Genomic DNA, 72,089 nt, shown 5'->3' on the forward strand with positions numbered 1-72,089 from the left:
AGGCTCAGACTCAGGCCCAGGCTGGACCGACCCTCACGCCTCAGCCTACACCCTCACACACACACAGACTCATACTCCACCTCCACTTGACCCTCCTTCTGGTTCGGTTTTTCCGGCCAATTTTGTCTGCCCTCCTGTCTTAGAGGCACCCGAGGTCATGGACCAAGGGCGTCGTGATGCCGCGCTTTCGGATCTGTGCAGGTACATCACTGAGATGAGACGGGATATGGCTTTGGCTGTATTCCCGCTCTACGAGTTCCACATCCGAGCCCGGCGACCGATTCCAGAGGGGTGGCCGCATCCTTCCTTCTACCGATACCCAGCGGACGGGTACCCTCCACTACCTTCTGACTCAGAGGAGGAGCCGGAGGAGACAGCGGTAGCACGAGAGGTGCGGTTACGGGCAGAGCAGGTGGCACACCGAGCTGCCAGAGAGGAGGAGAGTGACCCTCTGTTCGTACCCGGTCCGGAGGATCAGCTTGAAGATGATGACTGAGTCTCCCCCTTGTTTGTTGCTGGTTTGGGGAGACCGTTTTGTTGAGTCAGAGTACCTGAGCGACAGCGGTGCCGACGACGAGTAGCTACTGGTCTACTCACTTCCCCAGTTTTCTGGTTGGTTTGGGGAAGTTCGTGTTTTGTATGTCCTCTCACTCTTTTTATTTCGTCTCCTTTATTTTTATTTTATTGGTTGTATACCCCCATCCCCCATTTTTCTGCTGGTGTATGCTGGAGGACAACGAGGGCGTTGTCCGTTTTGGTTTGGGGAGGGTATTGCATCCTTTTGAGTCTGCATCTGCATTTGTTTTGCACTCACGTTTAATTTTTAATTTTTAATTTTTCAGCTTGCATTTGTTGTTTATTTTCAAAAAATTCAAAAATCCAAAAAATTAGAAAATGTTAAAATTCAAAAAAATTTTCACGTTTATTTTTGCATTTAGGTTGAGTCGGAACGGTAGATTCCCGTGATGAAATTGCACTTAACTTGTCAATTCACTTGAGCCTTGCACTTTATTGATGGTTTTTAGCTTTGTCATACGCATAGTCTACGAATTTATGTTCAAATAATAGCTGACTGTTTAGACTTGACCTGATAAATTGGCAAACTACTTAAAAATTCTGAGTTTTAGAGCCATAACTGGTGCCATTCATGACCAGTTCATTAGGAATTTTGAGAGTAGTACTCCTTGCATAGCATGTTCGTCTCATTTGCACATTTATGACATTCAATTTCTCGTCAAATGCACATATTCGGGTTTGTGGTTGGTGTCACATGCAGGGAGGGTCTTGCAAATTCCCCTTTCTTTACATCTTTCACCCATTTAGCTCCACATTGACCAAAACTTGCCTTTTTGACCCATTAGCCACATTCCAAACTAAGCCTGCCTAGTCAAGCTAGTTAGTCTGTCCTTTTGTGGTATGTTTTCCGTTGCAGTTTGGTCCGTAATTCCCGTTTGGAGTTGGTGTTTGTATTAAGGAAGGAGGAAGAGAAAAAACAAGTGCTGGAAAAAGAAAAAAAAAGGAAACGTGAAAGAAGAAAAAGAAAGAGAGAAAAAAAAAAGGAAAAGAAAAATGAAAAAAAAAATGATGAGATTCACGTAAAAAAGAAAGAAAAAGTTGTGAAAAAGTTGTACCTTCTTGTCAGAGTTGAGAAGATGTTTGAAGACGTACAATCGACAAGAGGGTTGGTTGTTTCAGTTAGTTGTCTCAGACGGTGTTTAAAAAAGGGAACTTTGTGACCGTCTAGCTCCTCCACTCTTATTCTATATTTTTGAGGAGATTGTGCTTTCAGTCTAGTGAGTTTTGTGCCAAGTGAAGGGCACCTGTGTTTAGTCTTTCAGACAGTTGAGATTCGGATGGTTTTTCATGGTCCTGTTAGGAACTAGCTTGATGCTTTTACCTCCACATTTCCATAACTTGTTTTGCCTTTTCTCACCTGAACCTCACTATTCCCATATTGTTTGCAAACCCTCGGCTGTGACGGACATTATTGGTTGGAGTGTGTGCATTAGTACTTGAATTGTCTTTCATTTTTGTTGCATGCATGCTATGTAGGTCGCAAGTTAGGCGAGTGACTGTCTTTTCTTCTCTCTTTTACATATAACATTTGCCCTTTGCTTCATGAGAGAAGAGTGACCACGTGAGAGTCCGGTTTTGTTGGTCTTGCAAGGTCGATAGGTCAGCTTTATTTCCGAACAGCTTATAATTCGTTTGCGTATTGACTGTCTAGCTTTAACTGTTGATATCTGTTGCATTAAAATGGTTCAAGTAGACAAGTAGCTAGCTCTGAGTTATCGTTTCCGTTCCATTAGTTTAGTTTTGAGTTTACTCGAGGGCGAGTAAAGGTTGGGTTTGGGGAGATTTGATACGTGCCTAATGTATAGTCTTTTTGGCCTATTTCAGCACGCATTTCTATGCATTTCTATACTGTTTTTATAGTATTTTGCCCCGAATTGGCTACTTTGGTTATTTTGTCCTTTTTGTAGGGATAATCGCGGAAGTAGCGGAACCATACTCCATTTCCTCCTTTTTGCATGCATTTAGAGGAGACGGGATTGTCCCGGAGTGAGATGTTGCACTTAGAAGTGTCGTTGCACGCATTACGAGGCATTTGGGTGAAGACGTGAGCTGAATTGAAGACTCAAGTGGTCTATCGAGCTGTATATTGGACGATCGAGTGGTCCCTAAGCTCCCCAAGGCTCGATCGAGCTATTCCTTACTCGATCGAGTAAGCTGCATTTGACCAACTCCTCGATCGAGAACCCTGCTGGTCGATCGAGGAGTTTCTGCTGAGATTTTGGTCGATCGAGTGGTTTAACCCACTCGATCGAGAGGATTCCGACTCTATGGGCTTTAATCAGTCCGTGTTTTATTTATTTCCACAATAACACTTGGTGTTTGGCTATTTAACCTATGTCTTTACTAGGTTATTGAGCATCTAATCTCTTAGACCTTTTATCTTTTGATACATTCTTTTTATCATTTTTTTTCTCTCGAAGTTTGGATTAGACACTGTTACTTTCGACGTTGGTTTTGCTTGGTCGAATTACGGGTTCTTTACGCCGGAATTTCTTGGATTGTAATTCTCTTTCTCTCTTAATAATAATTAACCTTCTTGTTGTTTTTAATTCTTGTTTATGTTATCGTTCTTCCTTGCCCTAATTTCTATTATTGGATTTTATTGTTATTTCGTTATGTTTTCTGCTGGGAAATTATCTGCTGTTAGATTAATTATGAGTATGAGTAGCTAAACCCCCTTCATGTTGGGATTAGGGGATCTGCGGTAGAATAATGACGACGTAGTGAATGAATTAGACAAATTGATTAAAGAGACTCTGTCACTATAGCAATATAACTGTAATTCTCGACCTAGTTGAGTGCACGCTTCTATGTCACCCATTAATCTGGCTACAATTAATCCTGGATCGAAAGATTGGACTAAATAGGCCTGCTATAAACAGTAGACTACCCTAATGAGGGCGAAAGTTAAGTTAGTGGTGTTTTAGGGTGGGAAGTGGACCGAAAGGACCTTCTAATATCCGTCTCGCATTAGTTCGTCTGAGTCATTTACTGCTAAGTTGTTGAACTACCGTAGTGAACCGAATTCCCGACATGTCCCCCTCTTATTGATAGTTTAATTCATTTTCCCTGCTTTACTGCTCTTGCCTTATTTCTCTTCCTTTCAACTCCGTAGTTAGAACCAAAAATTTAACCAACCCCAATTGTTACCATAGGATTAGAAATAGATAGCTGTAGTTGCATTACCTCCCTGAGGATTCGATACTCGACTGCCTCTACTACATTTTTAGTTGAGACCGTTAGGTTTATTTTTGACAGGTACGCGACAGACGTGTCAACTGTCCTGTAACACAGGTGACTCTCCGCTGCCCAAATGAGATGTCGACCATCCCATTTCTCAGCCCACTCAGGTGCCCTCGCTAGCTGGCGACCACCTCGTCCGACGTTGGCCCGCCTCGGGACCTCCTCCTCAGCAGCCTCTTCCTCGAACACCTCCTCGAACACCTCCTCAAAAGCAAGAGAAGGGTCGAAGTCGGTGTCCACGTCCATGGGAGCCCTCCCTGACATAGAAGCCATGTCACCTGCAAAATTAGAGTAATTTAGGCCGCCTTAAGTGACGACGGGCCTCGGTGAACGTGATTTCAAGCCTTTCAAGCTTAGAAAATGGCCTTTCTCGCCATCTTTGGCCGTTTCTTTCAAAACCCAACCGCTAATGTGGTAAAGTGGGTCAAGTCAAGTCTAAGTTCGAGCATAGTCATGGGTTTGGGTCGAAACTTCGGCAGCATTTCGTTATAACGGCGATTAGGCCCTAGAAAAGTGTCCTGAAAAAGCCGTCACAAATAAAAAATCCGAGATGGAAGGAAGTTTACCCATCACACAAGGATTCCAAATACCAAATTTCATCACAAATGGGCAATCCTAAGGCCATTTTCGACGCAATTTTCGAAACAGCTGAGAAACCGTCTCAATTTTACTCAAATGCTCAATACTCAATGAAAATTCAAAAAGAACACATGGTTATGTTCCTAACACTACCAATTATCCATTTCTAATGTCAATTTTACAAGGCAATTTCATTTGGGGGGAAAAGCCCCAAATTTTCGAAGTAATTGGGTTGAAAACCCTAATTTGTGTTAAAGCAAGAATGAGACACATACATCGATTAGTCATGATTAATGCAAGATTTTGATCAAGTTTTGGCGGAATATCGTTGGAATTTGAGAGAGTTTTAAGAGAATTTGTGTTTTGTTATAATGATATAACACGGGTTCTGTCGAGTTTTTACTCATACAGGGACGAACCCAGGAAAGGACGCAGCAGGTGATGCGTCTCTTCCAAGAGTCGTAGCTCTTGCTGCGCCTTTTCCTCAGCTTCCCTCCAATTCGATTTTCAAAAATTCGTTACAAGTTCGTTATTCGTGGGGCCATCTTTGGTGCGCCTCTTCTCCAACATCATATATCATGCATTGGATTCGTTTGATATTTATTCTTTGTCCGAAACCATATCTTCGAGCAGACTGTGAATTCTCGCAGTACTTTACCTTCGAGCAGACTGTGAATTGTCGCAGTACTTCATCAAGACTTCGCTTGTAACAACGAGCAGGTTTTCTACAACGGTGTTTCGACACACCTCACTTATTTTCCCAGCGAGAGTTCATGACAGCTGATTGCACTTCTCGAGATACGGAGTTCGCTTGAGACCAATGCGAGCAGATTCCCCCCAGCAGTTTCTACCGACGTCCTACTGCCCCTCAATATTACGTTTTGTTTCCCCTCGGAGTTCGACAAAGAAGTCTCAGGTATGGTTTCTTCTTATGGCTGGTGAGCTTTCTTACGTAGTCTAATGGACTTTAAACGACCCTCCCCGATAGTCGACAGACTCTAAAATGTTCTCGACGACAGGTCCTTGGCTCAGACCCCTTGAGCCGCCTCGCGTTGCCATAGTCGTCAGGTTGTAATCTTCGATTGGCCTGATGGCTATACTTTAACTTTCGCCTTGTCCAAGCCTCATTCAAAGTGGGGGCTCTGTAGATACCTCATTTTTGCACCTCCCGCAAGCCACCCGGTGATGATTGGGCCGCATGTTTGGTACACGGAACGATTTATGACAATTCGTAAGTTTATCGTAAAGTGATAGCTCAAATACTTGTGTCTACCCCTTGGTCGTCATCTACGCGCCGTTACGGTCGTTTTGACAGTAATTAGAGTTCATTTGGAGTCCGGGTCAAAAACCGTCTTCATTTTCTAAATAAGCCGATTAAAATGCCGAGTCGGAATATTCTGGAATATTCCGGATATTTCTATTCCCTAATTTTAGTTTTAATCTTTTGGTAAAATATATCCCGAAATCTTATTTTGAACAATAAGGAAGTTGAGATCTACCGCAATTCCCTAACGGAAACGTAGAAAATCTTTCTTCCGCAGGAGGAAACCTCTGGGGAAAGGACGCAGCACCTGCTGCGCCTCTTCCAAGGGTCGCAGCGGTTGCTGCGCCTCTTCCCCGGCCCTTTTCTGCGTATTTTCAGATCTTTTCGAGATTTGTTTCCAAAGTTTCAGTCATACCATAATTCCTCCATTTGATTAGTATAAATAGCGACCTTCGTTCCTCATATTTCTCACGCAAGTGTTCGCCCTTCACTTCTCCCTTTGCATTCTAAGACCGTGCTCTAAGCTTATTGACGTTTACGTGCTTGATCAATCGACTACGTAAGCTCGGATCCTTCCGAGTATCAGTCTCGTTGCATGACCGACCAATTTGACCAACTCCACTCATTTAATCAAATCAATTTAATTTAAATCCTCTTACGAGGGAACCTTTCTTCATACATTCGAGTCGAGCAATCACTAATAGTTAACTTAGTTAATCTCGTTTCGTCAAACATGTAAGTCTGAGGGTGTAAATCCCATCTTTAATATTTTCTTTCATTATTGTATTAATTATTGTAAGGTTTACGTCGAAAATATGCTTAAAACCAATTTATAAAACCCTTTATCAAACCTATTTTTACGGGTTAACAGAAGACAGACGTCGAGAAGAAACGCAACAACTGTTGCGCCCCTTCAAAGAGTCGCAGCATCTGCTGCGCCTCTTCCATAGGCTGTCGCAGTTTCTGCCTTTCTTCTTTTTCCTTTGTTCCCTGTTAATTCGTCTCTTTTGTTCCGACTTTTCTTGTTTTCTTCATATTTCATTCGTATATAATAACGCATAATTCATAATAATTTGTCATCTTTAGAACCGACTTAAATCCCCTATAATCAATATTTGCGGGTTTTCGTCATTAAAATCAAACCCGGATTTTAGAGATTCGATTTGTTCATATCAAGTCTCTGGAATTCGCCTTGTATATTTTCATCTGTTTATCGCAATTTTTCTTAATAGTCTAATATAAATAAACCTAATAAGTTTGTTTTAATTTGTATTAATTTGCATTTGTAATTTATAATTAATCACAATTATTTTCAGTCCATTCTTTATTGCTTTTATGACCAATTCGCATGTAAATAATCTGTTGAAACACTTCTACTTGAGTCGAATATCAATAATCGATCATTAAATCGCCAACGAACATTAACAATATGCAGTTCCGGCTACACAACCAGAACTCACCTCAAGAACAGACGCAGTGACCACTGCGCCTCTTCCAAGGGACGCAGTGTTGTTGCGCCTGTTACGGGTTGAGTTCTGTCTCTGAACTTCCATTCTTGCTTTGACCTAATTCGTTAGTTTACGTATTAATCGACAATTAATCGTAATATCACCGTTAATCTGTCTGTTTTCTCACCTAACTTATTTTCCTTTCTCTTTTCAAATTATTCGTTTTAAATATATTTTCGACATAAATCATTAAATCGTTGTAATTATTGTAATTGTATTGTATTTTATTCATTATTATCGCCTGTTTGCTCTCACATGTAATCAACCTTAAATCCCTACTTCGACCTATTGTATGCTAAATTACATGTTCACCGACATAGTAAATTTTTACATGCTAGGATTAAAACGTTGGATGTTGCATTGCATGCATATAATCGACAACATATCGAGTATGAATAACTTCCCTAATCATTAGTTGAGGCCGCTATCTAGGCGGGCGGGATTAGGTGTTCGATCAAAAGAGCTTCCTAATACGTACCCTCACCCCTTAATCCAGATCTCTGTGAACATCCGTGTTCATTGGCATCCACGAGAGTCATTTTAGACATAAAATGCTAAGGGTAACGAGTTCTTAGTGTTCATGTCACTACTTTGTGTCATGACATGACACGAGGTATTCGAACGGTTCCAATTTCCTCAAAAAATTGGTGGCGACTCCACAAATGCAAACGCTTGTTTCCCAAGCGCCCCGTGGGCCCGTGTCCACACAACTCGATCGAGTGGGTGGTGGTACTCGATCGAGTAGGTGCTATACAGGTCGTTTTCATGTTTTGAAATATGGGATGTGTGTTCATGTTTACCTTTTCTTAAATAGTTCCAAGTAGGGGTGTTCATTCGCAGTTTGGTTCACTGAACCTCTAATTTAATTCGGTTCGCACACGGTTCGGTTCGGCAAAACTCTGAACCTAAACCGCACCGTTAGAAACGGTTATAAACGGTGCGGTTAACCACTTTAAACAGTTATTAGCGGTTCGGTTACCGGTTAATCGATAATCGTTCTATATTACTTTGTTTTCAAATTTCGTTAATTTTTTCTAATAGTTTAATTAAATTTTCATTATATATTATACCCAACAATAAATTTAATAAGCTAAACTTTAGCATTAATCAATTTAAGAAATTTTAAGTTTGGATACACTAAGAAAATTAAACGAACGAACAGTTTTTTATATAATATTTTAATTTTTTGCTTACTTTTTTGTGAAACGGTTCGGTTCGCGGTTAACCGGTTATCTAAAATTGCAAACCTTAACTGAACGTTTTTCATAATAAAGTTAACGGTTCGGTTCAACGAACCGCTTTGTCGAAACGGTTCGGTTAATCGAACCTTAAAAATTGACGGTTTTTCGGTTTTACGGTTCGGTTTATTTTGAACACCTCTAGTTCCATGATGCCGACGAAAATAAATGCGTTGTATGCTAGGGCAGAAAAACATGAGTGTGGATGAGATTGATAAGATGTTGGAGCACCAAGATGCTCTTATAGAGGCTTTAGAGAAGTTCGGGAAGGATAAGGAGGCGGGGGCAAATTATGACAAGATAAGTATACATATAGCGAGGTTTAATCCAAAAGATTACATGGGCACGGGTGAGCCAATTCTGCTAGATAATTGGCATAGAAAGATGGAGAACATACTCAATCTGGTTCATTGCCCAAAGTAACTTCCAGTGGAACAGGTTGCGTTCTACTTGAGGGAAGCAGCTGGAGAATGGTGGGATAAGGTTAGGATAAGTGCGCTGGACTTGTATGTGAAACATGGGCTAACTGCTATACCGTGGAATGAGTTTAAGAGGGCTATGAGGGGAGAGTTCGTGCCAGAGCACGTGCGCAGCAAGCTGAGAGAGGAGTTTGATGACTTTAAGATGACTTCTGACATGATCGTTGCTGAGTATTTTTATAAGTTCAACGAGAAATCTAGGTACGCAGAGGATATGGGGCTGAGCTAAGAGAACTTGGCATTGAGATTTGAGAAGGGGTTAACACCCAAGATCATTGAGAAGTTGCCGGTAGGGGTCCTTACAGATGTTAAAGAGGTGTATGAGCGTGCCGGGAGAGCTGAGAGGTTAGTTGAGATGACTAAGGAGAACCGAGAGAGAGCTTCTGAGAAGAGGAAAGCTGAGAGTGAAGGTGGTGGTTAGTCTAGTTACAAGAGGGGCGACCATAACGAGGTGAGAGCTTACTCTTGGGGGTCGGGGTTTAGCGGTAGAGCTTCTTACGGGTGGTGGTAGCAGTAGCAGTTGGGGGTTAGCTTGTTTTAACTATGGCGGTATGGGCCACAAGAGACATGAGTGTACCAGTGCTGTGAGTGGGGGTTTCCAGAGACCGTCACAGGGGAGTTTCTCTCAGGTTCCGTCTCAGAGTTATGCTAGTGACAGACCAGCTGGGTCGTGAAGTAACCAGGGTGGTCAGAGTAACAACAATGGTGGGGCTAACCGCAATGGTGGTAATTCATATCAGAGACCAGTGACGAACAACAACAACCAGGGGTCGGCTGCTAAGCCATCTACTTCAGCTAGTACTGTCCAGGAAGGCGGTAAGAAGACCAGTGGTAAGTTGTTCATGATGGAGAAAAAAGCAGCTGAGGATGATGCTCACGTTATCACGGGTACTTTTCTTGTTAATGGAGTGTTTACCTTTATTTTGTTTGATTCGGGAGCGTCACAGTCGTTTGTATCATCGATTCATGCTAAGCTTTTGGGTTTGGGAGAGTTTGAGTCTGTAAAAGAGGAGGTGTTCATACCATCGGGTGAGTCTGTATCTTGTGGGCGGTTGTATAGAGGTGTGTCTGTGATAGTTGGGCAGGTTGACCTACCAGTGGACTTGTTAGAGTTTCCTTTGGATGGTTTTGAGATGATAGTGGGTATGGATTGGTTGAGTAAGTACAAGGCTAAGATAAATTGTCATCAAAAGAGGGTTTCGTTAAGAGGTCCTAAGGGAGTTAGTGCATCTTATCGTGGATTTGTTGCCAAACCCAAAGTTAAATTGATTGCAGTTGTGACCTTGAAGTCTTATCTGAGGAAGGGGTGTCTGTTAATCTTATGCCATGTGAGAGATCATAGTATAGAGAGTCCGACAGTTGAGCAGATACGAGTAGTGGAGGAGTTCTCAGATGTTTTTCCAGATGAGATACGGGGTTTGTCACCAAAGAGGGAGATAGATTTCAGTGTTGAGTTGAAACCGGGGACGGTCCAATCTCTAAGGCACCGTACCGTATGGGTCTTAAGGAGTTGGAGGAGCTGAAGAAACAGCTGGATGATTTGATTGAGAAGGGATACATTAGACCTAGTGTATCACCGTGGGGAGCACCAGTCTTGTTTGTGAAAAAGAAAGATGGGAGTTTGAGGTTATGCATCGATTATAGAGAGCTGAACAGAGTTACAGTGAAGAACAAGTATCCTTTGACGAGGATAGATGATTTGTTTGATCAGCTGAACGGTGCAGTGGTCTTTTCTAAGACCGATTTGAGGTCGGATTATCATCAGGTGAAGATTCGGGATGAGGACATACCGAAGACAGCTTTTACATCAAGGTATGGTCACTATGAGTATTTTGTGATGCCGTTTGGGTTGTCTAACGCACCTGCAGTGTTTATGGATTTGATGAACCGGGTCTTCAGTTAGTTTTTGGATCGATTTGTGGGGGTCTTTATCGATGATATTTTAGTCTTTTCTAAGACTAAGGAGGAGCATGAGGAGCATTTGAGGATAGTATTGCAGACTTTGCGAGACAATCAGCTATATGCAAAGTTGTCTAAGTGTGAGTTCTGGTTAGAGGAGGTTGCTTTTTTGGGGCATGTGATTTCAAAGAAGGGTGTTGCTGTGGATTCTGCAAAGATAGAGGCAATCACTTGGTGGGAAGCACCAAATAATGTGGCAGAAATCAGGAGTTTCTTGGGTTTGGCAGGGTACTATCGACGGTTCGTGAAGGACTTTTTCAAGATAACGACCTTTGACAACTTTGATGAGGAAAGAGAACATGTTTCGTTGGGATGAAAGTTGTGAGACGGCGTTCCAAAAATTAGAGGAGCGTTTGACCACAACTCCAATCTTTGCATTACCTGAAGGGTGCGAGAACTTTGAAGTGTATACATATGCTTTAAAGAATGGTTTAGGTTATGTGTTGATGCAGAACGGGAAAGTAATTGTCTATGCTTCTAGGCAATTGAAGCCTTATGAAGAGAATTATCCGACACATGATTTGGAGTTGGGTGCAGTTGTGTTTGCTCTCAAGATTTTGAGGCACTATCTTTATGGGGCGACCTTTAAGGTGTTTTCAGATCACAAGAGTTTCAAGTACATCTTCACTCAAAAGAAGTTGACCATGAGACAGAGGAGGTGGATGAAGCTGATTGGGGATTATGACATGGATATTATATACCATGAAGGGAAGGCTAATGTGGTTGCAGATGCGTTGAGTAGGAAGAGTGTGCATTCTCTTTGCACAGCTATGTCCTTGATGAGGTTGACAGATGAGGTGGGGAAGATGGGATATATATGATACATAAAGGGGATGCTAGAGGGGACTTGACAGTGGAGCCATATCTTTATGATGATATTCGCAGGTGATAGGTCCAAATTATATACATTTTTACCCCAATATTTAGCTCCATTTTATATGTATTATGCACTAACTTTAGTGTTAATGAGCTAATATTTGCTTCTAGTTCTATTTGTATGTTTTGTCATGTTTTGTAGGTAGATAAGCTTTTAGGAGCTTAATTCTACAACATTTGTAAGTACTAGAAGCACGAGCTAAGTAGCTAAGCTAAGGAAGAGAATGGACCAACATGGAAGATGTGCATGGACTAAAAATGCCAAAATGATGGACCAAAATGTAGATGTGCAACAAATACAAATGCAAAATGAACCCACATTACAAGTCCACAAAATTCTACATAATATGCTCAACTTGGGATGCTCTTAGGATTCTCATGGGATGATAAATTGAGTGTTTAAGTTATGCTTAAATATGAGATTAATGGCTCATATTGGATCCCCTTGGCAATTACTCAAGAATTGAAGGAAAATTAAGAGTGTGCTTAGGATGCCATTTTAGATTTCTCTACAAATTTTACTCCCTTATTTCCTATATAAGGGGTGCTAATCTTACACACTAGACACCATCTTTCTACACATTTTTACATAGAAATTCTCTCTAAATTTAGTAGTTAGTTTAGATTAGCTCTTAGTTTAGTTTAGTTTAGATTTACTTTATGTTATTTACATTTCCTATTTACATTTCAAGTTATAAAACAATTCACATTTACAAGTTATTTATATTACAAGTATTGTTCTTCCATTTCCATTTCCGTTTCCAATTGCAAGGTAATTTCTTATTCATATTTTCATTATGTTTGCCATTTCATTTATCATTAGTTTAATTTACATTTTCATCATGTTAGATTAGTTTCACTTGTCTAAGGAGTAAGGGGAGCCATGCATGTTTAAGTAATATGTAAATGTCAAAATGAGGATAAGTTAACATTGTCAATTGTTTCTATCACATGTTTGCACCATAATGTTTAATCTTTGTTTAAAGGCCTTATTCATTGATTAAGTTTGTTCATTCGTTCTAAAAGTCGAGAGGCATGGAATTGAATTAGACTAAGCATGTGTAGTAGGACGACCTAGTCATGGACGAGAGTTTCTCTAGGACCCGGTCTATGGTTGACACTAATATCGTAAGGTGGTGTCTTTAAGCCTAAACATTTATCGTAAAATCAACTTCCTAACTTGACATGAGCAATTACATAATTAGCATGTGTGACCCGACCTCCCTTGACATTTTATTTATTATTGTTTTATCATTACATCAAACAAACCAATCAATTAACCGTTAACCTACCGAGATAAAAGTTCAATCCATAACAACTAATTAACAACTCCCGTCTCTCTGTGGTTCGACCCCTACGTACTACATTTATTTGTTTTGCTAGGGTATAAATATTATCTTTTCATAGGTGTGCGATAGCCTATCAGCAGGAAACAAGCTTTGAATCCTAAGATTGAGGAGTGGAGAGCTGGGGTAGAGAAAGGGACGGTGTCTAGATTCTCTGTTCATACAGATGGTAGTGTGAGGTTCGATGGGAGATGGTGTGTTCCTAGGGATGAGGAGTTGAAAAATATAATCATGACAGAGGCTCATTGCACACCATATTCGGTACATCCAGACGGTGACAAGTTATATAAAGATTTGAAGAAGACTTTCTTGTGGCCTGGGATGATGAAGGAAACAGCTGAGTTTTTTGCTCGTTGTTTGACGTGTCAGAGAGTTAAAGGGGAGTAGCGACGACCACAAGGTAAGATTCAGTCTCTTGAGGTACCTGAGTGGAAATAGGAGTCCATCTCTATGGATTTTATCGTGGGTTTGCCGAGGAGTCAACAGGGTAATAACATGATATGGGTTATAGTGGATCGTCTGACGAAGTCATCTCACTTTGTGCCGATGAAAGTCAATTGGACCAAGATACAATTGGTTTTGGCTTATAGGAAGCATGTGGTTCGTTTGCATGGGCTGCCTAAGGATATAGTGTCTGATAGAGATGCGAGGTTCATATCACGTTTTTGGAAGGAGTTGTAGGAGTTGATGGGAACTACTTTAAAGATGAGTACTACATTTCATCCTGCGACAGATGGCCAGACAGAGAGGACCATCAAGACTTTAGAGGATATGTTGCGAGCTTGTGTTATGGATTTTGGTGGTAGTTGGGTGCATAGATTGGAAATAATTAAGTTTTCTTATAACAACAACTATCACACGAGTATAGGCATGGCACCGTTTGAGGCTTTGTATGGGAGGAGATGTAGGAGTCTGATTTGTTGGGATAATAGAGATGAGGCGGTCGTTTTAGGGCCACATATGGTACATGAGATGGTTGAACAGGTTAAGCTAATCAGACTGAAGATGAAAGCAGCCCAGAATCGACAAAAGAGTTATGCCGATTTACATCTTCGTGACATAGAGTTTCAGGTTGGAGACAAGGTTCTTTTGAAAGTGTCTCATATGCGTGGGGTCATGAGATTTGGTAAGAAAGGGAATCTGAGTTAGAAGTTTATAGGACCATATGAGATTTTGGATCGTGTGGGTGAGGTTGCTTACCGGTTAGCTTTACCAGCTGCTTTGGATAGAGTGCATAATGTGTTCCATGTGTCTCAGCTGCGGAAGTATGTGAGTGACCCTTCATATGTGTTAGATGTAGAGAACATCGAGTTGGATGAGTCCTTGTCTTATCTTGAGGTGCCGAAACAGATTCTTGATCGCAAGGTTAGAAAAACTAGATATGGAGAAACAGTGTTGCTTAAGGTTCTTTGGTCTAACCATGAGGTTGAGGAGGCTACTTGGGAGGTGGGGGAGGCTATGAGGGAGCGGTATCCGTCTCATTTTTATCAGGTATGTGTGGTTACGAGGATGTAACCATGTTTCTTTTAGGGGGTAGGAGATGGTCGCATAGAGTTTTTATATGTTTTATGTTGGTTTTAATAACAGTTAGTAGTTGCGTTGAGTCGGTTTGAGTGTTGGTTGGGAGTTTGATTTGAGTTTTGTTTTGAGTTTTTGTTTTGTTGTTGTGCCGGAGTGGAGATGGTGTGTTTTGTTTTTTTGTCTATGGGTTGAACTTCGGGGACGAAGTTCTTTTTAAGGAAGGGAAGACTGTAATACTACGATTTTCTATGTCTATGGGTACTCTATCGGGTTGGGCTTCACTACTACAAATATAGGCAATAACAACGCCCCATTAACAACGCATATTAACGCATTATATATAATAACGTTGTTAATCAGGTTAGTATATTTTGGCGCAATTCTATGAAAAGTAATAACAACCGTTATTTCTTTAAAACCGTTGTTATTAGTAATCACAACGGGTTTCATTTTAGAACCGTTGTTAATAGTTGAAAACTTATAACAACGGTTATTTATTTAAACCCCTTGTTATTACTTTTAACAACGGTTTTTTTGCATATAACCGTTGTTATTACTTTTAACAACGGTTTTTTACATATAACCCTTGTTATTACTTTTAACAACGGTTTTTTACATATAACCGTTGGTGAGGTTGTACATATTCAACCAACTATTGAGTTCATCAACCCTTTTGCAAGAGAAGATGAGGAGAATCAACCACAAAATCAACCCACAATGCCTAAGTTTTCATCACATTTCGTACCAACCGAGGATAACCTACCCAATGGTACTCCCACACCACAACATCTAACCGGAAATTTTATTGCCAAATCCGCATTTATCCAATTAGTTGAAAGAAGCCAATTTGGGGGGATGCCTAGTGAAGACCCTCATTCTCATATGGAGGCTTTTTGTGACTATTGTTATGCGATCTCGCAAACCGGTGTAACTCAAGACCAAATTCGATGGGTCTTATTTCCTTTTTCTCTAATTGGCACCGCCAAACAATGGTTAAAGAGCCTTGATAAGGCTACTCTCGGAATAGATTCTTGGAAGAAGTTGGCTCTAGCTTTCTACAAAAAGTTCTATCCACCGGAAAAGACTAACATGCTAAGAGCTCAAATTACGGGTTTTAAGCAAAGGGATGAAGAATCTTTGTATGAAGCTTGGGAGCGATTCAAGGGAATTTGTCGCTCATGTCCTCACCATGGACTTAGCGAATGGTTCTTGGTACAACAATTTTGGAATGGTCTTTATGAAGATTCAAGGAATATCCTTAATATGGGATCGAATGGGATGTTCACCGAGGTTGATGACAACCAAACTTGGAGCAAAATTGAAGAGATGGCAATCCACAACTCACAATATAGTAGGCCTCGCAAGGCTACTAGAGGAGGAAAGCAAGAAGTGGATGCCGTTACTCAATTAGGTGCTCAACTTAGCTCCCATATCGATACTATCAACTTGAAGTTCGAGAAAGCAATGGCTAGACTTGAAGAAGTCTCAAAATCACCAAAGCATCATGTCAATGCCATGACGGCATCTTCATCAATCCCAAGTGGGATATGTGAGAATTGTGGAACTTTGGGACATGACCAAAGTGAATGTAGGGGAACAACCGAACAAGTGAATGTTTTCCAAGCATACAAGAGTGGTACCCCTTATTCCAACTATTACAATGAAAACACCAAATTCCATCCAAATCTCTCATACAAAAGCCAAAATGTTCAAAACCCTCAAACAACATACACCCCACCTCCCATGAGAAACCAAAATCAAAGACCCTTTTACAACCAAAACCAAGGTTGCCAAAATCAATCTCCATACAATCAACAAAATGACCAAGGTTTGGATGTTCAAAAAGCGGTCCTCCAAATGCAAAAGAATCAACAAGAATTTTTCACTCAAATGCAAAAAGATAGTCAAGCAAAGGAAATCACCATCAAAAACATTCTATCTCACACCAAAATGTTGGAAACCCAATTGACTCAACTAGCATCTTCAAGCTCACAAAGACAAAAGGGGCAATTACCACCTCAAAGTAATCCCCCAAGACATGAATCGGTTAGTGTCATTCACTTGAGAAGTGGTACAAGGTATGAAGCACCGAAGAAGCAAGTTGAGGATGAAGTTGTGGAAGCTAGTGATAAGGAAGAAATTGTGCAAAACTCCAAGGTTGGAGAACCATCAAAAGAAGAAAGTTCAAAGAAAAATGAAGACAGGGTCAAGGAGAAGGAGTCCATTGTGATTAGACTTCCTTTTCCAAGTCGTCAAGCCAAGCCCAAATTTGATGACCAACTTGGAAAATTTATGGAAATTGTGAAGAATTTGGAAGTCTCGATTCCTTTCACGGAATTAATCAATCACGTGTCGGCCTATTCAAAGTACATGAAAGACATCCTCACAAAGAAGAAGTCGATCCGGAAACTTGAGACTATCGCCTTCACTAAGGTGAGTAGTGCAATACTTCAAGGGAGTTCACCTCCGAAACTCAAAGATCCGGGAAGCGTCTCAATACCGTGTACCATTGGCGACACCACGATCAACAAAGCCTTATGTGATCTAGGGCTAGTGTGAGTGTTATGCCGTACTCGGTGAGTAAAAGGTTGGGGATGGGAGAGCTTAAATGCACCAATATCACACTCCAAATGGCCGATAGATCGACGAAGACACCATTAGGGATATGGGAAGATGTTCCCGTACGAATTGGGAAATTTTTCATCCCGGTGGACTTTGTCATTGTTGACATGGAAGAAGACTCCAACATTCCAATCATCCTAGGAAGACCTTTCTTACACACCGCGGGTGCGGTGATTGATGTGAAGCATGGAGAGCTCACTCTAGAAGTGGGAGATGAGAGTATAACTTTCAATCTTGACAAAACCATGAGAGCTCCCCATTTGCATGAACCATGCTTCATGATTGATCATTATAGCCGGAAGGATGAAAGGAAGAAGTCGGAATTCCAATGGAAAAAGAAAATTGAAGATGCTCCATTCAAAGAGCAAGTGAATTGTGACAAGGAGAGCTTGCAAAGCTCATCAAAATCAAGAAAAGAAGAAGAAGATGGCCTCATTGGCCAAGACAAGAAATTGGGAGAGTTGTCTCTATCAACTCAAGAGTTATTTAGTGATCAAGTAGATAAAGTATGTGGTCTTTGGGACGACGAGTTTGAAGGGATTTTTAATCCCTACATTGGTAATGCTATCGATCAAGACCGAACACAAAGGCAAAGGTCTATTGAAGATCTTTATCACGATAATGAACAAGCTTTTGATTATTTCTTCAAGGTGTTGAGCAACATCAACAATACCTTGGACATGCCCCCATGACAATCTCTCTAAGGAAGAGAGTTTGGCGGAGTCCTCCCTAAACCACCATTTGTAAATATTTCTAACTCCCTAACTCGCATTTCAATTCTTATATTGCATTTTTTGTCATTTTTGGATTTTTATGCATTGATCAAGATAATTATCATGTTTGAGAGAAGTGAGGGAGGGACTAATGATTTCAATTGATGTGTAGTGCTTTAGCATAGTGTGGGGATAACAATTGCCTAGGCTATTCATGCCTTAGTAGTGCCCCCACAATGAAGAACACAAGATTTTGAAGAATGGAAAAATGACAAGGGATATGCATAGTACACGGATGGAATTGAATCCGGGTACAAAAGGGTAGAATCCGCCCGTCTTCAGGAATCCGGGCATATTGGGCAGAAGACGCCCGTCCTTAATGAGCTGAATTTTTGAAAAATTTTGACTGTTGAAGAATCCGGGCGTCCTGATACAGAATCCGCCCGTCTTCAGAAATCCGCCCGTCTTGAAAAGAACACGCCCGTCTTTTTGGCTAAGGAAAACAAGAAAAATCCCTGTAAAGGAATACGCCCGTCTTCTGTAAAAGACGCCCGTCCTGTGCTTGCAAGTCCGAGCGTCTTCACTGAAAGACGCCCGTCTTTAGGCGAGTTTTTCCCAACCTAGAACAGGCCAAATCCGGGCGTCCCGAGCAAAATCCGCCCGTCTTGCCCCTTCATTTCAAATTTTTCGGGTTTTATAAACCCCCTCCCACATTCATTTCTTCATTCCTTCATTCATAACACTACTCATAAACCCTCAAAACCCTCATCCTCTCCACCACAAAGACAAGATTCCTCAACAACATTCACCAAAATCAAATCAAAACATCCTTTTAACAACAAATTAATCACTCCTCTTTCAACAAAAATCAAAACCAAGCACAAAATCTTCAACCTTTGAGTCGATTTTTGAATTCATAAAGGCAGGGCCTTTCATCTTTGAATCGATTTGGGTGCACTAGAAATTGAAGATTTTTCACTCTTTCTTGGTTTAATCATCAATGGCAAGGACAAAGGGAGCAACAAAGGCAAAGGCACCAAAGGCAAAGACTCTCTCATCAAGGCAAAAGAGTCTTCAAGCAAAGAAAGCATTGACTATGGTGGTAGCTAGCCCAAACTTGGAAGTGCAACAACAACAACCCATGGGAGCTACAACATCTACTACTCCGGAAATTGATCAACTTTCGAACTATCCAGAGGTAACTTTCATTCCCAAATCCCATAGGGACACTTTTGCCAAGTATGCTAGAAAAGCATTTTTATCCACCAAGTTTATTTGTGAAGATGCCTTAGATAAGTTGGGTGTCCTTGAGCAAACTAGAGTATTCTTTAAGGCCATGGGGTTGGAGAAATTGTTTGAATCAAAAGAATTGACATACCCCTCCCTTACCTTAGAATTTTTGAGTTCTTTGAAAGTTAACAAGGTTGAGACTATGGAAAACATCGAGTTTCGCCTAGCTAATGTTAGTAGGCGCATCTCCTTTGAGGAAATGGGTAAAGCTTTGGGTCTTAGTGATTCACTGAGTTATTTCAAGAATTATGGCAAATATGACCCCGATCCTCTATGGGAGGCGATTTCCGGAAGGAAATTTGAGAGCTTTCATGCTAGTCGTGCTCTATTAGTCCATCGCATCCGGGCATTAGAGTATGGCACAAGGTCATAGGAAACACCATCATTGCAAGAAAAGACACCAACCATTTCACCAAACTCGATTTTATCCTTCTTGAGTCGGCTTTGAACATTGGAAGGGAACACACCAAGCCTTTCAACTCTCTAAGGCTATTGGTGGATAGATGGCTAAACATTGATTGTGGGAAGCAAGGCACTACCGTTATTGTGAATGGCGGTCTAGTCACTATTCTAGCTAAATACTTTGATCGGAACTTCAACAAGGATAACAAGTATGAGGCAAAGAAGGGTGGTCATCTCATTGAAATTGAAACCATGATTAACAAATACAAGTGGGTCTCTCATAACCCTCTTGATACCAAGTATGGATGGCTCACAAATGAGGCTAGATCTTTTACCTTGCCTTCGAAGATTTGTCGTTTAAGTGTCCAGCGGACCAATTATCTCCTTCCCCTTTCAAAAGAAGCCGAGTATATTATCCAACAACAAAAGGGTGAAGTTGATTTGCCCTCCTCTTCCATTGTCACACCACCCTTTCCTTTCAAGTACCAAGAGTTCAAGCCCGAAGGAGTCGAAGCAAGAAATGATTATGCGACCCTTCTTATGCAAGAGATGCACAAGCAAGCCTTCAAAGACCGGGAAGATGCTTACTTAGCTCAATATCCACCCCTCCTACACTTAGCTAGGCAATTACTACTTGATCCTTCATGTCCTTTGCCTAGTTGGGCGGATAGAGAAGTTTTCTTTCCGAGTGCATCTAGAGGTGAGCTTCCGGGTGACAATGAGGTTGTTGGTGATGAAGAAGTTGATGATAACATTGATGATGAGGCTAGTGATGAAGAAGAAGAGGATGATGAGCAAAATGAACAAGAAAGTGAAGAGGGAAGTGGTGATTCCACTTCTAGTGAGGAAGATGATGATAGTGATGATATGGTGGAAGATTAGCAAGCTTGGAGGCTCCTACCCTCTTGAGGTTTGCTTCTTTCTTTCTTTGATTTATTTATTTATCTTGATCATGGTTGGAGTAGTCCTAGCACCATAGAGGACTCACACCTCGGCTCCATTGAGGTGTTCTCATTTTATTGTTCCCACTTTTCAAAATCCAAAATGACAAATTAATTTCATGCATTGCATAGTGTGTGCATGAACTACACCCAACCTTAGGACATTAGCAATAGTGTCTAGCTCGGTTTGGGGAAGTCAATGCATACACAACGGGAGGTAATCTAAATTATCCTCTCTGTCATAAACAAAAACCATGCATCATGTAGTGTAGATTAGTGTAACTTGCATTTAGTGTAGAAATCATGCATCATGTTTGCATAATTTCCCATCATTTTGGCCATTGAGGACAATGTCCATATTAGTGTGGGGATGGGGAATTCTAATCTAACTTTTATTCAAAAACCATAAAAATTTGAAAAAAAAAAAACAAAAACAAGTTCATTCCTTTTTAGTGTAGTCGTGTATATATTGTTGTATATATTGTGTTTGTTCATCCTTGTTCACATTTATCGACTACGCCACATCCGAGACATGAGGATATTGAAGACCGCATGGTATGATCTTTCCAATCTCTTTTTTCCTCTTTGTGTTAATGACTATGTGGCTTTATTTTGATTGATGCGGTATAACAATGTGAACCTAGGACTTGCATTTAGTTTATATGTCATATTAGTTGGTAGAATCATATGCATTAGGATGTATAAATGTTAGTTGCATCATGGCATATAGTTGCATGTTAGAAAATTTTTGTGAAACCGTCTACTTGGGAAACTTGACAAGTGTATATAGGCCCTAGTAGATGCTTTTTGTTCTTAAGACTTTGCTTGTTAGAATACTTGTAAAACACTCTAGGATGTGTCATGCTAGTATCCTTTGACCCATGGATTAAGGCCTAGTCAAGAGTACCTTGTGGTGTGATAACTCCTTGGCTACCGTTTATTCCAAGGTGACCCTTGAAACCATGCATCCATCCATCATTCATCCATATTCTACCATATATTTTGTCATCACAAAGGGAATGGGCACAAAAAAATAAAAAATTGTTCAAAAATTTGAGTTCAAGAAATGAAGTGAAAAGAAAGTTTGCAAAAATGCATCAAATGAAAAGAGGAGCAAAAATAGACTCCTAAAGCTTCAAATATAAGCCACCCTCCCTACATATGGGGTGACTTTGAAAATGTTCAAAAGAAAAATGCAAAAGTTGAAAAGTTGTCAAGTGTTGAATTGCCAAAAATCAAAAGAAATGGCAAAAGAAAGTGTTCTCAAATGTTATATGTCACAAGAAATTGGGGGGAAAACAACAACAAAGCAAACTCCCAAAATGAAACTCAAATATCTATCGATCCCTTTATCCATCGTATCCATTTTTGTGCATGGTAGAGAGGGGACGACCCTTCTTCTTGTCTAGGCAAGAGGGGGAATTCCGCGATCCTCCAGTGTTTCTAACACCATAGGGAGTCTATTCTTGACAAAAGCATTTAACGATTGAGGACAAAGGTACCCTAGCTTGACACAACATGGAGGTGATTTATTGGTATCCTTCTAGGCTTAGTAGTTTGAAGAAATCGCATCTATGAAGGAGTGTGTACCCTTGAATTGCTTCCCTTGTAGATAATTTCCGCCACTTAGATGAGGAAAGTGGCTATTCTTTTGTAGATGCATCCATTACTTGATTTTGTGTGCTTAATGATTGGATGTGTCGCCATTTTGGCAAGACCCACCTTGCCTTGCAAGAAGGCATCCTACCTCATGGTTGTCTTGTTGTGAGTAGAAGGGGCGGAGTGAGACCCGCTAATTGTCTCATATCGGCTATGTTATTAGGTTAGTTTAAATAATGGTCCTAGTCTTTGTCACCTCTTTACTCGGGACGAGCAAAGGTTCGGTTTGGGGATATTTGATGTGACCATAATTAGCGCATATTTAGCCCCCGAATTAGCCTTGTTCCCATGCTTTTTAGTGCATATTTAGGTCATTTATTGTCTTTAGTTCATTGTTTTGCATATTCTTTGAGATTTTGATCCCTTGGTAGGAAAGGAGTAAGAATCTTGCATTTTCATGGCAAAACGAGACTAAATTGATTGAATTCAATGACCAGGCATCAAGGAGAGACAAGATTAGAAGACTTTGTACATATTATAGTAGATGGGCAATGATGAGAAAGGATCCTTGCATCCCCGAGGAAATCCCCAAGGATTTTATGAAGAAAAGGGAAGAAAAGAAGAAGAAACAATGCTGAGCTACAATCCGAGCGGATTGCCCTAAATCCGCCCGTCCTCCACAAGCACAATCCGTGCGTCTTCTGCCAAAGACGCCCGGGCAGCAAGCCCAGAAGACGCCCGGATTCCCCAGAAGACGCCCGGGCAGAGCCTCACGAATCCGCCCGTCCCGAGCCTAAGACGCACGGATTCCAGTCCAACGCAAATTCGTTCTTCAAGCCTCCGTGAAAGACTCCCTTCCTTCGAAAAAGACCGGCGTTTCCTTAAGTAGGGACTTAATCGTCATTTAAGCCCTTAGTTAACCCTAATGCATCCACCTAATTTCCACTATAAATACCCCATTAGTCTAATGAGAAGATGAGGTTCTTCTTATCAATCTTTAGTGTAGTTAATATCAATCAAATCTCTCTTTAGTTTTGTAATCAACAATTAATCAAGTTCTAATACAAGTTTTATTTCCTTAATCTCTCTTTTGTTCATCCTTTATTTTGGGTAATTGAAGATTATTTGGGTTATTATTGGGAGATTTACAACCTCTCGATCAAGCATCAAGTACTTCTTTTATTCTTGCTTTATTATTGGATCATTAGTAGGTATAATTCTCTTAATCCCTTTTTAATTATTGCTAATTACTTTCATTTATTCATCATGTTTTACTTTGTTGGTATGATTGACAACCTTGCTAGCATGATCAACATGATAATGAGTGAGTAGTCACCTAGCTAGGGTTAATGGGTAATTAGGGGAAACCAACATCGGGAATGATTCATGCTTAAATTAATATGCTTTCATGGTTTATTTGCTTGCTTGTTTTGTTCTCGACTCATGCACATGTTATGTTTGATGAAATGCGAGCCTATGAATCCTTGCATTTTTTACCCATCACCTATCTTTTCAATGAGACTTGTAAGACATAAACCAACTCGAGTCTCATTAGACCATGCATGTTGTTGAGTAGGGAAGATTAAGTCGACTTGTAGGTGTTGTACAATCTAATCGATTCGGCTCCGGGACCCAAACTTTCCTAGGATTGTAAGATATAACCCAACTCAATCCATCACAACAATAATTGCTTGCTTATAATTTGAGAACATGTATGTATGATCAATTCCCATGATTCCCCTATGACCCCATGATACCCTAGTGCTTTTAATCAATTGTTTACAACCCTTTTAATTCATCTTGCTTGTTTACTTTCATTGCTATTTAGTTTAGTGACCTTCTACATCAACCTAAATTGTGACACCCCTAAGACACCACTAGTTTCAATAGAAATCTCATCTCAATTCCCGTCCCTTGGGATCCGACTTTTACTTGCCTCTTTACTAATTGTAGAGTGTTTGTGAAGTTATAAATTGTGTTTGATCGGGTGAGTGACGACATCAAATATAACCGCCCATCACTTTTCTTAAATAGTTCCAAGTAGGGGTGTTCATTCGCAGTTTGGTTCACCGAACCTCTAATTTAATTCGGTTCGCACACGGTTCGGTTCGGCAAAACTCTGAACCTAAACCGCACCGTTAGAAACGGTTATAAACGGTTCGGTTAACCACTTTAAACAGTTATTAGCGGTTCGGTTATCGGTTAATCGATAATCGTTCTATATTACTTTTTTTTCAAATTTCGTTAATTTTTTCTAATAGTTTAATTAAATTTTCATTATATATTATACCCAACAATAAATTTAATAAGCTAAACTTTAGCATTAATCAATTTAAGAAATTTGAAGTTTGGATACACTAAGAAAATTAAACGAACGAATAGTTTTTTATATAATATTTTAATTTTTTGCTTACTTTTTTGTGAAACGGTTCGGTTCGCGGTTAACCGGTTATCTAAAATTGCGAACCTTAACTGAACGTTTTCCATAATAAAGTTAACGGTTCGGTTCAACGAACCGCTTTGTCGAAACGGTTCGGTTAATCGAACCTTAAAAATTGACGGTTTTTCGGTTTTACGGTTCGGTTTATTTTGAACACCCCTATTTCCATGATGCCGACGAAAATAAATGCGTTGTATGCTAGGGCAGAAAACATGAGTGTGGATGAGATTGATAAGATGTTGGAGCACCAAGATGCTCTTATAGAGGCTTTAGAGAAGTTCGGGAAGGATAAGGAGGCGGGGGCAAATTATGACAGATAAGTATACATATAACGAGGTTTAATCCAAAAGAGTACATGGGCACGGGTGAGCCAATTCTGCTAGATAATTGGCATAGAAAGATGGAGAACATACTCAATCTGGTTCATTGCCCAAAGTAACTTCCAGTGGAACAGGCTGCGTTCTACTTGAGGGAAGCAGCTGGAGAATGGTGGGATAAGGTTAGGATAAGTGCGCTGGACTTGTATGTGAAACATGGGCTAACTGCTATACCGTGGAATGAGTTTAAGAGGGCTATAAGGCGAGAGTTCGTGCCGGAGCACGTGCGCAGCAAGCTGAGAGAGGAGATTGATGACTTTAAGATGACTTCTGACATAATCGTTGCTGAGTATTATCATAAGTTCAACGAGAAATCTAGGTACGCAGAGGATATGGGGCTGAGCCAAGAGAACTTGGCATTGAGATTTGAGAAGGGGTTAACACCCAAGATCATTGAGAAGCTGCCGGTAGGGGTCCTTACAGATGTTAAAGAGGTGTATGAGCGTGCCGGGAGAGCTGAGAGGTTAGTTGAGATGACTAAGGAGAACCGAGAGAGAGCTTCTGAGAAGAGGAAAGCTGAGAGTGAGGGTGGTGGTCAGTCTAGTTACAAGAGGGGCGACCATAACCAGGTGAGAGCTTACTCTTGGGGGTCGGGGTTTAGCGGTAGAGCTTCTTAGGGGTGGTGGTAGCAGTAGCAGTTGGGGGTTAGCTTGTTTTAACTATGGCGGTATGGGCCACAAGAGACATGAGTGTACGAGTGCTGTGAGTGGGGGTTTCCAGAGACCGTCACAGGGGAGTTTCTCTCAGGTTCCGTCTCAGAGTTATGCTAGTAACAGACCGGCTGGGTCGTGAAGTAACCAGGGTGGTCAGAGTAACAACAATGGTGGGGCTAACCGCAATGGTGGTAATTCATATCAGAGACCAGTGACGAACAACAACAACCAGGGGTCGGCTGCTAAGCCATCTACTTCAGCTAGTACTATCCAGGAAGGCGGGAAGAAGACCAGTGGTAAGTTGTTCATGATGGAGAAAAAAGCAGCTGAGGATGATGCTCACGTTATCAGTACTTTTCTTGTTAATGGAGTGTTTACCTTTATTTTGTTTGATTCGGGAGCGGTCTTTTCTAAGACCGATTTGAGGTCGGATTATCAACAGGTGAAGATTCGGGATGAGGACATACCGAAGACAGCTTTTACATCAAGGTATGGTCACTATGAGTATGTTGTGATGCCGTTTGGGTTGTCTAATGCACCTACAGTGTTTATGGATTTGATGAACCGGGTCTTCAGTCAGTTTTTGGATCGATTTGTGGGGGTCTTTATCGATGATATTTTAGTCTTTTCTAAGACTAAGGAGGAGCATGAGGAGCATTTGAGGATAGTATTGCAGACTTTCCGAGACAATCAGCTATATGCAAAGTTATCTAAGTGTGAGTTCTGGTTAAAGGAGGTTGCTTTTTTGGGGCATGTGATTTCAAAGAAGGGTGTTGTTGTGGATCCTGCAAAGATAGAGGCAATCACTTGGTGGGAAGCACCAAAGAATGTGGCAGAAATCAGGAGTTTCTTGGGTTTGGCAGGGTACTATCGACGGTTCGTGAAGGACTTTTTCAAGATAACGACCTATGACAACTTTGATGAGGAAAGAGAACATGTTTCGTTGGGATGAAAGTTGTGAGACGGCGTTCCAAAAATTAAAGGAGCGTTTGACCACAACTCCAAACTTAGCATTACCTGAAGGGTGCGAGAACTTTGAAGTGTATACATATGCTTTAAAGAATGGTTTGGGTTATGTGTTGATGCAGAACGGGAAAGTAATTGTCTATGCTTCTAGGCAATTGAAGCCTTATGAAGAGAATTATCCGACACATGACTTGGAGTTGGGTGCAGTTGTGTTTGCTCTCAAGATTTGGAGGCACTATCTTTATGGGGCGACCTTTAAGGTGTTTTCAGATCACAAGAGTTTCAAGTACATCTTCACTCAAAAGAAGTTGACCATGAGACAGAGGAGGTGGATGAAGCTGATTGGGGATTATGACATGGATATTATATACCATGAAGGGAAGGCTAATGTGGTTGCAGATGCGTTGAGTAGGAAGAGTGTGCATTCTCTTTGCACAGCTATGTCCTTGATGAGGTTGACAGATGAGGTGGGGAAGATGGGATATATATGATATATAAAGGGGGTGCTAGAGGGGACTTGACAGTGGAGCCATATCTTTATGATGATATTCGCAGGTGATAGGTCCAAATTATATACATTTTTACCCCAATATTTAGCTCCATTTTATATGTATTATGCACTAACTTTAGTGTTAATGAGCTAATATTTGCTTCTAGTTCTATTTGTATGTTTTGTCATGTTTTGTAGGTAGATAAGCTTTTAGGAGCTTAATTCTACAACATTTGTAAGTACTAGAAGCATGAGCTAAGTAGCTAAGCTAAGGAAGAGAATGGACCAACATGGAAGATGTGCATGGACTAACAATGCCAAAATGATGGACCAAAATGTAGATGTGCAACAAATACAAATGCAAAATGAAGCCCACATTACAAGTCCACAAAATTATACATAATATGCTCAACTTGGGATGCTCTTAGGATTCTCATGGGATGATAAATTGTGTGTTTAAGTTAAGCTTAAATATGAGATTAATGGCTCATATTGGATCCCCTTGGCAATTACTCAAGAATTGAAGGAAAATTAATAGTGTGCTTAGGATGCCATTTTAGATTCCTCTACAAATTTTACTCCCTTATTTCCTATATAAGGGGTGCTATTCTTACACACTAGACACCATTTTTCTACACATTTTTACATAGAAATTCTCTCTAAATTTAGTAGTTAGTTTAGATTAGCTCTTAGTTTAGTTTAGTTTAGATTTACTGTATGTTATTTACATTTCCTATTTACATTTCAAGTTATAAAACAATTCACATTTACAAGTTATTTATATTACAAGTATTGTTCTTCCATTTCCATTTCCGTTTCCAATTGCAAGGTAATTTCTTATTCATATTTTTATTATGTTTGCCATTTCATTTATCATTAGTTTAATTTACATTTTCATCATGTTAGATTAGTTTCACTTGTCTAAGGAGTAAGGGGAGCCATGCATGTTTAAGTAATATGTAAATGTCAAAATGAGGATAAGTTAACATTGTCAATTGTTTCTATCACATGTTTGCACCATAATGTTTAATCTTTGTTTAAAGGCCTTATTCATTGTTTAACAACTCCCGTCTCTCTGTGGTTCGACCCCTACGTACTACATTTATTTGTTTTGCTTGGGTATAAATATTATCTTTTCATAGGTGTGCGATAGCCTATCAGCAGGAAACAAGCTTTGAATCCTAAGATTGAGGAGTGGAGAGCTGGGGTAGAGAAAGGGACGGTGTCTAGATTCTCTGTTCATACAGATGGTAGTGTGAGGTTCGATGGGAGATGGTGTGTTCCTAGGGATGAGGAGTTGAAAAAGATAATCATGATAGAGGCTCATTGCACACCATATTCGGTACATCCATACGGTGACAAGTTATATAAAGATTTGAAGAAGACTTTCTGGTGGCCTGGGATGATGAAGGAAACAGCTGAGTTTTTTGCTCGTTGTTTGACGTGTCAGAGAGTTAAAGGGGAGTAGCGACGACCACAAGGTAAGATTCAGTCTCTTGAGGTACCTGACTGGAAATGGGAGTCCATCTCTATGGATTTTATCGTGGGTTTGCCGAGGAGTAAACAGGGTAATAACATGATATGGGTTATAGTGCATCGTCTGACGAAGTCATCTCACTTTGTGCCGATGAAAGTCAATTGGACCAAGATACAGTTGGTTTTGGCTTATAGGAAGCATGTGGTTCGTTTGCATGGGATGCCTAAGGATATAGTGTCTGATAGAGATGCGAGGTTTATATCATGTTTTTGGAAGGAGTTGCAGGAGTTGATGGGAACTACTTTAAAGATGAGTACTGCATTTCATCCTGCGACAGATGGCCAGACAGAGAGGACCATCAAGACTTTAGAGGATATGTTGCGATCTTGTGTTATGGATTTTGGTGGTAGCTGGGTGCAGAGATTGGAACTAATTAAGTTTTCTTATAACAACAACTATCACACGAGTATAGGCATGGCACCGTTTGAGGCTTTGTATGGGAGGAGATGTAGGAGTCTGATTTGTTGGAATAATAGAGCTGAGGCGGTCGTTTTAGGGCCACAGATGGTACATGAGATGGTTGAACAGGTTAAGCTAATCAGACTGAAGATGAAAGCGACCAAGAATCGACAAAAGAGTTATGCCGATTTACATCTTCGTGACATAGAGTTTCAGGTTGGAGACAAGGTTCTTTTGAAAGTGTCTCATATGCGTGGGGTCATGAGATTTGGTAAGAAAGGGAATCTGAGTTAGAAGTTTATAGGACCATATGAGATTTTGGATCGTGTGGGTGAGGTTGCTTACCGGTTAGCTTTACCAGCTGCTTTGGATAGAGTGCATAATGTGTTCCATGTGTCTCAGCTGCGGAAGTATGTGAGTGACCCTTCATATGTGTTAGATGTAGAGAACATCGAGTTGGATGAGTCCTTGTCTTATCTTGAGGTGCCGAAACAGATTCTTGATCGCAAGGTTAGAAAAACTAGATATGGAGAAACAGTGTTGCTTAAGGTTCTTTGGTCTAACCATGAGGTTGAGGAGGCTACTTGGGAGGTGGGGGAGGCTATGAGGGAGCGGTATCCGTCTCATTTTTATCAGGTATGTGTGGTTACGAGGATGTAACCATGTTTCTTTTAGGGGGTAGGAGATGGTCGCATAGAGTTTTTATATGTTTTATGTTGGTTTTAATAACAGTTAGTAGTTGCGTTGAGTCGGTTTGAGTGTTGGTTGGGAGTTTGATTTGAGTTTTGTTTTGAGTTTTTGTTTTGTTGTTGTGCCGGAGTGGAGATGGTGTGTTTTGTTTTTTGTCTATGGGTTGAACTTCGGGGACGAAGTTCTTTTTAAGGAAGGGAAGACTGTAATACTACGGTTTTCTATGTCTATGGGTACTCTATCGGGTTGGGCTTCACTACTACAAATATAGGCAATAACTACGCCCCATTAACAACGCATATTAACGCATTATATGTAATACCGTTGTTAATCAGGTTAGTATATTTTGGCGCAATTCTATGAAAAGTAATAACAACCGTTATTTCTTTAAAACCGTTGTTATTAGTAATCACAACGGGTTTCATTTTAGAACCGTTGTTAATAGTTGAAAAGTTATAACAACGGTTATTTATTTAAAACCCTTGTTATTACTTTTAACAACGGTTTTTTTGCATATAACCGTTGTTATTACTTTTAACAACGGTTTTTTTGCATATAACCGTTGTTATTACTTTTAACAACGGTTTTTTACATATAACCCTTGTTATTACTTTTAACAACGGTTTTTTACATATAACCGTTGTTTTTTTGCAAGAATACATATAACCGTTGTTATTACTTTTAACAACGGTTTTTTTACATATAACCCTTGTTATTACCTTCGCAACAATATATTTTCATTGTGGGACAAACTGGATCCCTTATGTTTCTTTCCCTTTCTATTCTTTATTCATCTTCAACCTTCGCATCTTCACCTCTCTCACACTCAAAAACAAAACCTCTCACACAATACTCACTCAATACCCACCAAATCACCCCCAAAACACTCAAAAATTCTCCCTAACTCAATTTACATACTTATAACCCATTTTCCATCCTTCAAAACTACCAAAATCACTCAAAATTGACTTTTAGAAACCTAGGGTTTTAAAAATACGAGAGCAAGAAATTGATTTTTTGGTTTGATTTTCGCCTTATTACTTCGATTGTTAGGTATGAAATACTAACCTACTCGATTTATTTGTCAACACAAAATCTTAATAATTGCACATCTATTTTATTTCCCATTTTACTGTTGTTTGACTAACCCTTCTTTATCTCACCATCGACATCACTCTCCCCTTTATCAATTATTCATTTTACACTATCAATTACCCTATTAAATTTTAGGGTTTTGTTTGATTTCATAAGGATCTCATCTTTCAGAGTATCCATGAAGGGATTCAGATCTAGAGGTATTCTTTCTAACCATAATTGCTTCGCCTATTTTGATTTTAAAGTCTCTGGTGCCTTGTTGAATTTTAGGTTTCGTTTGATATTTGTACTTTTTTTACCGTCTCGCATTATTCTTATACTTGGAAATTTTTACATTGTAGTCTTGGAATCTTGGAGGTAGTATGCTAATATGCTCAGCTGATTTAGAAGGTCAAACATGGTGGAAGTTTGTACATTGTAGTCTTTTACCGTCTTTCTTGTCAGGTAATCTCGCTCAATATATGGGCTCCTTATTTAATGATCATATTGTTTGGTGGACATGATGCTTCTTTGTATATTATTGTTCGATTATAGATGATTAATTTCAGAGGTGCGTGAAATGGTATGTATTCCTTCCTTTTCACGAAGATACTAACCTGTGACCTCTTCATTTTCCCCATTTCAGCGGTATTACCTAGCATTGGGATTGTAATATATGCTCTTATTCAGGTTAACATCTTAAATTGACCTCTTCTTTAGAGAAATTGATCCTGCAGGTAGTAATCAGTCTTTTAGGAGCAACTCGATCGACAAAGCAGGACGAAAGCCACTTCGTTTGGTAATTATCACTACTTTTTTTCACTAGAAATTATGTTGTTCATATATAGTTTACATATAGTGCAAAGTTTTTAATTGCTATGGATTCGCAAGACTCAGAATATTTTGTCTTTGGAATGTTATAGAACTGTTTAATTTATTTGCTGCATATCAAGTCTTTCAACTATAACTAATTTGACTCGGTAATTTAGTCCACCCACAATATCCATTATGGTTTGAATCTTCTTCCAAATTTTATGAAGTTAAGATGGATCAATGTTGTTTGTGTTACTTCAGTTTCAAGTGTTTGGATTCACGACTTTTAGTTTTATGGCTAAAGATGCAATATATGCTCATTTTTTGCTAAACTTGTGAAATTTCTATGTTGTGCTACCTCACTTTCTTCTTTTTGATTTCTCCTTCATATTTAATTTATGCTTTATTCCTTGAGTTTTGCTAGTAAACATTCATTTTATGCTGTTTGTAGGTTAGACTTTTGGTGATTTTCATATATTTTCCTCAGGTATCTTCCTACTTTGTTTTTCCTCAACTTATTGCTTCCATCCACTTCTCATATCTACGTAGGTTTTCCTTTTTTATTTCCATCATCTTAACTTAAATGTATCATTGTAGATTTAAATTTGAGAGTGTCAATTGAGGAGATGAGGGATGTTAATGAGGTGTAGGCTTACCAACTATTTAGGGAATACGTAATATTGAATAGTCTATTCACTAAGATGTTATTGTTATGTTGGATGTGATGCGAGATTGATGTAAGTTTGTTGGAGTTGTATTGTTGAATATTTTATTCACTAAAATGTGCATGTGTAGTAGTGGAGTCGTAACTCTCGGATGTAAATGGATGTTTGAATTGTGGTATTAATATTTTGAGAAAGTCGTTGTGCTAGTGCATAAAACTTTGCAGGTGTTTAATTTTGGGTTAATCAATTTAAAGTGAGCTTTTGTTGTATGTTGATACTGCTGCTGCTGTTGATACAGGATTTTTAATGCACTAATTTTGTAAATTTAAAAAAAAATAAAAAAATAAACATAAATAACAACGGTTATATGCCATAAAACCGTTGTTAATAGTCAATTTTAACAACGGTTTTTTTAACATATAACCGTTGTTATTACTTTTAACAACGGTTTTTTTAAATATAATGATATATTATTTATTTGCACCGAATTTCCCTTTTTCCTTTACGCATTCCGACTCATATCGAGTCGGTTTCATGTGCCTTTCCTTGCATTTTGTGCCCAATCCCCGTACCTGTGATTTGGTGTATCCTCTTGCAGGAATCGAGTCGAGTATAGAGGAATTGGGGAGAGGAAGGCATTTCAATGCCTTTACATGAAGAAAAGGGAGATAAGGAGTTGAAGGAAGCCCTCTGCCGGCAGGCCGGCAGCCGGCCCACCGGTAGGGGATGGTGCTGTGAGGAGAAAAGGAGGGAAAGAAGCTAGGAGATGTTCTCTGCCGGCAGGCCGGAAGCCGGCCCACCGGCAGGGAACACAAGTCCAACACTTAGAATTTTTGAAGATGATTTTTGGCCAAGAAATTGAAGAACGCGCTGCCGGCACAGGCGACCGGCAGCCGGGCAACCGGCAGGGAGCAACAGCTATTGAAGAAAGCAAATAAGGAATCAAGAAGGAAAATTCCCTACCGGTAGACCGGCAGCCGGCCCACCGGCAGGGAAATTCACCACATCTATTTTTCCCAGTTTTCCAAGATGGCACTGCCGGCATATGTAGCCGGCAGCCGGCCCGCCGGCACAAGAGAACGTTACACGCAAATGGGCTTTTTCCTCTTTTCCTCCCTTAATTCAATGAAACACTATATATACCCCTCCCCTAATCAATTGTAGACATAACCCTATATCTGAAAACTTTTCCTAATTATTGTAATCTTTCCCTAATCAAGCTTTAATCTTTCCATAATTATTATTAACTACTTAGTAAAAATTAGTTAGTATTAGTAATTGTCAATTGTTTACACTTGTTTTTGAGGATTGTATTGGGAGATTTTTGGAGGATTTCCTTCATTCATTCAATCAAAGCAATCATCTTTACTTTTGTTGGTACATGTCTTCTCTTGTTTACTTTATTAATCAATTGTTTACATTTTGATTTGTCTTTTATAATTGCTAGAATCATTATTATGTCACCTCTTTTTGTTGTTTGTTCTCCTCTATTTGTTTCTTTGAACAATTTTGACATGAGTGAGTAGTTACCCTTCTAGGGTTTAGGGGGAGTCTAAATGGGATTATTGGGCATGATAGGTTGATTATTTTGAGTCTTTGGTGAAGAATTTGTCTTTCTTAGTATTGCACACAAGGTGTTTGATGGATTGTGTGAGTGAGAACTTGTGCTTTTTGTCTTAGTTGCTTAAGTCCTCCATTAAATGAGAGTTTGTGGAGGACTTGTTGCATGCTTTAGAATGGGTTGTTGCTTAATGAGATTTGGTAATCACCTTTAGGATGATCAAGAGATTGATTCCCATCCTAGGACAAACCTTCATCATAGACTCTTTAAATCGACTTGTTTGCCCATAGATCATTTAGACAACCCCGAAAACCCTAGCCTTTAATCATTTGAACACATATTCTTCAATAGCTTGCTTAGTTGCGTCAAGTAGTTTAAATCAAAACCCTTTTTCTTCATTTTTGACTAGACTAGACTCTTATTTAGACTAAGTAGAAACCCCCTCCATCCTCGTGGTTCGACCCCGATTTACGCTTAAATTGGGTTATAATTTTGTTGGTGGTAAGCGACTTGACCCTATCATTAAATCTTACACATCAAATGGCGCCGTTGCCGGGGATGGCGTTAGGTTATATTTAGTTTATCAAGAGTCTTAGCTTTAGTCTTATCTCACTTGTTAGTTTGTTTTAGTAATTGTGTGTTTCATTGTAGAGTGTGTGATTTCTTGCCTTCCCCTAGTGTGTAAAGACACTAGGAGACTAACGGTTTGTTGAGTGCATGCCTAGAAGGAACCACCAAGCTCTACTCTTCAACTCCGACCCCGAAAGGATTTTTATAACCTTGAGGACAAGGACCCTTGAGAGAGTTAGGAATATTTCCCCTCAAGCAAACTTTGACCAACCAAATTCACACATCCCACAAAATATTGATACCACAACCACACTTCAACCAAACCTCACAATTGAGACTCTACTAGAAAACCCTTTTCATAACTTCCCTAATCCTAATAGCCCACCTCAAACACCACCCCATCATATACCAAATCTACCACCACAAATGGCTCTTAGAGATCATAACCGGCCTAACCATAATGATTCATGTAACCCTATCAATTTTGGCACCTTGGCCCCAAACAACTTTGAAATGCATCCCGCCTAAGTCGGGTTGATTGAGAAGGATTTGTTCGGGGGACATATTGAAGAGGATGCCCATGCTAACCTCCGTAAGTTTAAAAGGAAGGTTTCAATGATGAAAAAGAATGGGGTGTCCGAGGACACCTTGAGAATGATGTTGTTTCTGTTTTCATTGACGGGCAAGGCGGACCGATGGTTGAACATTCACCCACCGGATACCTTCACGACATGGGATGCCTTGGCTAAAGCATTCATGGCCAAATATTACCCTTCATCAAAGACCGCAATGCTCCATAATGAGATTCATACATTTCAACAAGAAGACGGGGAGTCTTTAGGTGAAGCTTGGGACCGATATCAAGACTTAATAGCAAGTTGTCCCCATCATGGAATATCGGAATGGTACATCACTCAAACATTCTTTCAAACTTTGCTACCGAGGACTAAGGAGATGGTAAATTCCTCCGCGGGGGGAGGATTTGATCACTTGAATGATGAAGAGGGCACGACATTGATCAAGAAAATGGTAGATTCGGAAGCAAACTATGGTTCTAGAGGAAACATGCTAAGAAGGAATGGGAAGTTCCCTAAGGAAAACTCCTCCAACTTCGAGACAAATGCCAAGATCGACTTACTCACAAAATAATTTGAGAAGTTTCAAAGAAATCAAGTGCACCAAGCCGCGACCTCACATGGGCCACCCATGGAGGAAGTGGTTCAAGCTTCAAGTTGTGAGCTTTGTGGAGGGAGCGGTCATACCTATGACTTGTGTGCCAACAACTATACCGGTGGCTATGAAGAGAATATTCAAGATGTTAATGCTTTCCAAAGCTATAACAACAATACAAGACCACCAAGGCCACCCTACAACAATCCCAATGTCTACAACCCAAACACCAACTTCTACCATCCCGGTTTGAGGAACCACCCCAATTTTAGCTACAAAAGTACCAATGTTCAAAACCCACAACACCTTCAACCACAAGCCCCAAATAATCCACCCGGTTTTTCTCAACAAAGGGGAACATTCCCCAACCAAAGGACTAACCCCGGAAATCAAAACCAATGGCCAAACAACAATCAAAACCAAAACTATGGTAACCAACCACAAGGGTACCAAGATTTTGGTGGAAATCAAAGCAACCAAGGGTTTTATCAAGGGAATCAAGTGAACCAAGCAAACCAAGGATTTGGGCAAGGGTATGTTAAAGGGTTTCAAGAACAAGGACAAGGATCGAATTTCAACAACAATGGTCCTAGAGCTAACTTCCAAGGGGGACAAAACAACAACCAAGGTTCCAACGCTCGGTATGACTATGGATTCCCTCTACCCATAGCCAACCAACCTTATCAAAAACCCCAAGGTGAGCTCTCCCAAGTTGAGCTTTTGAAGATGATAAAGAACATGCAACTTCAAGATAGTCAAGAGATGGCTAATTTTGCTAAGGCAACCCAACAAGAACAAGCAAACTTAAGGGCTACCTTCCTTAAAGACATGAGAGAAATGGAATCTAGGATGGCTTCTCATGCTATGGCTAACCCTCAACGGCCGACCGGTGGTCTATTGGCCCAAGGACAAAGCTCCAAGGATGCCTCAAATAGCCACCATGCTCATGCGGTAGTGTTAAGGAGCGGTGTAGAGCTTGAGGACCCCTAAAAGGACCTTGTGGTGGAAGTTGATGAAGATCCCAAGGGGAATGAGTTGGAAATGAATGGTGAGGAGGAAAGCTCACCCATTGAACCGTCGGGTAAAGTTAGTGAAGGCAAGAAAGGGAAGAAAGCTTGTGAAGATTTGTCAAGAAGGGGAATTCAAGTGAACAAGGATGTTGATGGATATGTGGAAGACCTCCCTTATGAGGAAGAAGTCATTGAAGAAGTACCTTTGCAACACCCTAAGAAGGTAACAAAGAATTCGGTCCCTCCAAAGGTACCTTCCAATTCTCAACTTGTTCCTAAAATTCCTTACCCTTCGAGAGCAATTAAGAGTAGGGAAAACCTTAAGTATGCCAAGTTTTGCGATATGCTTGAGAAACTTGAGGTTACCCTACCCTTTACGGAGGTAATTATGAACATGCCAACTTACTCAAAAATTTTAAAAGATATTTTGACCAAGAAAAGGGTCTTAGGTGACCAAGAAATAGTAGCTATGGAAGAGGCATGTAGTGCTCATATCCTTAACAAAATGCCCACTAAGTTTTGTGACCCGGGAAGCTTTTCAATCCTATGTGTAGTTGGTGGTGTTCCCATATCTAGAGCTCTTTGTGATTTGGGAGCAAGTGTGAGTGTTATTCCTTTAAAAGTTGCAAAGAAAATCGGCATTCAAAACCTTGCTCCCACTTCAATGACTCTCCAATTGGCGGATAGGTCCGTCAAGCACCCTATGGGGGTGCTTGAAGACGTACCCGTCAAGGTTGGAAAGCTTTTAATTCCCGCCGATTTTGTTATCCTTGATATTTCGGAGGATAGCCATACTCCCATCATCCTAGGTAGGCCATTTTTGGCTACCGTAGGAGTACTCATTGATGTGAAGAATGGGCGGCTAACCTTCCAAATTGAGGGGAACAACGTCGAATTTAACCTACCGAATTTGATGAAAGGACCAAAGATGAAAAGGTTGAGCACTATTGAGTTGATAGATGAGGTAGTACATGAAGTAGCCCGTGAAGAAGCGGAGATGGAAGAGTTTTTTCAAATCTCCTTGCATGATGAGGCTATGAAGGAAGATCATGAAGTTGATGAGGAACTAGTGAAGAAAGTGGAGGGTTTTCTCCCTCCAAAGGTACAACTCAAACCCCTACCTCCCTCACTCAAGTATGCTTTCCTTGATGAGGGGGAGGCTTACCCGGTGATCATAAATGCTAACCTAAGTGAGTCCCAAGAAAAGAAGCTTTTGCAAATCTTGAAAACTCATAGAGGGGCACTTGGGTATAGCATTGATGACATCAAGGGCTTAAGCCCGAGTTTGTGCATGCATAGAATTGTTTTGGAAGAGGGGAGTCAACCCAAGGTAGATGGTCTTAGGAGGATAAACCCTAAAATGGCCGAGGTGGTTAAAAATGAAGTGTTGAAATTACTTGAGGCCGGGATTATCTACCAAATAACCGGTAGCAAATGGGTTAGTCCGGTACACGTGGTACCAAAGAAAGGGGGGGGGGGTACAAATGGTTGAACAAGAGGATGGGACCACCCTACCTACTAAACCGGTGACCGGGTGGTGCATGTGTATTGACTATAGGAAACTTAACGCCGCCACCCTTAAAGACCATATCCCGATTCCCTTTATAGACCAAATGCTTGAGAGACTCGCGGGCCATGCATACTATTGCTTTCTAGACGGTTACTCCGGGTTCTTCTAAATTCCCATCCATCCGGATGACCAAGAGAAGACAACCTTCACTTGTCCAATAGAAGTCTATGCTTATCGTAAGATGCCATTCGGGCTTTGCAATGCGCCGGGCACCTTTCAAAGGTGCATGATGGCAATCTTTTCGGACTTTCTAGAGAAAAGCATGGAAGTTTTCATGGACAACTTTAGTGTCCATGGGGACTCGTTTGATCATGGTCTTGGAAACTTGACTAATATGTTGAAGAGATGTGAGGAGCACAACCTTGTCCTTAATTGAGAAAAATGCTATTTTATGGTAGAGGAAGGGGTTGTACTCGGTCACATTATCTCTAGTAGGGGTATTGAGGTTGATGGTGCCAAGGTTGCCGTTATAGAGAACTTGTCACCTCCTTCCAATGTAAAGGGAGTGAGAAGTTTTCTAGGCCACGTCGGATTCTATAGGCGTTTCATCAAAGATTTTTCAAAGATAGCAAAACCATTGACCTCATTACTCCTCAAAGATGCCCCCTTTGTGTTTGATGAATCTTGTCTTGAGGCTTTTCATAGGTTGAAGAGAGCATTGGTGACGGCTGATATATGATTTATTTACACCTAATTTTCCCTCTTCTTTTACGCATTCCGACTCATATCGAGTCGGTTTTGTATGCCTTTCCTTGTATTTTGTGCCTGATCCCCGTACCTGTGATTTGGTGTATCTTCTTGCAGGAATCGAGTCAAGTATGGAGGAATCGGGGCAAGGAAGGCATCCCTATGCCTTTACATGAAGAAGAAGGTGAGAATTGCTGAGTGTAGTGTTCTGTCGGCAGCCGGTCCACCGGTAGAACACGTCCCCACTTTGCAAAGAAGAAGAAGAAATGACCCTGAGGTTGTGTTCTGCCGGCAGGCCGGCAGCCGGTCCACCGATAGAACACAACAGGAAGAATTAAATTGAATTAGAGAAGGAAAAGAGGCTTGACCTCGCTACCGGTTGGAGCACCGGTAGCCGGTCCACCGGCAAGACGCAACATCAAAGGAATTTGAAGACTCTGAAGGTAGTGTTCTGCCGGCAGGCCGGCAGCCGGTCCACCGGCAGAACACACTTGCCAGCTTAATTTCCAAAGTCGAAGTCATTTTGACCGTTCTGCCGGTAGGAGCGCCGGCAGCCGGTCCACCGGTAGAACGCAGCAGTAGGCGAATTGGGCTTTTCTCTTCTTTTCTTCTTAATCTTGGGCAAGCCTATAAATACCCCCCCTAAAACCCTTTGACACAGAACCCTAGATCTGAAAAAACATTCCATATTTATTGTAATCTTTCCTTAATCAAGTTCTAATCTTTCAATAATTATTATAAATATTTAGTAAGAATTAGTTAGTTCAAGTAATTGTCAATTGTTTACACTTGTTTGTTGAAGATTGTATTGGGAATTTTGAAGGGTTTTCCTTCTTATTATTCAATCAAGCAATCATCTTTCCTTGTGTTGGTATATTTCCTCTCTTATTCACTTGTTAATCATTTGTTTACATTTCTCTTGTCTTTCATAATTGTTATAATAATCATCATGTCTTCTCTTTATGTTATTTGTTCTTCTTCTCTTATTAGCATGATTATCCCCAATATGAGTGAGTAGTTACCCTTCTAAGGTTTAGGGGGAGCCTAAATAGGATTAATGGGCATGATTAGTTGATAAGTTTTGAGTCTTTGGTGTAGGATTTTGTCTTTCATAGCATGCACACAAGGTGTTTGACGAATTGTGTGAGTGAAAGCTTGTATCTTTTTGTCTTAATCGCTTAATTCCTCCTTTGAATGAAAATTTGTTGGTGGTCTTGTTGTTTGTTTTGAATTAGTTGTTGCTCAACGAAAGTTGGTGACCGCCTCTAGGACAAACCTTCGCCTTAGACTATTTTATCGACTTTGTTGCCCCTTAGTTCCTTTAGGTGACCCCGAAGACCCTAGTCCCTTAATCGTCGTATTCATCTTCATTAAATCGTTTATTTAGTTGCTTTAGTAGTTAAAACCAAAACCCCTTCTTTTATTATTGATTAAACTTGACTCTAAGTTGAACCTAGTAGCAACCCCCGCCGTCTTCGTGTTCGACCCGGACTAAATACTACATTTAATTGGGTTTTATAAATAGTTTTGATAGAGGGAAAAGACGACAAATCTCTTGTTATCAAATGGCGCCGTTGGAGCCTTCCCTTTGAGATAATGTGCGATGCTTCGGACTTCGCGGTTGGTGCGGTACTTGGGCAAATGGTGGATAGGAAGCATCATGTGATATATTATACAAGTAAGACCCTTGACCAAACACAATGTGGGTATTCTACAACCGAGAAGGAAATGCTAGCAATTGTTCATGCCGTGGAAAAGTTTCGACAATACCTTGTTGGGTCTAAGGTGGTGGTTTACTCCGACCACACCGCCTTGAGACAATTGATGGTGAAGAAGGATGCTAAACCCCGACTTTTGAGATGGGTACTACTCCTTCAAGAATTCGATCTAGAGATCAAGGACAAGCCAGGATCCGAAAACCTTTTTGCGGATCATCTATCGAGGTTAACTAAAGAGTCCCGAGGGGATAAAGACGATGGGGTCCCTATTGATGAATGGTTGCCCGACGATTCTATCCTTGCTATTACCCATTCCACCCCTTAGTATGCGGATATAGCCAATTTCTTGAGTTCTAGCTTTATCCCCGAAGAATTTGATAACCAAGCTAGGAAGAAGTTGAGATATGAATCAAAGAGATATGTGTGGGAGGACCCTTACCTCTATAGAAGGTGCAATGATGGGATTTACCGGAGATGTGTCTCTCAAGAAGAAGGTCGTGCAATTCTCCAAGCTTGCCATGCCACCACTTATGGAGGGCACTTGTCCACATCTAGGACCCAAGCTCGGGTTCTTCATTGTGGTTTCTATTGGCCCTCCTTATTCAAAGATGCATATGCCATGGTACACTCTTGTGATTCTTGTCAAAGAAGAGGTAACATTGGAAGGAGAGATGAGATGCCATTGAACAACATCTTAGAAGTTGAGCTTTTCGATGTGTGGGGGGTGGATTTCATGGGACCATTCCCATCTTCATTTGGCAACCAATACATACTAGTTGCAGTGGACTATGTGTCCAAGTGGATCGAAGCAATCGCCGCCCCTACCAATGACTCAAAGGTCGTCTCCAAGCTTTTCAAAGACTATATTTTCCCCCGTTTTGGAGTACCCCGGGCCGTTATAAGTGATGGTGGGTCACATTTCATCAACCACACCATCTATGCACTCCTCAAGAAGTACGGTGTCCGGCATAAGGTAGCTCTTGCTTACCACCCCCAAACCAACGGGCAAGTGGAAGTCTCCAATAGACATATCAAAGCTATATTAGAGCGGGTTGTGAACAAGTCTAGGAAGGATTGGAGTGCTAAGCTCAATGATGTGTTGTGGGCTCTAAGAACCGCATACAAGACCCCAATCGGCACTACTCCTTACCGGTTGGTCTATGGTAAATCTTGTCACCTACCTCTCGAGTTGGAACACAAAGCAAGATGGGCCCTCAAAGAGCTCAACTATGACTTAGATGTCGCGGGAAACAAGAGGTTTCTTCAACTCAATGAACTTGATGAGTTTAGGATGGATGCTTATGAGAGTGCAAGACTTTTCAAGGAAAGGACCAAGAAATGGCATGACTCGAAAATTACAAGAAAGGAAATCATTGTCGGTGACAAGGTGCTACTTTTTAATTCCCGTTTTCAACTATTTCCCGGAAAGTTAAGGTCTCGATGGTCAGGACCATTTGAGGTAGTCACCGTGTTTCCTTACGGTTCCTTTGAGTTGAAGAATGATAAGGGAGAAATTTTCAAAGTGAATGGTCATCGAGTTAAGTATTTCTATGAAGGTCTACCCATTGAGACCCGCAATGAAGTTGATTTAGAAGATCCCCCATCCTTGGGGGATAAGTAATCTCAAAGTTGAACAATCATTGGTTTGGTGGAGTTCCTCAATAACCACCACTTGTAAATAGCATGCATATAGTTAGGACATGAGATAGTTTGGGTTTAACATCCTTGGCAAAATTTGGATTGCGATGCGGGACCCTTAGCCTTGCCCAAAACCCCGACATGAGCCGTCGGTTTGAAAGTTGAAAACTCGATAAAATGGGCAAGTGAGGAGTCGGGAATTTATTGTTGAGTCAATTGAGGAATACAAGATGAAAAATGAGAATGTGTGACTCTGTGCCGGTGGACCGGCAGCCGGTGCCCTCCACCGGTAGCGAGTTGAAAATTTTTGATGGAAATTTGAAGGAATTATACTGAGGAGAAGTCCCTGCCGGCAGCCGGCCCACCGGCAGGGAGATCCACACTTGATGAAAAAGCAAAATTCTGAAGGAGGAGTATCCTCTACCGGCAGGCCGGCAACCGGCCCACCGGCGGGAGAATCACTGAAGAAAGGAAAAACGATTTGGGGGTTTTCTCTGCCGGTGGACCGGCAGCCGGTGCCCTCCACCGGCAACGAGTTGGAATTTAACTGAAGCAATTCGAAATTTTTGAAGATTTTAGGCGTATTCCCTGCCGGCAGACCGGCTGGCGGTTCACCAACCGGCAGGGACACCCTTTTACGCATGAAAATCAACCCGCACCCCTTTCTTTTTCTCATTCTTTTTTAATTTCTTCTTCTCTCTTCTTCCTCATTCCTTCTCTTCATCACCACCATATCACCTCAAACCTCCATTACTCATCCCTAACCTTCATCACATCATCCTCCATACATCATCCTCCATTAAACCTTAACTCCTCCTTCCTTTTTAATCCTTCAACCCTTCAACAACAATGGCAAACAAGAGGACAAGGGCAGAAATGGCACAAGCACAACAACGATTGGTTGAGGCAGCGGCGAACGACACTAACCCGGATCCCGATTTCCCGGATGTCGAGTTTGTCACACAAACGCAAAAAGGTAAATTTATCTTGTTCAAAAATCGCCCCTTAACCCCGACTAAATTCATTTGTAGACCGGCTATGATGAATATGGGTTTAGACGGGGAAACTCTCGAATTGTTTAAAGGTGTTGGAATGAAAGGCTTGTATGATTTGCACGAGGATACTTATCCCCGTCTCACATGGGAATTCCTTAGTAGCTTCCGCCTAGATAAACACCGGCAAACCCGTATGGTCGAACAAATTCACTTCCGATTGATGAACCGTGATCACACCTTGTCCCTTGGTAGATTGTGCCGAATTTTCGGCCTCACCAATCCCCCAAACTTTAAGCCACCCGAGACCGCTCACTTTTCTAGGGTTTGGAAAGCCATTTCGGGATTGGATGATCAAAATGGCGTTAAGAGACCGGAAATTGCGTGCCACAATGCCCCCATTCGCATTGCATTCACGTAGTATACCTTGCATTCACGTAGTATACCTTGCATCGTCACATTTAGATTTTGCATTCACGTAGTATACCTTGCATTGTAATTTAAATATTGCATATAGAATAGACCATGCATTGCATTCCTATCTTAAAATCACAAAAAAAAATTGAAAAATGACAAAAACCAATAAAAACATGTTCTTTTAATTCTCTAAATGCCCTCCCATGTCTATAAACAAGTGTGGGGAGGGCCTAAAAAAACATGCATTTTCATTTTTAATTTCCTCCACACATTTATTTCCATTTGGAACTCATGTAAATAAATAAGTGTGGCGAGGAAATTCATATATTCAAAAAACACAAAAATATGTCCTTTTAATTTTCAAAAACAAAAATACCAAAAATATGTTATTTTTATTTTCAAAAAAATCAAAAATGCAAAAATATGTTCTTTTCTTTTTCTTATTCACTCCCTATGCTTTTGTTCATTGAGGACAATGTACATCTCAAGTGTGGGGAGGGAAATATCCAATCTTGTGAATATTTGTTTATATTTGTAAATACTTTAAATTTGATAAAATTTCAAAAAAATGCCTAAAATTTGAAAATTTTCAAAAAATTTACAAAAAACATTGCATTGTATATATATGTTGTTTGTTGGCTAACCTTTGGCATAGACATCAACCATTTGAGGCAAAAAGGAGACTAGAAGACCGCTTGGTATACACGTTCCTATCTCTTTCTCCTTTTCCATTCTCTCTCTTTTTATATTGTTGTATAATATGGAGGAGGACGGGTTTTTGTGCCTTGGATGTTCCTTTGGGGAACTGTTGGATAATTGGTGATTGATGTGCTGTTAGGTTTAGTTGACTTGTTGCATGCTTTAGAATGGGTTGTTGCTTAATGAGAGTTGGTAATCACCTTTAGGATGATCAAGAGATTGATTCCCATCTTAGGACAAACCTTCATCATAGACTCTTTAAATCGACTTGTTTGCCCATTGATCATTTAGACAACCCCGAAAACCCTAGCCTTTAATCATTTGAACACATATTCTTCAATAGCTTGCTTAGTTGCGTCAAGTAGTTTAAATCAAAACTCTTTTTCTTCATTTTTGACTAGACTAGACTCTTATTTAGACTAAGTAGAAACCCCCTCCATCCTCGTGGTTCGACCCCGATTTACGCTTAAATTGGGTTATAATTTTGTTGGTGGTAAGCGACTTGACCCTATCGTTAAATCTTACACATAAAATCCGGCCACTTAGATGAGGAAAGTGGACCATTTTGTTAGATGCATTCTATTGCTTGGTTACGTGCTTTAATGATAGATGCATCGCAGTTTTGTAGCAAGACCCAACTTGCCTTGCAATAGGGCACTCTTCCCTCATGGGTGTCAAATTGTGAGTTGAAGGGGCGTTGAGTGCGCTAATACTCATTCGGATATTATTTGTAGATTGGTTGAGTGATGCTTATATTGTGCATACACTCTTGATTTCCATCATAGTAGTGACTCTTGTATTAATTTTGGACTTACTCGAGGACGAGTAATGTTCAAGTGTGGGGAGGTTTGATATATGATTTATTTGCACCGAATTTCCCTTTTTCCTTTACGCATTCTGACTCATATCGAGTCGGTTTCATGTGCCTTTCCTTGCATTTTGTGCCCAATCCTCGTACCTGTGATTTGGTGTATCCTCTTGCAGGAATCGAGTCGAGTATAGAGGAATTGGGGCAAGGAAGGCATTTCAATGCCTTTACATGAAGAAAAGAGAGATAAGGAGCTGGAGGAAGCCCTCTGCCGGCAGGCCGGCAGGCCGGCCCACCGGTAGGGGATGGTGCTGTGAGGAGAAAAGGAGGGAAAGAAGCTAGGAGATGTTCTCTGCCGGCAGCCGGCCCACCGGCAGGGAACACAAGTCCAACACTTAGAATTTTTGAAGATGATTTTTGGTCAAGAAATTGAAGAACGCGCTGCCGGCACAGGCGACCGGCAGCCGGGCAACCGGCAGGGAGCAACAGCTATTGAAGAAAGCAAACAAGGAATCAAGAAGGAAAATTCCCTACCGGCAGCCGGCCCACCGGCAGGGAAATACACCACACCTATTTTTCCCAGTTTTCCAAGATGGCGCTGCCGGCATATGTAGCCGGCAGTCGGCCCGCCGGCACAGGAGAACGTTACACGCAAATGGGCTTTTTCCTCTTTTCCTCCCTTAATCCAATGAAACACTATATATACCCCTCCCCTAATCAATTGTAGACATAACCCTAGATCTGAAAACTTTCCCTAATTATTGTAATCTTTCCCTAATCAAGCTTTAATCTTTCCATAACTATTATTAACTACTTAGTAATAATTAGTTAGTATTAGTAATTGTCAATTGTTTACACTTGTTTTTGAGGATTGTATTGGGAGATTTTTGGAGGATTTCCTTCATTCATTCAATCAAAGCAATCATCTTTACTTTTGTTGGTACATCTCTTCTCTTGTTTACTTCATTAATCAATTGTTTACATTTTGATTTGTCTTTTATAATTGCTAGAATCATTATTATGTCACCTCTTTTTGTTGTTTGTTCTCCTCTATTTGTTTCTTTGAACAATTTTGACATGCGTGAGTAGTTACCCTTCTAGGGTTTAGGGGGAGTCTATATGGGATTATTGGGCATGATAGTTTGATTATTTTGAGTCTTTGGTGAAGAATTTGTCTTTCTTAGTATTGCACACAAGGTGTTTGATGGATTGTGTGAGTGAGAACTTGTGCTTTTTGTCTTAGTTGCTTAATTCCTTCATTAAATGAGAGTTTGTGGTGGACTTGTTGCATGCTTTAGAATGGGTTGTTGCTTAATGAGAGTTGGTAATCACCTTTAGGATGATCAAGAGATTGATTCCCATCCTAGGACAAACCTTCATCATAGACTCTTTAAATCGACTTGTTTGCCCATAGATCATTTAGACAACCCCGAAAACCCTAGCCTTTAATCATTTGAACACATATTCTTCAATAGCTTGCTTAGTTGCGTCAAGTAGTTTAAATCAAAACCCTTTTTCTTCATTTTTGACTAGACTAGACTCTTATTTAGACTAAGTAGAAACCCCCTCCATCCTCGTGGTTCGACCCCGATTTACGCTTAAATTGGGTTATAATTTTGTTGGTGGTAAGCGACTTGACCCTATCGTTAAATATTACACATCATATAACCCTTGTTAAAAGTCTTCACAATTTTGGTGGGAAAGATACAACAACGGTTTTTTATATTATAACTGTTGTTATATCTTTCCCACCAAAATTTTGTCAAACTTTCCACAACGAATTACTCGCAACAACAACGGCTTTTAACCGTTGTGAATAATTTCCACAACGGTTTTAGTAAATAATCTAACCGTTGTAAAAACCTTTTACAACGGCAGCTTTAACAACGTCCGCTTTTTGTTTTAACAACGGTTTTTACCCGTTGTTATAGCATGTATCTGTAGTAGTGCTTACTCTGTCGAGTAAGTGGTTTTTGACGCAAAACATTATGCTCCATGTAGGGTACTCGATCGAGTAAGTTGGGGACTGGATCGAGTAAGCGGCACTCGATCGAGTAAGTCACTTACTCGATCGAGTAAGTGTGTTTTACGGGTTGATTTCGACGGGTTTTGTTAATAACGCGAGATTAATATAAAAGGATTCATCATTATTTCTAAACACCTTTTCAACATTCAAAACCTTTCAAGAGAAAATTAGAAGTTACGTACATTGCATCTCTCGCGTTGTTGGCAAATCCCAAAGCTAAGTTCGTCAGATAATCTTGTTCTTTACACCATTGTGATCATCGTGTCAGGGGTAAGTTCCCTGTATAATTTATGTAGTGTTTCGTTGAGTTTCTTTAAAATCCTTATTGGGTAATGTTGGGGGTTTTGGGTGATTTGTGTAGTGTTGGTGGTAATTGTATGTGTGTATGTTATAGGAAGAGGATTTGTAGAGGAGAAATTTTGATTAGCTGCTAGATCGTCTGTGGTGATTGTTATTCCAGGTAGGGTTTCCCTACTCAGTATTGGTTATATAGTATTGTTGCTAAATGTTGTTGTTATTGATTAATTATTGCATCGGAATTGGTTTTGGTAATTGTTGATTGTGTAAGGTGACTATTATATAACTGTCTGTAATCTTCGGGGTGCGTCCCTGGCTGAGTGGGGTCACTTGCGGGAGTGGCTTCACGCCCTTGATTCGCCTTCGGTGGAACCCGCCACAGAAGAGATGTGCACATTAAGGAACATGGATTTATCGCTCGGATGAGATGAGCGGGGCTTAGGTGGGAACGGTTGCGGTCCCCCACTGGCGCTGTGGAATACCTATTGCGATGGGTATTATGGCAGGACTACACACTTTAGTGTGTAGTCAGGTGTGTGGTGATGTGACAGAGTTTGAGGATTGTTTGATTGTAATATTGTTTTGGTGCAGTTGTGTATTTTATATAAACAGTACTGACCCCGTTTAAATATTTTAAAAACTGTGGTGATCCATTCGGGGATGGTGAGCAATTATTGAGCAAGTATGAGACGATGCACATGGGTTAGCTGAGATGAGTCATCATTTTGCTGTTTTAGATGTCTTCCGCTGTGTCGAACACTCTTTAGTTGTTTAGTAGTTTGACAGTTTTGAGAACCTTTGTATTTTTCGTTTAACAGTTTCGGAGTTGGTTGTATCGCTTTAAACTTTATTATTATTAAAGTATGTTTCGTTATTGTCCATTTGAGTATCATTACCTCGGGTAACCGAGATGGTAGCGTTCTCATGCCTTAAGTGGTCTTGGTAAGTCACTTGGAGTATGTGGGTGTTACAGATATAATCTAGCACGAAAACCATATCAAAAGTAATTAAGAGGAGGCGTAAATATGTATATAATTATGACTCATCACTCATACCCAACCCCCTCCTTGTGTATGAGAAATCCATAGCTCATGAATTTGAGGTATGGGTATGAAACCCTTACATTTGCCAACCAAGCACATGGTATGGGTTTAGCTCATTCTAAACTCATACCTCATACCTTTTTCAAGTGAACCAAACACTCAATTGAGTTTAGGGGTATAATTAGTAATCTGTTATACGCGAGGATACAGCTTAAAAAAGTGAAAAGTTCAGGGGTACAAGAGAGAAAAGCCCTTTATTATTTTATATATATAAGAGAAAATTGTTGATTACAGCCTTATAAAATAATTTTTTTTGAAAATTACAGCCTTATATAATTTTGTTTTTTGAAAATTACAGCCATAATATTACTTCTGATCATAAATTACAATCAAAACATTAACTCCGGCGGGAAATTGTTGTCAATTTAAATTTTTGTGACTTAAGTTCATATTTTAAGGCCAAAATACCCTTACCTTCAACCTTATAACCAACCTTGTTCATCCCTAAAATCAGATTTCACAACTCATCTTCTCTTTAGTTCTCCATTTCTTAAACAATATCACTAATCTAATTCACCCCCTTTGTTCAAATTCTACCCTAGTCAATTTAATTTAATTGAATTCTAATTCTATTATTTCATTTTTCTCTCAAAATTAATTAGTATTCTTCATCATCAATTTTCCTCAGATTGAAAATAATTAGGATTCATCATCAATTTTCCCCAAACTAATTTTAGACATAAACCAAAAATTTGATTCAATCAATTGAAAAACAACAAATCTGGTGTACGAATAGTTACTCTTCTAAATAGATCCGTCAGACGATGGCACAACTTTGCTACTCATGATCTAGAGTCGTTATTTGACAATGGAGATGAATTACACTAGAAATTAGAGAAAGATTTGGGGAAATTTTTAGAAAATATGGGTGAGCAAGATGAGAGGGTTTGGGGTGAAATGAAAGAGGTAAATGATAGGTAAAGTGGGAAAAAATCTGGGTAAGTAAGCAAACAAATAAACAAGGGTATATCGGTCATTTTTTGACAAAATTTACTAGAAACGTCATCGTGGTGCAATTTTCAAAGAAAAGTGATATTATGGTTGTAATTTTCAAAAAGTGGCTTTTATAAGGTTGTAATCAACAATTTTCTCTATATAAAATATAGATTTGGGAATTATTCGAGTTAGCCAATTTATTCTCTTTACTTTAGAATCAAAATCCAAAGGCTCTAAGCCTCTAACACATAAACTATTTTTCGCATGCGAAAATTAAGTACACACATTATTTCAGCGCATACTGTTGCGGTTTAGTGTATATAATATATTGTTTGTATGTGTTACGGATAGAACGGATATGGGTTGTATATATTTGGTACGGGACTAGGGTTAAGTTGTAGGTGTTTTATATATATATCATTCATGTAACGTGAAAGCAGTAATTAACTTAATCGAATACACAAAATCTTCCCAATTCCAGTCTACGTTCTTAACTTGGTATTAGAAGAGTCTTCCGCTGTTTGTCATGACGAAGGATTCCGGTAAGTCATCGTCCCCTTCGTCAGCGTCTACTACTATTAGTCCTTATTTTTTGTCCACAAGTGATACATTAGGCGATAAAGTCATTCAAGTCTTATTAAACGGTGATAATTATGACGAATGGTCCGTCAAATTCAGAGGTGCGATGCGCGCGAGGAAGAAGACGGGTTTTCTTGATGGGTCGATCAAAAAACCTTCTGATTCATCCGACGATCTGGAGGATTGGTATATGGTGAACGCAATGATTGTCAATTGGATATTCAATGTAATTGAACCTAGTTTGGGTTCTTCGATTACATATGTCGATGAGGCCAAGACGTTGTGGGATGATATTGAGCAAAGATTCAGTGTCGGTAATGGCCCAAAACTCCACCGTGTCAAGACATCGATTTAGATGCGTAAGCAAGGGGAGAAGGAGACAGTGTCAGATTATTTCGGCCGTTTCAAGCGTTTGTGGGACGAAAGAGACAAGTATGATTGTCATCCGTCGTGTGATTGTGGTGGCTGTAAGTGTCGCATCAATAAAAAGTTAGAAAAGAAACGAGATGAAAGCAAGCTTCATGAGTTTCTTATGGGACACGACTCAAGGTACTCAACGGTTCGTTCTAATTTACTGTTGCAGGAGCCATTACCTTCCCTCAACAAAGTGTATGCCACGGTTATACAAGAAGAAGGTGTGAGGGGGGATAATGGTGGTGGTACGGCTGGAGGCAGAGGTGAGAGTCGTTCCGACCCAATCGGTTTCGCTGCTCGTTCGGATAATATGGGTGGGACCAACAGGTTTTCGGGTGACAAAGAAAGTGAGTCGTCTCGGCCTCGTTGCGATAAATGTAATCGATGGGGTCATGTCCGTGCTAAGTGTTTCGATCTTGTTGGGTATCCACCGGGTTGGAGGGAACGAGGCAAGCAGAGTGGTGACAGTAATTTTAATACCAGAGGAGGTCGCGGTGGTGGTCGAGGAGCAGGTCGCGGCTCTAGTTCAGTCGGGGCAAATGTAGCTCGGTTTAGTGAAGAGGTTGATGGGTCCAAGGAGCAGTACATCAGTGTTCCCAAGGAGCAATGGGACGCCTATGTCAACAATGCTAAAGGCGCGTCTACTTCGGGTTCGGGTACGAGTAGTCGCATGTCAGGTAAGCAACATGACTCGTTATGGTTGCTTGATTCGGGTGCTACGCATCATATGACAGGTTGTTATGCAGTTTTGAGTAGTGTTCGTGATATCACGCCTTGTACGGTGACGCTTCCGAATGGCAAACGTAGCAAGGCAGTGAAAGAAGGGGAGGTCCAATTGGGAGGAAAGCTTTGCTTGAAAAATGTTCTTTTTGTACCCGAGTTTAATTGTAATCTTGTGTCGGTATATCAGTTAAGCGTAGACCTTGATTGCTCCGTTCAGTTTTCTAACTCGTGTTGTGTGATACAGGACCGCGCGTCGAAGACGACGATTGGTACGGGTGAACAAGTTGGACGGCTATACCTCTTGGAAGGCGTGGCAAAGAAGGCTAGTAGGGCTCGAAAATTTGAGGAAGATGCTGAGGTGTGGCACCGTAGGTTAGGACATCCGTCAAAAAGAATAGTTCAATTTTTGAATTCCGTTAATAAAGACAATAATAATAATCATGTTTCTTCCCTCTGTGATATTTGTTTTCGGGCCAAGCAGACACGAGAAAAGTTTAATGTTAGTGATAATAAAGCTGTTGCAATTTTTGAGTTGATACATTGTGATTTGTGTGGTGATTATCGTGTGCCATTGATACGTGCATTTTGTATAGTCTTTTTAGCCTATTTTAGCACGTATTTCTATGTACTTTCGTACTATTTATATTGCATTTTACCCCCGAATTGGCTACTTTGGTTCGTTTTGTCCGTTTTGTAGAAATGAACGCGAAAGTAGTGGAATCGTACCATTTTCGTCCTTTTTGCATGCATTTTGAGGAGACGGGATTTTCCAGAGCGAGATATTGCATTGGTATGCGTGAAGGCACGGTCTACGAGGCAGTCGGTCACGAGTTTGAGCTGATTTGAAGGAAGAATACTCGATCGAGTGGTTTTATTACTCAATCGAGTGGTTTCTATAGTGTTGTTTGATCGAGTGGATTTATACTCGATCAAGAAGAGCTGGATTTAGCAGTTACTCGATCGAGTAACAATTCTGTTCGATCGAGTAGATTATCTGGAGTTTTACTCGATCGAGAAGTTTCAGACTACTCGATCGAGTGGTTTTTGCTGGCGTGGGCTTTAATTAGCCCGTGAACTTGTTTTAGCTTTTGGACTTAGTTAATTTTCTATTTAAGCATACGTTAACTAGGTTTTTAGCATCTTATCTATCATTTTCATCTTCACAAAGACTGCGTACTTTCTCTTCTTCACTGTAACTTTTGCTTTCGGGGTTATTTAGCTCGGATTCGTTTGTTCTTTACGCCGGATTCTTGCGATTGTAATCTCTTTCTTCTTTCTTAATATTAATCTCTCTTTCATTTGCTTTAATTGTTTGTTTTGCTTCCTTTTACTTTCTGCCCTAATTACTTTTATGCAATTTAATTATCGTTTCATTATGTTTATTGTTAGTTCATTCATCGTTATTAGTTTTGACAATATTGATAGCGATATGAGTAGCTAAACCTGTTTCATGTTAGGATTAGGGGATCTACGGTAGAAATGTGACGATGTAGTAAATAGGTTAGATGAATTAATTGTGAGACTCTGTCCCCATAGCAATATAACTGTATTTACCGACTTAGTTGAGTGCACGCTTCTGAGTCACCCTTTTAATCTGGTTAAATTTAATCCTGGATCGGAAGATTGGACTAAATAGGCCTGCTATGAACAGTAGACTACCCTGACGAGGACGGAAGTTAAGTTAGTGGTATTTTAGGATAGAAAGTGGACCGGAAGGACCTTTCCATATCCGTCTCACATGTAATTTTTCTAAGTTGTTTACAGTTGAGTCACTGGACTACCGTAGTGAACCGAAATCCTGACATGTCCCCTCTTTATTGATAGTTTATCACCCTTTTTCTGCCTTTACTGCTCTTTCCTTGCTTCTCTTCCTTTTACACCATTAGTTTAGAAAACCAATTTCAAACACCCCCCATTTGTGACCAAATAGACGGACTTTTACAGATATCTTGCCTCCCTGAGGAGATCGACCTGACTTCCCTAGCTATATAGTTAGTTTAGTTAGTTATTTTTTATAGGTATACGACAGCCCTGTCAGGCATCTACCTGTGGTTGTCGTTATTTTTTTACTATTGTTGATGATTACTCTCGTGCTGTGTGGGTGTATCTTATTAAAACCAAAGACGAGGTACTATCTGTCTTTGTTTCGTTTATTTTATCCGTCTCAGGGAATTTTTATTCCTTGAGACAGTTTTTATCTTTTCTCTAGTATTGTCTTTGACAGGTACTTGAAGAGAAGTATTCAGAGGGAAGTCTTGAGTACCTCTGTCAAAATGTCTACTATGTCAGATAGGGAGCAATGGGAGGCCCTAAATGCCAGGTTTGCTAACCAGGAATGTAGACAATCTCTAGGACGTCTGCCTGAGGTTAGACCAGTGCAAAAGGTAGATCTCTGCGAGAGATATGGTGCCACGGGGCATGTAGCTGTCCTTTGCTTGGCAGATAGTGATCACGCCTATGCTTTTCAGTAGTATAAGTAAGGTAATTATTATTATGGCCATCAAGATGGGAATACTTCCAATTTTATACCCCATCCTCTATAGCAAGAAGGCTATAACAAGCCTTCGTTCATTTGGCCACCACAACAGCAAGCTCTTTCCATTGATAAACAAAAAGAGGAGATTTCTGAGTTGACCTCTTTGGTCAAGTCACTGGCATTATAAACACAAAAAATTATGCAAGTGGTTGAAGCTAAAGATGTCGCTATTGGAAGACTTGAGACCCAGTTAGCTCAAGTAATGGCTAACCAGAGTGTGAGACAACCTGAAGTGGTATATGCAGTTCGCACAAGAAGTGGTTTTTCTTATGAAGAACCCGACATGCCAAAGGAAAATAATGATGTTGAACGGTTTCCCATTGCTGAAAACGAGCTGACAACAAAGAAAGTACTCGATCGACTAGTTTTTGGGGGTCGATCGAGTAAAAATGCTGAAGAAAGTACTCGATCGAGTGAAATTTCTACTCGATCGAGCGAACAGGAAAAAGAAGAGCTCGATCGAGTAAATAAAACTGTTCGATCGAGTGAATTTGCTGAAGAATCTGCTCGACAGAATGAAATTTTTGGTCGATCGAGTGAATTTGCTGAAGAAACCGCTCGATCGAATGGTATTTTTGGTCGATCGAGTAGTGCTAATAAAGAACAACTCGATCGAGAGCCTGCTAGTGCTCGATCGAGTGAAACATCGCCTGAAAGACCTTGTTCGAGAGGAAAGAAGCGTCCGAAGGATTTAGAACTTGATCCGGCTGATACGTTGTAAGAACGGAACAAGGGGCTCGAGTAACCCATCACGGTACCCTTCCCAAGGCGTTTGCAGAACACAAAGGCTAATCAACAGTTCGGTAAATTTGCCGAACTCTTGAAAAGCTTGCAAGTTACTGTTCCGTTCACCGAGTTGCTGACAAAGGTACCCTCTTACCTTAAATTTATGAAAGAAATTTTAACACGTAGGAGGCACATTAATGATCATGAGACGGTGGCTTTGACTGAGGTAGGGACTGCCCTAGTTCAAAATAAGTTACCTCCCAAACAGTCAGACCCGGGTAGTTTCTCGATTCCGTGTCATATTCGTACCCATTTAATTGATAACGTGTTATGCGATCTTGGCGCTAGCGTGAGTGTCTTACCGCTGTCTCTTGCTAAGAGACTTGGTTTGACAAAGTTTAATTGCACAAATATGACTGTTCAGATGGCCGACCGTAGTATATCACGGCCGTTAGGTGTCATAGAAGACATACCTGTTAAGATCGGGAGGTTCTTTATTCCCGTTGACTTCGTTGTACTTGACATCCCCGAGGACACACATACCCCTATTATTTTAGGGAGGCCATTTTTATTCACTGCTTGTGCAGTGATAGACGTCGGGGGCAAGACATTGACTTTCCAGGTTGGGGACGAGGAATTGATATTCCATCAGTCCAAGTCCCGAAGGGCTCCCATGCAAGCTCAGCCTTGCAATGCCCTTTCTTCTACTGACCCACCTATTGACACTCCAAATGAAAATTTGGAACATTGTGCTACTATTGTGACCCCTCCGCCTCAGATTGAGAGCAAAAAGGAGGAAAGTTCGTCTGTTTTCCTTGCTGCAGGTACAGATGAAGATAATGCAGGAGCTGTCAATAAGCATTGTGCAATTAATGTCAGTCAAGATGGGAGCGATGACGCTACAGCTGGTAAGAAAGGAGTAACGATGAGAAACGTTTGAGCGTATGTGGACGTCAACTATTCCCCTCCTAATGATTCAAGTTCAAGCTCATGGAAATTGAAGAAGACGATTAATGTTGCTGAGGTGACGTCCTCCAGTCAGGAGCCCTCCGAGGGGCTACTGAATTGCTTTGGGAAATGAGCGGGGAAATGCCCCGTGTACCCATTTGTATAAACAATTTTTAATTTTCTGTTGAATTTTATTTATTGCTTTTAATTAGGACAATTAGAATTTAGACTTTTTTAGCCTAGATTAGAGACTATAGACTGTTACTTTGCGTATTTGGTATTTTGGGATATTTTTGCGAGTGTTTTTATGCAGGTTTGGGGAATTTCACGCAAATTCAAAGGAATAATAGCAAATTCAAGAGCTTACACGAGGAAAAGAGCTCGATCGAGTACTTTTTGTACTCGATCGAGTGGAATGTGTTCGATCGAGTGATTCCGTATTACTCGATCGACTAAGCTAAAAAGGGGGGTTCTCGATCGAGTAACTTTTTACTCGATCGAGTAGATGAATACAAGAAGGACTCGATCGAGCAGTTCTAAACCACTCGATCGAGTAAAAGTGGAAATTACACGCAGGGAGTTTCTTTAACTTCCCTCTTTTTCATTTCTTATTCATTTTATTCCCGAATATTTCGACTATCTTCCTTATTTGCGATAAACAAAAACCCAAATTCCTCCTTTTTTCTTGCCCATTTGCCAAATCCGCCACCTACATTGTGTTTATTGTTAATTAATCGCCAATAGCCCTCTACTTTCCCTATGATTTTCGTTGTTTTACACGGTCTATTAAGGGTATTAGGGTTTGCGATTTTTTCGATAAAAAAAATCGCCCATTTTTCTTGTTTCTTGCCGATTAATTGCTATTTGTAGGTTTCTAATCATCAAGTAAGTAATTCCTACACTTCTTTGCATTTTAATTTCATTAATTTTGCTTTTTATGAAGTGTATTAGGATTAGGGTTTCGAAATTCCTCTTTTGGTCGAATTTTTCGACTATAATTATAATTGTTTGCCCTATTTGCTTACTCGATGCCTAATTCCCATGCCTCGTTAATCTTTACTTGTTTAATTCGGATTTTTGCGAGAAATTTGCGATTAGGGCTATTTTCAGTCGAAATTTTCGACTGTAAACTGGGTTTTGCTGCTGCCATATGTTTATTTCGCCTTATTTGTTGCTTCATTGGCTGCCATTATTGCCTGTTACCCGTACCCTATCACTGTTTTACCTACTGTCATTCGAATTTTTGAGGAAAAATATGGGAATTTGGGATGTCAGTCGAATTTTATTTTGACTATTTGGGGAATTGTCCTACTGTTTTCACGTTGTTTTCATGATGTTTAGTTGCGGTTTTCTTATCAATTTCCCCTGCCCTATTTATTCAGGAAGGATTCTAGCTATATGCCTTCTACGAGCTCCACTTCTAGTCCGTCCTTGTCTGAGACGGTGGTCCCTGCTGTCACCACCGTCTCCACTTCTGTTAGTACCGCAGCTCCTGTGTTCTTAGTCTCTGCTGCCGGTACTGTGTTTACTTCCGCTAGCACTGCTGCTAGCCCTGTTTCAGCTGCCACCTTAGTCACAACCACTACTACTGCTAGCACTACTGCTAGCTTTTCTTCCTCAGCCAGTACCTCAGGTACGGTGACCACCCCTGCTGCGTGGTCACCCGCAGTCACAGCTGCTTACCGGGCGGCTCTAGTTCCTCGCCCCGTCGGAGAACGGGCTTCTACTGCTGGTTCTAGAGGTCGGGGTCGTGCACAAGCTACACCTGCTGCTGGCCGTGTTACGATCCGAGTGGATGACTCTCTCGACTCCCACCCCGACTACCCGCAGGTAATTTTTGTTAATGGTGTACATCGTACTAGATTTTATAACTTAGTTAACTGCAAATTTCTCCCTACACGTTTTCTTTGTCGTACGTCACTAGAGAGGCTCGGTTTCTATGAGCCAGTTTGTGAGCTTTTACGGGGCACGGGGATGGCTGGACTCATCACTATGAGTGGCCATACCTTTCGGGAGCTGAGTCTTGGGTTCTTCAGCTCCTTCACCTTCTCCTCCGGGGCACACGTTGATGCCCGCACTAGTCTTTCCGTGTCTTTCCAGTTGTTCAACCGGACTTTTTCGATGACATTGGAGGAGTTTGGTACTCGACTTGGACTTTCCTTTACGGGCGCCACTGTTGCCCCTAGGAAGGTCATTCGTCAGCTTTGGCGGACCTTGGCCCAGACCACCTTTCCCGAACGCAAGCTCGCTCAGGTCCACCTTCCCCCTGCCCGTTACTTTCTTAAACTCATGGGGAGTACTATTTTTGGCCGAAGGGAGCCAAACAACATCAACAACAACGAGCTCTCCATCTTAGGCGGTTACCTGAACATCGACTGCGAGGGTCCTTTCACCCTCAACATCGCATATTTGACCGCCCAGTACTTTTAGGCCCAGGGGGAGAAGGTCACGGGATCTATCGTCTGCGGTGGCATAGCCACCATTCTTGCCCGTTCCCTCTTCCCTGCCTTGCCTCGTGACTTACCGTACATTGAGGGAGATAGATACCTGAGCCTAGCGTCTATGCACTCTCAGACCTAGTTAACCACTGACTACCGGACCTGGAAGATAGACGGTTCCTTGTCCGTAGACCTACCTTGCACCACACTCCCTCGTCTAGCCCCTTTGCCTATTGTTGCACGGGGCGCCCGACCACCACCTCTACCCGAGTACCACTTGCCGATCCGCCCACCTACTACACTACCCGCCGCTAGGAAGTGGCGTAGACTTGAGACCGGAGAGGGATCCATACCTCCCACGGGTGGCCAGACTTCCACGACCATTCCTACCCCGATCCTTACTCTTACTCCCACTCCTACTCCTGCGCCTGCTGACCAGACACAGGCACAGCCGGTTCTTCCGGACACTTTTGTACTTCCTCCACCCTTTGAGGCGTCTGCGGTCATGGACCAAGGGCGCCCTGACGGTTTGTTGATCGCGATTGCAGAGAGAAATGCTCGTATGGAGAGGGACATAGCTCTTATCTTGTTCCCTCTATATGAGTATCACATGAGGCGACACCGTCCGTTACCAGAGGGTTGGCCACACCCTTCCTTCTACCGGTACCCAGCTGAGGGGTACCCAGGGACTGCTAGTGAGGAGAAGGAGGAGGACGAGGACCCGGTGGCGGCCGCAGCGAGAGCTCAGGAGGAGCAGAGGAGGAGGAGAGAGCAGGAGGTGGACCCGGACTATACGGTGGAGGACGTCCATGATGAGGAGGGTGACGAGTAGCTACTGGTCTACTCACTTCCCCAGTTTTCAGGCTGGTTTGGGGAAGTTCGTGTTTTGTATGTCTATTCTCACTCTTTTATTTTTGTCTCCTTTTTATTTTATTATTTTTTATTTTTTATTGGTTGTATATTCTCATTCCCTTGTATATATCTGCTGTATATATCTGCTGGTGTATGCTGGAGGACAACGAGGGCGTTGTCCGTTTTGGTTTGGGGAGGGTATTGCATCCTTTTGAGTCTACATTTGCATTTGTTTTGCATTCACGTTTCTATTTTCAGCTTGGATTTGTATTTACTTCATTCAAAAAAATCAAAATCCACAAAAAAAATTAGAAAATTTCAAAAAATTAAAAATATTCACGTTTATTTTTGCATATAGGTTGAGTCGGAACGGTTGATTTCCGTGATGATATTGCACTATAACTTGTCATTCTACTTGAGCCTTGCACTTCTGTTGATAGTTATTAGCTTTGTCATACCCATAGTCTACGAGTTTTTGTTCAAATATAGCTGACTGTTTAGACTTAACCTGATAAATTGGCAAACTACTACATAAATTATGAGGTTTAGAGCCCATAACTGGTGACATTCATGACCGGTTTGTTAGAAATCTATATCTCATTACTTTACATATTCTTATATGTAATGAATTAACTTAGTCATAAAATTAATTACAAATCTTATGCATGCAAACTAAAATAGATAAGTGAAGAAATCGTTTCTCACCATATGAATTTCGGTCAAATAGGCACCAACAAGATCTCCTTCTTGTTAGTTCTTGAGCTTTCCAATAATGGATGAACATTCATGACTTCAAAATAGAAGCCCTCCAATTAGTAGCACCCAAGACTATCCCTTAATCCCACAAACTAACATGTACTAGATATTTGTAATGTGGTTTACCTTAAAATTTATTACTAAAACTCATATACTACTACTAGTATTATTAGTAATTGATATGAACAAATTAGATTCATAAAAGGGACTTTTATGAAGAACAAGAGAGAGAGAGAGAGAGAGAGAGAGAGAGAGAGAGAGAGGTATTTTCATAAAATATGTAAGAATGAATAATGTGAGAAAAATCTCTCTATCACCCTCCCAAAAACCGGTGGCCTCTTATGGTCTATAGACCATATTTCTTTTTTTTTTCTTTTTGTCTTCACAAGACAAATGTGTAAGCCTTTGTCCATAGTCATGTCACTATCATGCATATTGGACAAATGAATAAGACAAATGGAAAAAGACAAAACATCTCACAATGCCCACCAATTTCGGTTTATGTGTGTAATATGGAGTCCATTTTATTTTTGTCAATTGTACAATTGTATGTCATGTGACATGTGACATGTGACATGTCTTATGTCATGTTTTAATTTAAAATGCATATTTAACAAATTAAATATCATTTACAAATTAAATAAATCACATTTAACAAATTGACTAGTAATTTAAAATTACTTTCACATAAAAATGGTCATTTAATTACTAGTTAGTATAATTCACAACATCTTGTAATTATAACTAACTTATCATTCTCATTTCGCGTGTTTCGCAAACACCGATTAATTTTAGTAATATAACTTCTTAAATTACTAAATAAAATCTCATTTAATCACATTATAATAAGATGTCATTTTCTCTCTTATAATAATAATTTGTTCAATTTTAAGGAATTAATTAATCTGTATCGGCATACAATTAATTAACCTTTTCAATTAAGGGAATCGTCCTTTAGGTGTGACCTCAAGGGATCAACTGATCACCACCGTCGCACGACAGTAATGTCAAACTCTAGCCAGCCAATCATTACCGATATGTGTGGACCATTTGACTATATATATAATGTATCATCCCTTCCGTATTCTTGTAATGAGATTTAAATATGTGATCAATATGATCGACAATTGTGATCGAATTATTGTCGGAGGACACTTACTCCAACACGGTTTACATAGGAATTGAGAGTAGTACTCCTTGCATAGCATGTTCATCATTTTTGCACTTTTATGACATTCAATTTCTTGTCAAATGCACACATTCGGGTTTGTGGTTGGTGTCACATGCAGGGAGGTGCTTACAAATTTTCCCTTTTCTTATATTTTTCACCCATTTAGCTCCACTTAAGCCAAAACTTTCCTTTTTGACCCATTAGCTACATCCCAAACTGAGCCTGCCTAGTCAAGCTAATTTAGTATGTCTTTTGTGGTATGATTTTCCGTCTGCAGTTTGGCCCGTATCTTTTGTATGGAGTTGGTGTAAACAGAGGAAGGAAAAAGAAAAAAAAGAAAAAAAAAAAAGGAATTGAAAAGAAAAACGTGAAAAGAAGAAAGAAAAGAAAGAAAAGAAAAAAATGAAAAACAAGAGTATGATTCACCTGAAGAAAAAGAAAAAAAAAGGAGTTGAAAATTTTTGATTTGTGTCATTTGATCTACTTAGACGGTGTTAAAAAAGGAAAGTTTGTGACCATCTAACTCCTCCGTTCTTATTCCATATTTTTGAGGAGATTGTGTATGAGATGAGCTGTGTGCCAAATGAAGGGCACTTGTACTTTATTTTTCAGTCAGATGAGATTCGGACGGTCTTATATGGTCCTGTTTAGGAACTAGCTTGGCGCTTTTACCTCCACATTTCCATAACTTGTTTTGCCTTTTCTCACCTGAACCTCACTATTCCCATATCTTTTGTAAGCCCTCGGCTGTGACGGACATTATTGGTTGGAGTGTGTGCATTAGTAATTAAATTGTCTTTAATTTTTGTTGCATGCATGCTATGTAGGTCGCAGTTAGGTGAGTGACTGTTTCTCCTTATCTCTTTCACATATATTATTCACCCTTTGCTTCACGAGAGAAGAGTCACCGTGTGAGAGTCCGATTTTGTTGGTCTTGCAAGGTCGATAGGTCAACTATATTTCTGAACAACTTATAACTCGTTTGCGTATTGACTGCTTAGCTATAACTGTTAGTTTTTGTTGCACTAAATTGGTTCAAGTAGACAAGTTAAGCTAGCTCTGAGTTTTCATTTCCGTTCCATTAGTTGCATTTTAGTTTACTCGAGGACGAATAAAGGTTCAGTTTGGGGAGATTTGATACGTGCATTTTGTATAGTCTTTTTAGCCTATTTTATCACGTATTTCTATGTACTTTCGTACTATTTATATTGCATTTTGCCCCCGAATTGCTACTTTGGTTCGTTTTGTCCGTTTTGTGGAAATGAACGCGAAAGTAGTGCAATCGTACCATTTTCGTCCTTTTTGCATGCATTTTGAGGAGACGGGATTTTCCAGAGCGAGATATTGCATTGGGATGCGTGAAGGCACGGTCTACGAGGCAGTCGGTCACGAGTTTGAGCTGATTTGAAGGAAGAATACTCGATCGAGTGGTTTTATTACTCGATCGAGTGGTTTCTATAGTGTTGGTTGATCGATCGAGTGGATTTATACTCGATCAAGAAGAGCTGGATTTAGCAGTTACTCGATCGAGTAACAATTTTGTTCGATCGAGTAGATTATCTGGAGTTTTACTCGATCGAGTGGTTTCAGACTACTCGATCGAGTGGTTTTTGCTGGCGTGGGCTTTAATTAGCCCGTGAACTTGTTTTAGCTTTTAGACTTAGCTAATTTTCTATTTAAGCATACGTTAACTAGGTTTTTAGCATCTTATCTATCATTTTCATCTTCACAAAGACTGCGTACTTTCTCTTCTTCACTGTAACTTTTGCTTTCGGGGTTATTTAGCTCGGATTCGTTTGTTCTTTACGCCGGATTCTTGCGATTGTAATCTCTTTCTTCTTTCTTAATATTAATCTCTCTTTCATTTGCTTTAATTGTTTGTTTTGCTTCCTTTTACTTTCTGCCCTAATTACTTTTATGCAATTTAATTATCGTTTCATTATGTTTATTGTTAGTTCATTCATCGTTATTAGTTTTGACAATATTGATAGCGATATGAGTAGCTAAACCTGTTTCATGTTAGGATTAGGGGATCTACGGTAGAAATGTGACGATGTAGTAAATAGGTTAGATGAATTAATTGTGAGACTCTGTCCCCATAGCAATATAACTGTATTTACCGACTTAGTTGAGTGCACGCTTCTGAGTCACCCTTTTAATCTGGTTAAATTTAATCCTGGATCGGAAGATTGGACTAAATAGGCCTGCTATGAACAGTAGACTACCCTGACGAGGACGGAAGTTAAGTTAGTGGTATTTTAGGATAGAAAGTGGACCGGAAGGACCTTTCCATATCCGTCTCACATGTAATTTTTCTAAGTTGTTTACAGTTGAGTCACTGGACTACCGTAGTGAACCGAAATCCTGACATGTCCCCTCTTTATTGATAGTTTATCACCCTTTTTCTGCCTTTACTGCTCTTTCCTTGCTTCTCTTCCTTTTACACCATTAGTTTAGAAAACCAATTTCAAACACCCCCCATTTGTGACCAAATAGACGGGCTTTTACAGATATCTTGCCTCCCTGAGGAGATCGACCTGACTTCCCTAGCTATATAGTTAGTTTAGTTAGTTATTTTTGATAGGTATACGACAGCCCTGTCAGGCATCTACCTGTGGTTGTCGTTATTTTTTTACTATTGTTGATAATTACTCTCGTGCTGTGTGGGTGTATCTTATTAAAACCAAAGACGAGGTGTCACAATTAATTAAAAACTTTGTTGCTATGGTTAGACGGCAATTTGAGGTTGATGTTAAAGTCATACGGACGGATAATGGGACGAAATTTACTTGTTTACAGTCATATTTTAATGAGTGTGGTATCATAAATCAAACAACTTGTGTGGGTACCTCACAACACCGTCATATTTTAAATGTAGCAAGGGCACTTCGTTTTCAGTCAGGTTTACCTGTTGGTTTTTGAGGTGAGTGTGTTTTGACAGCTGGTTATTTGATTAATAGAACTCCTTCCGTATTGTTGCATGGTAGAACGCCATTTGAAATGCTTTTTGGCAAACCTCCGTCTTATGACAATTTACGTGTGTTTGGATGCTTGTGTTATGCTAAGCATATGCGTAGAGATGGTGATAAATTTGCCTCTAGAAGTCGCCGTTGTATTTTTGTGGGTTATCCTTACGGTAAAAAGGGTTGGGAAGTTTATGATGTGGAGACAAAAGAATTTTTTGTGTCTAGAGATGTAGTGTTTGATGAAAAGATTTTCCCTTTTATTAGTCAAAGTGGTGTAAATCCTACCATGGTAGCTAATGATGTTGATGATTACGGTGACCATGAGTTCTTGTTGAGTAATGTGCCCCTTGGTAGTAAGGAGGGGACACCCGTGGATGAGCCACTGTCGAGGAGGGGTCCACCTGACGGTGGTAGTGTTGATGAGGGAGCAGATCGTGTGAGTGAGGGTGATAGTGGCAGCCGTGTTGATGAGGTGCAAAGACAGGAGGTTGTGTCTACTACTAATGAGGAGGAAGCCGAGTTTGGGAGAGGTAAACGTCCGCAATACCGTGGTCTCCCTACAGTACAGATGAATATGTGACAGGCACGGCGCTAGTCATGAAGGACGAAAAGGAGTATAGCCCTCCATTGTCTTATACATCCCTCCCGTTGTCGTCAGGTACGCCGTATCCTTTAGCACATTATGTGAGTTATGATAACTTTTATATTCGTCATCGTTGTTTTATGAGCACAGTTGATGCGTTGGCCGAGCCTCAGTCTTTCCGTGAGGCAGTTAAGAACGAGAAGTGGCGTGAAGCCATGGATTCCGAGTTGAATGCGCTAGTACGGAACGGAACATGGGAGATTGTGGATCTCCCGAAAGGTAAGATAGTCATTGGAAATAAATGGGTTTGTAAGGTTAAATTGAGAGCAGACGGTTCAATTGAGCGCTACAAGGCTCGACTTGTCGTGTTTGGAAATCGGCAGGAAGCGGGTATTGACTTCTCTGAAACTTTTGCTCCAACTGCAAAAATGGTTACTGTTCGTGTGTTTTTAGCCGTTGCAGCAACACATAAATGGGAACTACATCAGATGGATGTTCATAACGCCTTCTTGCATGGTGATTTGGAAGAGGAAGTTTACATGAGACTACCACAGGGTTACTTTCTTGATACCCCGGGTAAGGTATGTCGTCTTAAAAAATCTTTGTATGGCCTCCGTCAGGCGCCTAGGTGTTGGTTTGCTAAATTATCAGCTGCACTTACGGCGTACGGTTTTGTCCAATGTCAGTCCGATTATTCCCTGTTTTCTTATGTGAAGGGGGAAGTTGAAGTACGTGTTCTTGTTTATGTTGATGATTTGGTTGTAGGGGGTAATGATCCGGTTGCGATTGGACATGTCAAAACATATTTGAGTTCATATTTTCATATGAAAGACCCCGGGAATTTAAAATATTTTATGGGTATTGAGGTCGCTAGGAGTTCAGCTGGTATATTTATTTGTCAACGGAAATACGCGCTGGATATTTTATCTGAGTCGGGAAACTTGGGTGGTAGGCCTGAGAATATTCCTATTGAGCATAATCATCGTCTTGCATTGGCTTCCGATGCTTTATTGAGTGATCCGGAGAAGTATCGTCGTCTTATTGGTCGTCTTATTTATCTTACCATTACGAGACCCGATTTGTCGTATACAGTGCATATTTTGTCTCAGTTTATGCAGCAGCCCCGGGTAGCTCATTGGCAGGCAGCTTTGCGAGTAGTACGGTATCTTAAACGTTGCCCCGGTCAAGGTCTTTTATTTCGTGCTTCATCTGATTTACTCTTGTCTGTTTATTGTGATGCTGACTGGGGCAGCTGTCCTCTGTCTTGTTGTTCGTGGACTGCATATTGTGTTTTTTTGGGTGGTTATTTAATTTCTTGGAAAACCAAGAAGCAACCAACTGTTTCTTTGTCTTCTGCTGAGGCGGAATATAGGGCCATGGCTGCTGCTACTTGTGAAGTTAAGTGGTTGCGAGGTTTACTGATGTCCCTTGGTGTTTCTGTAAGTCGTCCTGCTGACATGTTTACGGATAGTCATTCTGCGTTGGACCTTGCTAAAAATCCCGTGTTGCATGAGCGTACAAAACATATAGAGGTTGATTGTCATTTTGTTCGGGATGCAATTCATGATCGTCTTATTTGTCCAGCATATGTGCATACCACGGATCAAGTTGCAGATGTACTCACTAAAGCTCTGGGTGTTCGTCAGTTTCGGTATTTGATGTCCAAGTTGGGCATTCTTGATCCGTATGCTCCAACTTGAGGAGGGGTGTTGCGGTTTAGTGTATATAATATATTGTTTGTATGTGTTACGGATAGAACGGATATGGGTTGTATATATTTGGTACGGGTCTAGGGTTAAGTTGTAGGTGTTTTATATATATATCATTCATGTAACCTGAAAGCAGTAATTAACTTAATCGAATACACAAAATCTTCCCAATTCCACTCTACGTTCTTAACTCATACTTAAGTTTATTCTTTATTTGGAGGAAATGGATGTGACAATTTATTTGGGTGGTAGGGTTAAAAAGACTTGTGGAGAGATTTTATTATCGGATATTCTACATGGTATTCTTTAATTTTTTGACTTTTTACATGGTACCCCTACACTTTTTAAAACATACATGATACCCCTAATTGTTGTCATAACTCATAAGGACTCTATTAGGCTAAATATCCATCTTTGGGCGTGATAATTTGGCAGGAAATCAATAAATTTTCCGTCAAAATTTTTTTAGCCCATATATATCAATAACTATTAGGATCGAGATGGATATTGAGCCTAATATAGTCCTTATGTCATGGATAATAAAGGACATGCTTGGTTACACATCCAAGTCATCACTTAACGCCTAAAACTGAGTTTAATTGACGAACAATAAAGTTTAGGGGTACACAATTACTGATAATGACAACAATTAGTGGTATCATGTAGAAAGTCGAAAAATTAAGGGGTACCATGTAAAATATCCCTTTTTATTATTGTAAATTTGTAATTTATTTTCGCAATACGTTTTTGTACTCAATTTATCCCGTCAATTTTTCATCATTATTTAGAAACCATATTAAAATGGCTCTAACATAGAAAATATTTGGGACATATTGGCATACATGCGTGGTGAGACTTACTGGTGACCTTTGAATCCCAGGGAGAGAAATGGAAGTAAGGAAGAGGCCGACGGCGACGGCGAAGGCTGAAGTAGATTCTCCTCCTCCTCCTCATCATCATCATCATCATCATCATCATCGATATCCCACTCGCTGGAAACTTGGTCGCCAAGCCCCTCATTCTTCTCTTTCTTCTCGTCTTCAGGTTATTTTCCCATATATTTTCAATTACTTACTGTATTTCATTTCCAGAACCATCCCCTATCCATTTGATTTGATTTGCTTTTGCTTTGTTGTATGCACAACTATCACATTTTTCACAAATTCTTACTTGTGAATTGTGACGGTCTCAAGTTATGACGGCACCCCTAACGGATCTAAATAACTTTTCAGGACAAAGCTATTGTTGCACCAATTGTTCCTTGCAAAGGAAAGAAACGAATAAAATATACTCATACTCTATATCTTCCGGAAGAGATAATATTCAACATCCTGCTTTTTCTTCCAGCTAAAGTCCTGCATAAGGTTGTGAGATATGTCTGCAAGCAGTGGAACGATATAATTAATGACCCTTGTTTCATTAAAACTCATTGTCAATCGTCTTCTTCTGGTTATCTTATTCAAAACCAGGTAAAGCTACGTCGAGTTTACTATATTGAGGGAGAGAAATCAACACAAATTGCATTTCCCTTTCCTGCCAGAATTCATGGTTCCTTTAATGGGTTAGTTTTGTTTCAGGATTTGCGTAACCCACAAATATTAAGTGTGATTAATCCTGTGACAAAAGTCAAAATTAGTCTGCCTCCCGTCCCCATGCATGTGGTGAGGTTGAAAACTGAGCTTCCAAATAGTATCAGTTTTGCAATTACTACCTGTGGTCATTATAAAGTGGTGGTGACTGTTCCTGCTGAAGATCATTGTCCAAATTTACATGTCATGGTATTTACAATAGGCATTGATAAAGCTTGGAGATTTATCGATCTTCAAGGTAACTCACAGAAGGTGGAGTGTATACCCAGGATTCGTCGTCCACTCTTTGTTGCCGGAATCTTGTATTTGCTTAGTTTTAGTCAACCTTGGTTTGCCATGGATGTCGATAGTGAAACTATTTATCATTTCCCTAAGCAAGATAACTTTTCTCAGCATATGGGCAGTTTTATGAGGTTGGGAGGAGGTCTAGGCATAATAATAGAGGAAAAGATGGGCAAAGTTAATCATAGGCTCTGGAAATTGACAGACAAAAAATCTGGCAAGTGGACTGAATTGGCCGGGATTGATATAGCCTCAATTTTAAGCACGGTTAAAATAGAGTTGTTTCCTAGATATTGCTGCTCCTGCCTCCCTCTTATGTTGATTGATGATATCTTCTGGTTTTACTATCTTGTGGACTTCAAGTTTGTTGTGTTTCGTTTTAATCTGACCAACCAATGCTTTGTGTTTTTCCTGGTCAAGTATGTTGGAAACATTTGCTAATAGGGTAACGGTGATAATGATCGTAAACTTGGATATCAACCGAATCACGAAGAGCACGCTTTCCTTAAGATTATTTCGACCCTATTTCATGCCTTGGGTTACATGAAATCCCTTGTAGGATAAGACAGTTGAGGCCATCTTCATCTAGGCAAAGATAAAGAGAATACTTATGGAATTTTATAATTTTCTTTGTATACCAAAATCTGATTTTTCATGTGTCAAATGAATTATTGTCACATCCCCTTATATATACATAGCATGTATGTATATAAAGCATGTTATTAGTGGATAAGAACATTGGTTTTCATACCAAAATCAACAAACAAATGTAAATAACCAACCGCCAATCATGATAAAATCATTTATCATAATAATATCCACTTAACCCATGAACTCGATAATTTCGATTATATGAGTGTGCACTCCACACCCCCTAACTCACATTATATCAATCACAAGTTCATACTGATTTCGTCTTGAAAACCCGAATACACGTAAATGACTTTGTGATCAAAATCACCAGCATTCCTCCCCCATTTAAGTGTATCCCTTGTTTCCAATAAAACAACAAAGCAAACAAATCTATGCATAAATGAAAGTGTCCCAAGGATTGAACTTCCACATTAGTACATTACACATTCCAAATATTCGAGAATCAGGGTGTCCCACGGATTGAACCCTTTAACTCATTTTGAATACATGAAGATAACATACACATAAATTCAAATAACTCCAAAAAGTTTATTCTTGACACTTTTAACAGCCATGTGTCCATATCCATTCATGAGTGCATACAAAGCCAAGCCCGAGCTTTAAGAAGCGGCTACACTTCACACTCATATAGGTAGATTCTTTTAATCATGCCCTGCAATAGCATTTTTTCAAAGATTCTACCATTCTTGCAGGTTTAAGCACATCCTTTCGGGACATTATATATTATGTGCTTCAATCTTTCATAATAGGCTTTCCACATTGAACTCAGCCTCTAACATAAATTAGAGGGGAGTTGGGTGTCCTACCACAAAAGATCAATTTAGGCTTTACCATCCCGATATCCGACTTGTTGACCAAGTCCCTAGTTGATACTTTATGCATAGTGATCCACTAGATACATTGCGATCTCACAAAAGACAACCAAGATCAATCCCCATTTATGATAGTCCATAAACCGTGTTATAATAACAAACACCCCGATGCGCATCGTTACTCACTATCAAAAGATCATGGATGAAATTGGTCTAATACATTTAAGCAATAACGTAGAATAATAATTTCCTTAGCTACTTAGCCTTAACCGGCTATGCTAACACTACGCATACCAACTCCAATGTCAAACTCAAAATGCAAATTCGCTTCTTGAAAACCCATAAGCTAATGGTGCCTCCCCTAAGCAAGAATACTCTACCATTTGTAGAAATGACCATCTACATTGGTAAAATCAATTTGCATAACATTATCCCTCTATAACCGAAGGAAAACCGACAAAGGACAACCCATATAATTCATGGTTTACTTTATACATTTTCACACTTGCTTAATCCCTTGCCAATGATGAGTACGTACTAGCTATACTAGCTAGTATACTTACTCACTTGTCAAACCACAATAATCAAGCCCTTGTGAAAACTCGAGTCATAACTCCACTTTTATTATTGGATAAAAGCGTCATACTCGACCTTTGAGAGTATTAAACCGGATAATAAAAATCATACTCTCACCCTTGATCCTAATCCAAGGATCATTTTACCTCCCCATGTTCTTCATAGAAGAAATGATGATTCTTCATAGAAGAAATGATGACTGCACCATCTTTAAATTTACAAGGTATGTAATCAATCATCTTTGGTCTATGCCAAAGACAAACTTGTCATTAATCCTTCAACAAATGACAACTCCATAACCGGACTTGTCAAATAACTGTACATTTAATTCGATGTACCTCTTACATGGTTAAACCACCATAACTCTATAATCTCACCATGGTTATCACAAACCATTATTCCCGAGATTATATGGCAAAATAAATTATATAGTTAGTGCCAATAACCAATTATCACACTATATTGTGATGATAATAAGATAAGACCGAACATGGATTATCAGAACCCAACGCCCACGGCATGAAGAAGGACTTCCATAATTACATGTTAGTACATCAACTACCATATTATTAACAATCATGGAAATAACCAATTAATTATGAAAACTAAAACACGTACAATCAAGAACAAAAAATTAAACTTAACCTCTTAGTATTGCCACTCAAAACACAAGCCAATGGTATGTTAACCACGTCAAGCAATATGATCGACCCAAAGATTACCATCGACATTTAGCATATCCAAAGACGATAGTAACATTAGGCAAATGATCAACATGGAAATCATCCAAAACAGTCAAAATTATTTGACATGCCATACATGGTAACAACATGGAGAATTCGTCCACATTAAAAGACCAACATATTATCATGGATATTGGAATAAATGAACATAACCGAAAACAACAACTTTGTTTTACAAACTTCTTTCCGAGAGCCGCTGCACACTTGTATAAAATGATCACTAACTCTATTCACACATGTAGTATACCATGCCATTAGTGTAATCCAAAACAGTGTGCCGAACTGCCGATTGGTTAACAACAATCATAAATCAATCAAGTGCATTTATCAACATTTTAACTAATGTTTAATTGGAGTGTATATTACCATGCATATTCAAAGATCATCACCTAGTTATACCTACTCATCAAACATTATACATACTCTGTATATAAAATAAGTAGGATGTACTTATCTGAGTAATGATATCTCCATTACTGATCTAGTCATCTAGTAAACACACACAGACCAACTACGCAAAACCACCCATGGCCATAGTTCCCTGCGGAAAAACCGCGGCACAGTGTGTTCAAGGCGTACCAAAATTCCCGATTTTAATTTCATCTCCGTACCCATCGTCATCAACATCACAGCAAAAATAAGTGTACTTATCTTGTGATGTTTGGACGCTTGACTTTGCCCAATTGCATTCTCAGACAAACAAAAAAAAAACACACTGTTTTCCAAAACCAAACTCAATTACGGAGTAATAGATTAGATTTACCAAACCAATTTTCTCGGTTTTCCATTTTAGTGTGCTGCAGGGTTTAAAATCTCGGCCGAGACGTATCGTATGGCCCGAGATGTATCGGTATCAGAGGCCGCCGATACGAGATATCCCGAGATGTATCGGGTAAATTTAAAACAGGAAAGTATCGGCCGAGACGACCGATTTATAACCTGTATCGGTCAACTCCTCCCGATACGGCCCGTGATGAATGCGATATGAACGAGTTATAACCTGTACCGGCCAAATTTTATAATGAAAAGCTCTTACAAATTGTATAGCATTAATCAAATTGGTTATCCTAAATAGAACTAATCTTAACTTTATATGAAATAATCAATAGATGACAAAATAAGTGTACTTATCTTGTGATGTTTGGACGCTTGGCTTTGCCCAATTGCATTCTCAGACAAACAAAAAAAAACACACTGTTTTCCAAAACCAAACTCAATTACGGAGTAATAGATTTGATTTACCAAACCGATTTTCTCAACCATCAAACTATCAAAGCCACGCACTTTCATGTCCTACTGCATATCTCTCTCATCATTAACACAAAATGTCAATACTCTTAAGAATGTTGGAAAATTTTGCTAATAGGGTAACAGTGATAATGATCGTAAACTTGGATATCAACCGAATTACGAAGAGCACGCTTTCCTTAAGAGTATTTCGACCCTATTTCATGCCTTGGGTTACACGAAATCCCTTGTAGGATAAGACGGTTGAGGCCCTCTTCATCTAGGCAAAGATAAAGAGAATATTTATGGAATTTTATAATTTTCTTTGTATACTAAAATCTGA

General features: G+C 40.1%; 2 non-coding genes across 2 annotated transcripts; both read right to left on the minus strand.

Moving 5' to 3' along the window:
* Nucleotides 1-15,678: 15,678 nt before the first annotated feature.
* Nucleotides 15,679-15,785, minus strand: LOC141645550 (small nucleolar RNA R71). The gene has a single exon (XR_012545030.1). It is a non-coding gene; the product is annotated as a small nucleolar RNA R71 (small nucleolar RNA).
* A 19,395-nt stretch (nt 15,786-35,180) lies between these two features.
* Nucleotides 35,181-35,287, minus strand: LOC141644955 (small nucleolar RNA R71). The gene has a single exon (XR_012544554.1). It is a non-coding gene; the product is annotated as a small nucleolar RNA R71 (small nucleolar RNA).
* Nucleotides 35,288-72,089: the final 36,802 nt, after the last annotated feature.

The sequence above is a fragment of the Silene latifolia genome, chromosome 2 (genome assembly GCF_048544455.1).
Source record: "Silene latifolia isolate original U9 population chromosome 2, ASM4854445v1, whole genome shotgun sequence".
NCBI classification, from domain to species: domain Eukaryota; kingdom Viridiplantae; phylum Streptophyta; class Magnoliopsida; order Caryophyllales; family Caryophyllaceae; genus Silene; species Silene latifolia.